At 37.0% G+C, this 69,330-nt stretch overlaps 1 long non-coding RNA gene across 2 annotated transcripts; it reads left to right on the plus strand.

Annotated features, from left to right (window-relative positions):
- Positions 1–34,764: 34,764 nt before the first annotated feature.
- Positions 34,765–60,699, plus strand: LOC111092393. Of its 2 annotated transcripts, none has more exons than XR_005378271.1 (4): positions 34,765–34,898; positions 37,313–37,401; positions 50,897–50,987; positions 59,222–60,699. It is a non-coding gene; the product is annotated as an uncharacterized LOC111092393 (long non-coding RNA). The 2 variants fall into 2 exon arrangements; XR_005378272.1 differs by lacking the exon at positions 34,765–34,898 and adding an exon at positions 36,638–36,769.
- Positions 60,700–69,330: the final 8,631 nt, after the last annotated feature.

Genomic DNA, 69,330 nt, shown 5'->3' on the forward strand with positions numbered 1-69,330 from the left:
AATGAGTCAATCCAATAGTCAAGGAAAGCAGGGCTGGGAAAGAGCTGAGTGTAAATTGCATTTGAGCTATCTAGCTTCTCGACTTTAAGTGAGTACTCATGCTACCAGTGGAGGTATGGTTCTGGTTTCATGGTACCAAGTCTATAACTTCCATCCAGATTTGGAGGTGGAAGCATAAGATGGATAGATGAGTCAGTCTATTTTGAATTCTAACTTGGGACATGTCTGATACTTGAGTATAGCCAGAAGGGAAACTTCAAAACTGTTTTAGGAAACTGATGTTGAAATTTGGTTTTAATCACCATCAAGACGAGTAATTTTTCCTTCAAATAAAATAAAAATTGAGTTTGTTGCACTTCAAATTCTTATGAATATTCTCCTTTGGTTTCTGGCGAATCTCGAATATTTCATTTGCTAATATTTTTAAAGTTGATTCCCAGACTCACAAATACCTTTGAATTATCTAATAGCAATTCACACCTTTTCTGTTTTTTTCTTCTTGCATATATTTATTTATGATAATGACTACTACTCCTATTTCTATTTATAAGGTATTTTGTTCTTTATTTTTATTCCTATACATAAATCCATCTATACAGCACTTAACTGTATTTACATTTGACTGAATATGTACCATCAGGAGCTAGAATATTTATTTAAAGATTAAAAAATAATAAAGCTTTGAGGAGCTAGAATTTCTACTAATAAGGTCACATAGGTATAAACTATAAATCTAACATAAGAAGAAATAAGAATGAAAAGAAAAATAAATAAGAATTGGTGAAATCCTCAGTTAGGTATAAATATTTTTTTTTTCTAAAGTCAGTTGAGTCTCTGGTAATTTTTAAAAGTGAGGTTTACTTTCAATTAGGGAATATTCAGTACCACAGCATATTTTGGTAAGGTCAACTAAAGCCATTCCCTGAGATACATAATCTGGATTTCCTTCTACTCTTGTTACTGGGAGAAAAAGACAGCAAGAAAGATAGAAAACTATACAACTTTAAATTATGTAATATATAACCTCTCTGCCTTATCCCAAGCTAAATTTGCATGCTTCAAATTTTCTAAACAACACGATAAAAATAAAAGGATGGAGATTTCAAAGAAATCGAACTTAACGATGCAGGAGTCAACCAGCTGTTGTCTACAGTTTCTTTCCTGCAAGAAGTACTGATTTGACAGTGGTTGGTTACCCAAAGAGACTATCTTAGCAGCCACAAAATAGGGAAGCTGATCACAGTGAAATCTAATCTCCCAAGCTCATTTTTCTCTGTAATCTAAGGGAACCATGTGGCCATTAAGGTCTTGGGATGTAGAGTCTGACAGGGCTGAGTTCAAATCCCTGTTCTTACTGGGTGATTGTCTGAAGGCAAAGTTCTTTTGTCTTCTTAAAACCAGTGTGTTTTGGTGTCCAAGTACGGTGCTCTTTTCACTGAGCTTAGTGCACCCATATAAAGGTTCTTCTTCAGATAGTACTCCAGGCAGAATTAGGAGGTCGAATATGAAAGATAAAAAATAGCTGCAGTAATTAGCTATGTTATTTGACCTACAGGAATTTTTCCTCCACCCCACATTCCATTCCATTGGTAACAACAGTACAGTATCAACACAACACATGACCATCTAGCTCTTACCATGTGCCAGACATGGTCTAAGTTCTTTATATGATATGCCAACCCATTCATTCCTTACCACAGGTAGATCACATCATACTATATCATGCTTTTCGGAAATTACCAAGTATATTTCTAATTTTCCTTAGGAAAGAATGTTTGATTTTGAAATTGGATAGCAAATACAAAACTAATTCTACAAAAATAATGTTTAGTTGGAAAGTGTGAATCAATAGCTTTAAAATGAACAATTATTAAGTTTTCTTGTTATGGTGGGGATAAAAGAGGAAAATAAGGATGCTATAAAATTGTCAGGCATCTGTCATATCTTGGCTTACTCAGCTGGTGTCTGCTCTACCCCATAAACATGTTAGATAAAATACAACAACAATAATAAACCTGTATCTGTATTTAATATCATTTTATATCTAATATCTTCTTATCTCTAATATCATCCTAGACCTCATAATTTATATATGATCTGATACCATCTGATATCCATATCTATATATGCCTATGAATTTTTCTATATTTTTATCCATATCTGAATCTAAATGTATAATTTGTATAGAAAATTATCCTGTGTACTAGGTGATTGTAGTCTCTTGGTCAGAAGAATATATGTTGTCAGGCAGAGTCAAAGGCATTTGCAATAAGCAGTCTTTAGGCCTGTAGATGGGAGTTTCATAAGACATAGGCAGCCTCCACTATGGTGACCATCCTCAGCAACCGAGTGAGAAAAAGTTGTGCTTGTCAGTTTAAGAGATTATATTGATTTTTTCAATTACTTGAACAGTATAACAGTTAATCTAGTTGTGCTAATAAATGGCCAAAGGCAACAATGAAAAAAGAAAAGAGTCATAATCACATTGTACCTACTAATGGTGAATAAGAATTCTTTTAACAGTGTTTTCACACCCACTAAGAAAAGAAACGTGTATAATCCCCAAAAGGATTATCCAAATGGAGTTCTGCTAGTTTTTAAGAATTAGTATAGTCACGTACATGAATAAGAGTTATGGTTTTTGTTTGTTTGTTTGTTTGTTTGTTTGTTTGTTTCTTAAGGGTTTCCTCAACCAAAAGCCATGGCAGGCTTGCAGAGTCTGTGCGTTATCTTCACTCATCAGTCCAGGACTGACGATATCATTCAACCCTCATGCATTCCTACTTTCTGCCCTTTTGTGTGTCTTCAGAGTCTAACACCCCCCATTTCTGACAGCTGTTTGGAAGCAAGGGTAACATAAAACCAACAAAATCAACCTCATGGGTCAATTGTGGTGCAGTGACTAATTGTGCTGACATCTGGGACACAGCTTCTGGGCGAGGCGTGACAAAGAAGTGAAGGCACAGAAAGTGCCACCCACAATATTCAAGGGCCTTTTAGGCCCCTAAAACCTAGTACTGAAAATTTGGAACTTTGACTTGAAGTAATCATGACTCGCCACTGAGAAAACCATCGTTCAGTTTTCATTTTTTCTACCTGAGAACTATAGAATTACCATGGCCATGTTCACAGAAGCAGGAATATCTTCTCATGATGCTTTGTAAAATACATTTTTTAATCTTTATCAGCAAAGATTTTTTAACACTTAATACAAAAAATCATTTTTAATATTACTCTTGTGATCTGTATTAACATTCTTTTTAAATATGGGAGAGAATGATCTGTGTCTGACATTGACAGTTTTTGGTGAAATATTTGTCAGGGGACAAGAATGCATCAGTCGGTTAGTGAAAGCATCATTTGCATTTGTACCCACATGCCCATGGGATGGAGCAGTCTACAGCCTTTTTAGACAGATCAGGACTCTCATAGTCTCTCAGATTCTTGGCTCCCACCTACCCCTTCCCTCTCTTTCTGTTATATTCTTAATTGGACTTAGTAAATTTTTTGTAGTTTTATGACTTTAGAACCCCCATGCATTTGCCCATACTGATCCCTGTGGCCTGAGTAAATTCTTATCCATCTCCATTTGGAAAATGTATCTCTCTTAAAGCCAAGCTCAAACATCATCTCCTTTGACAAGTGTGACATCTTTCATCTTTCATCATTACTTCCTTTCCTGGACTGCCTAAAATCTCTTATGACCTCTCTTAATATGTCCTGTTAAGCAACCTATCATGTCACCCTGACTGCCTCTGCCACTAAATTATGATCTTCTTGAAAGATGGGGCCATAGCATATATCTTAATATTTCTCAGCAACAAGCATCACATCTGGCCGACAGAGAAACCCTTAGTAGACAATACAATGTTTGTAGATGATGTAAAGAACCATAAAGATGTGCAAAAAGCTTTACCAGGCTCACTCACATTAGGCTGCAGTGGACCTTAGGGGAATAGGGCCAAGTGTTTATTAAATTTTTAATATGTGGCTGACATTGCATTAGGTGCCTCACATATGAGGCAAAATATGCTCTGAAATATTAATCTTTGTATTTGCTTTTCAGCACTTCTTGGTACTTGACTCTTCCCCTAGTTGGGTCACTGGCATCCATTTTGCCTTGAGAATACTTAGCATTATTACAAAGGGAAAAATGAAGGAAGAAACTATATTTGATTGTTAAAATGCCTAAAACAGGCTCTTAGGTGCCATAATGGGAATAGCATCTTGAAAACAAAAATTTCTCATTTGAAATAAAATGATATTTTAAGAGGCAAAGTATAAGGTTTTTGGATAGCAGCCCCAAAGGAAGCAACACAGTGAGTTTATGTCACAATAGATTAGAAAGAGAATATAAGAAGGGCCACTAGCCCTAGCTCACTGTCGGAAAGACAAATGGGAATTAATTGGATTGGGGTAGGAAATCGTGGGGAGAGTTGTAAGGGGCATGACGTTGGTGAGGTTAATGAGCTAGAATCTGAGGGAACCCACAGAGAGAAGATCAGATCAGCATTAACACCCTGTCACTCCTTCCTAGCAGGGCCATCTTGCTGCATCTCAGTAGGTGGATTTTTCCCAGGAGGACTCAGGAGAACCCTTCCCTTTGCCTATCCTCACATTTACTTTCCTTGTGATCCCATTAAGATCTTCTAAAAGCAGCTTTCTAAATCTCTTATGGATCCTTCAGCAGAAGTGATTCCTAGCGGGGACCTGGGCTTTTCAAAACTTCCCATCCAAACTTTTCATCAAGGGCATGCTTATTTTTAAAGTCTTGGCTACAGTTCTAAAATGGAGGGTAGAGTGTCTGAAATCTCCAAAGGCAGTGGTGATAGGAAGAGGGAAATCCTGGGCATATATGCTCAGAAAAAACTGGACAGTGGCAAAATTCTTTACATATTAAGAACTTTTTTCTTTTAAGATTTTATTTATTTATTCATGAGAGAAACAGAGGGAGGCAGAGACATAGGCAGAAGGAGAAGCAGGCTTGCTGCAGGGAGCCTGATGTGGGACTCGACCCCAGGGCCCTGGGATCACGACTTGAGCCCAAGGCAGACGCTCAACCACTGAGCCACCCAGGTGTCCCTGAAGAAATTTTTTTTAGCACAACAATTATATGATGTAGGAACAACCATCTGGGTTTTATAGATAAGTAAACTGGGATACAAAATGTTTGGATAATTTGTCTAAGATCACATCACCTTAAGTGTCAGAATAAGACAACAAACATAAGCAGACATGGCTCTACTGTGCTGTGTTTCATATTGTTGTTATTTTATACTAGAATGGGTATGTATGTGTGTTTGTGTATGTGTGTGTATGTATGTATGAATGAATGCATGTGATGCTAATGGTTCGTGCTGTCTGTGGCATTGCCAGATAGGTTCACAGTCCTACTTTCTCCACATTGACTTGTAAAAAAAAAAAAGAAAAGTGAGTCCATAACCCTTCTTCACTTCTGCTTCCTTTCTTCCGTCTCTCTTGATCCCTTCTTTTTTCTCCCTCTCTCTCCATTTTCCGGGGCCACAGGTCACTGACAAACCAAGGAGAAGAGTGTATTTAGAGCAACACTAATGATTCTGGACACTAACTGGGAATCTGATCTTCTGGGCTCTTTTCCCAGCTCTCCCACCATGTGATTTTAAACTTGATTGAGTTCCTGTTTATCCAACTGTAAAATACAGGTAATATATTCCTACCTCATGAGGACTGAGAAAGAATACTGTTTTGTACAGTGCTTTATGATCCATAGACAAAAGGTATTATCAGTGACAACTTCATTAAATTGAAAGTGTTTTCAAACTCACCTTGTCCTCCTCTTTCTATGGTATCAGTACTATTTTAGAGGTGAAGATGTAAGATTGCTCCTTCCCTGAAGATGCCTAGAATTTTCAAGAAGTTTATAATTCTTATATAAGATGTTTTTTTGCCTATGCAAAAAAGAGCATCAATTTTAATGCAATCTTCTAGTCTGACTTTAAGATTTGAAATATTGAGGTCTTAAAGATTACCTTTGAGTCCTTTGAGTGTCCACAAATTAATTTTTTAAGTTAGTCACACCCACAGAAGACACAAATCCCATACCCTAATCCCAACCAAATTGTTGGTCTTTAAGAAACCCTGGACTATAAGGCTTAATCTCCTGAAATCAAAATTACACATTGATCAAGTAAATGTGCCTGCCTATTGCTTTTAGATGTACTTGAGCATCACCTTGATTTGAATAATCCTTGATTTGAATAATAAAGTAGAAAAAACATGAATCAAAAGAAAAAAAGGTATAGTCACCAAGTAGGGTACTTCTCTAAAAGGAAAATGAATGGATGATGGCTTTGCCAATGTGCTGACTTCTGTCATTCTCATGTTCAGTGACAAGCACCATATGAATGATTCCACTCCACTGATTCTGGAGAGTACCAAATGAACAGATTGTCAGAGCGGCAATCTGACTAGCATGCCATTGCAACTCACCACAGTGTCGCAATGAGTATGAAGTAGAGCGTGCTTGTTTATTCCTGCGAACACACTGGCTTGCCAGGAATTTCATTCTAGCAATTTTATAGCCAGTAAATTTGAACATTAATGAATACAACTGCTTTTCATTCAGTCTTGGTCAAAGAAAGTTGCAGGTGATATGATAGATGTGTATGTTTCAAATTTGATTTTGGGCAGAGTCAGAAAAAAATATAGGAAACTTTTTCATTCATGAGAAAGCAGAGAATAAATATGACTAGTAAGCTATTCTTCAAACTATTTATGTCCCCAGATTAACTCACCCACCATCACACCACTCTTAAAACTCTTGGCTATAGAGACTTGAAAACTGGCAGTGATCATTAGGTTGTTTATGAGTCACACACAAATGTCAGTGTTGTATACCATGGATCCTACACATACAGCACTAGTGAATTCCATCGTGCCTTTCCCACACCTCTACCCTATTATGAAGTCTACTATTATCACAGCCTCTTAACTGCTCTCTGGATTCTATTCTTTCTCCTCGCTAAAGCACTTTATGCATGCCGCTAGACTAATCTTCATGAAAATTGCCCCCATTCATAGCAGTTGAGAGTTTCCAACTTTCTACAGAATGAAGACCAATGTCCTTAAAGCAGAACCGAAATCCCCCCTCAATCTAATATCAACTAGTTTCCAACTCTATCTTTAGTTCATGTCCATTATACTGCCATAAAGCTGACTTCTTCAGATAAGTGGTCTTTTTAGTGGTCTTCCTCCATCATTCTGTTACATATTCCTGGGAAGCCAACTTCTGCACCTCTTTCTGTCCAGATCTGCACCTCTTTCTGTCCAGATCTGCACCTCTTTCTGTCCATGTTTCCCTAAAACCCCAATTCTTATGGCATTTCCATTCAATGGTGGCTTAATGCCATCTCCTATGTCCCAGATTCTGTTCTAAGTGCTCCAACATGGTACTTTACTTTCTCTAGATTGAAATATGATTACTTCTTTAAATTCCTGTCTCATACTCTGTACTTTTTGCAGCTTGGGATGCAATCATGAATAGAGGTGCTCTATTGTCCTGAATGTCTAATGTCCCTGAGAGTCTGTCAGAGTTTTTAATCTCCCAAAAGTCTAAGGAGCACCCTGTACATAGTAAGTGCTTCGTAAAGACTTTGGGATTAAAAAAAAAAGCTAAAGAAGGACTACATGGTCTGTGAGATATGGCAAAGCTTAGAGCAAATATCTGAAGCCAGGAGTTGTAAAACTATTAATTTAGCTGATTTTCTGCATTTTACTAGTTGACTTCAATGTAGACAACAGAATGTTAGGGTTTTTTTAAAATATATGTTGCCAGTAGAGCAAGTATATTCTGTTTTCCTAGAGCTAAAGTTAATTGACATGGTTATGTATGAATACCTGTATCATAATATCCATACAAAATGTAAATCAGGGGCAGCCGGGTGTCTCAGTGGTTTAGTGCTACCTTCAGCCCAGGGTGTGATCCTGGGAGACCTGGGATTGAGTCCCAGGCTGGGCTCCCTGCATGGAGCCTGCCTCTCCCTCTGCCTGTGTCTCTGCCTCTGTCTCTCTTTCTCTTTCTCTATGTGTCTCTCATGAATAAATAAATAAAATCTTTAAAAAATGTAAATCAGGCCAGTATTTCAGAAAACTTCTATGCAAACCTGTACTTGAGCAAGTAAGAGAGATGAATAGTTTCTCATTCATTTTTTCCTATTTAATTTTTATGTAAAAAATGTTAAAATGCCTGCATATATCTCTTCCCAATGAAATGGATAGTAACTACTATAAAATTATACCTGGGATATAATTAGACTCAGTGTCTTTACTGGAAACTGAAGATTTTTTTTAGCTAATATAAATTTTTGATACTCAGAGCAGTCCTTGGGCATGAAGCTTTGGCTCAGTTGACATCTAAGATTACTTGTCAGAAATATAAGTGCATGGTGCCACCCTTGACACACAGGGTCTATGATCTAAATAATTCTCCAGGTGATTCTAATGCATGCTAACACTCAAACAGCAGGTCGTAGAGAATGAAAATCCAGAAGCCCACTGCATGAGTAAAATTCAACATGTCAATTAAGGAGGTGACTTAATGTGTCATAAGTCAGGGATTATTAGAGATTTAGGAAAAAAGACCAAAGTGCTATTTTACATAAATAGGATTCAGTTACAATGTACCCGTTGCTCATGGCATTGTCCCACAAAGCCACCTGATATCATTTTGCTGGAGAAAAAAAGGATGGAAGCATATGAGGTAGGGATTTTAAAGAACCAATATGTTTGTTATTACTCAACTGAAGATTTTATAAACTTTATGTTTCTCCTTAAAATCCATTTGTTCACCCTACACATATGTCAATAAACCAAGCCAAGTTAAAAGCATGGCATCCTAAACTACTTCAAAACTTGCATAGAGAAGATTAAAAATGATTTGAGCCCTGGGCTATCTTGTTTTTCTAACCTTTAGAATAATTCAGTTGTGAAGTCATTTCTCCCCCGTCTGCCAGCACATATTAGTTTTTTATTATAGGTGCTCTATTGCAGACATTTGGAAAAAAAAATCTTACTGTTGGTAATATTTTAATTAGATTTTCCATAATTTGGAGTTTTGTTCCATATTCTGAAATATAAAGGTTCTTTCTGCAGAAACTTCTTTACAAGTAAAAGCAGACACCGTTGGACTTGGGACATGTTTACGTAGGTGATACTGAAGACCCATTCAGTATCTTTCCTGCACACTTTTTCTCAAGTTCACATTGGTACACTGCTCAGAGATTTGAATCACTATAGAAAAGGATTTACTAATATTACAAATTCAGTACTAAATTGCAGCACAAAATAGAGGTGGGCAACACCAAATATGATCAAATGGAAAAACAGGGAAGCCAAAGCAATAAAAATAAGTACTATTATTCATCAATCTACATTATTTTATAAAATTTGTATTCATGTTCTAACATACATGTCTCTAAGTAGAATAATGCCAGAATTTGATTTCACTCTCCCATCCTCTCTCCTCTTCTCCTCCCTTCCTCCAGTCCGTCTTCCTTCCTTCTTTCCTTCCTTCCTTTCTCCCTTCCTTCCTTCCTTCCTTCCTTCCTTCCTTCCTTCCTTCCTTCCTTCCTTCCTTTTTGGGAAGATTATATAGGCAATCACTTTGAAAAGAGTTTAGGGTGAAATGAAAAAAATCTGGAAATAAATGTACCAAAAATTAATAAATTGGCCAATACTTCTCTCCTGTCTAGATATTTTTTTTTCCTGTAAATTGGAAAGATCCACGTATTAACACCTTTCTGTCCAAAGAAAACTGAAGCTCTTCTTACAGGAAGGCCATGTAATTACTCTTGGAAAAGGCAATTAATCTATTTTCATTTCTGCCAACATTTGTTTGGGTTCGATTTTTGTCTAAACATCAAGTCCTAATTTTCTGTTGGTCAGTTTTGTATTTTGCTGTATTTACTTCTTAATCTCAATTGGCTGTGAATTCTCATTAAAATGGTATCAGCTGTAGAACGGAAAGCATGAGAAGTTAGTGGCTCAGTGTACTGCAATCCAGAATGCCCAGAGGCTCAAGCAATGAGCATATTTTTCATAATTCTCAGGAAACCAACAAAAGCCTCCACTAAAGTACACTTTATTCCTTTGTATAATAGGTTAGTCATGGTAGAGTAAGTCGCACAATATCCCATTCAGCTTCTAAAATTTTTATATTCTTCAGATCATTGGGTATAACAGCAAGAGTGCTTTTGCGTTCTTTGGATGGAAAAGTAGTAATTTAAGAGACATAATAGATATTTTAATCACTTGGATTTCTATAGCAAATTATGACAAGTCCATCCTCATCTTTGTTGTACAAAGACCATATAATCAATCTTAATGACACATAAGTGACTCTGCCTTTCGTTTTGACAACTTTTTACAAGTGTTTTGCAAAGACTTTTTGTTAGCAGTGACAGTACATCTCAACAGAATTTATCTTTCTCAAGGAAAGCAGAGGTTTATCTTTATTTTTTTTTAAGATTTTATTTATTTGTTTGAGAGAAAGAGTGAGAGGGAGAGAGAGAGAGAGAGAGAGAGAGAGAGCAGGGGAAGTGGCAGAGGCAGAGGGAGAAGCTGACTCCCAGCCAAGCAGGAACCCAACTCAGGCTTGATCCCAAGACCCTGGGATCAGACTTGAGCCCAAGGCAAATGCTTAACTGTCTGAGCCCCCCAGGTCCCCCCCCCCCCACAGAGGTTTATCTTTAAACATTCACTATTAAATTCAAATGAGTGTTTTTTTTTTACTTCTTTCTTTTATTATCATGTGAGAATGTTTACAGCCTTCATATTAGGGTGGGTCCTTGTCCCTTTACTAAAGCTGACCAGAAGATGTTTGCTAGTGACCAGGCTAACTTTTAAAGAGTATGCAAAATAACTTTCAAATGAAAGCTTTCCTTTCAATACGAGAATTGAGAGAGACAATGAAGGAATCCAAAGACAGCACATTACTTGTGACAATTAAAAAAGTTTTTTTTTATAAAATCTGGGTTTTTTTTATAAAATCTCTGGAGGACAACAATATAGGAGAGTAAAGATTATGCAATATTTTCAATAGAATAATATTGTTGGTGATTTTGCGTTGCTTTCATTTGAATACATGATGACACAGTATTACCAGAATCAAGTTATTAGAAAGGGATGTTAATACGAAATTGAAGTGGCACTCTCTAAACTCTTTCAAAATTTGAGCTTTTTTAATGTGGAAGGGCATTATTCAATAGACACATTAAATATTCATAAAGGAAATAGACATGATATAAAGAAAATTAGGTTGGAAAAAAGATCAGTGTTCAAATTCTGCCCCTGCCACTGAATGCAATGTCACATTGACTGTGGTTGGTTTAAAATGTGCACAAATTCTTGACAGTCCTCCCATTGAGAAGCAGGGTTTATGTCGCCACACCTTGTCTCTGGTTTGGCCTTAGTGATTTCCTTTTAACTCAAAGACTGCAGCATATGTGAGGAGCAGTAAGATGGAGAAAACACCTCCCATCTTTGACACAAGTGCACAGGAATGCTTAAACCCAAGGATGGAAAGCAAATACTGAGAAAACTCTGACCTAGGCTCCGTAGAAAATGCCTGGTACCAGCAGCCCACAGCTGGAGTAATTGAAGTTTCTGGAGGCACTGATGAGTGAAGTCAACCAAAACAGCAAACAATGCAATTACTGAGTAAATGGTCTCTACTCGCATATTAACTACCTGACAGAAGCAGAGGTATATCCATTTCTGGGCATAAGAATGATTTACCACAGGCTGTATGGATCATCTCCACATGTCCTACCCTTTACCTCCACAAATAATGGACAAATGATTTGAGTAGATATATGGAAAGAGGAGATATGGCTGGCAAGTAAGCACATGGAGAAGTGCTCAACATCAGGTATACCAAAACCACATTTGGTACTACCACATACCCAGTATAAGGACTAAAATTAAAAAGAAAACAGAAAGAAGAAAGAAAGAAAGAAAGAAAGAAAGAAAGAAAGAAAGAAAGAAAGAAAGAAAGAAAGAGAAAGAAGAAGAAAGAAAGAAAGAAAGAAAGAAAGAAAGAAAGAAAGAAAGAAAGAAAGAAAGAAAGAAAGACAAGCACGGATGAGATTGCAGAGCAAGTAGGGGTCTCACACATTAGTGTTAGGAATGAAAAATAATAAAGCCACTTTGGAAAATGGTTGGACAGTTTCTTACAATGTAGGACATACACTTAACATTTAACCTAGGAATCCTATTCCCAGGTTTTTCCGTAAGAAAAATGAAAACTCAAAAAAAATAAATAAATAAATAAAAATAAATAAAAAGAAAAAAAGAAAAAAAGAAAAAAAAAATGAAAACTCATGTCTAGGGCAGCCCCAGTGGCTCAGCCCCGGGTGTGATCCTGGAGGCCTGGGATTGAGTCCCACGTCAGGCTCCCTGCATGGAGCCTGCTTCTCCCTCTGCCTGTGTCTCTGCCTCTCTCTCTCTCTCTCTCTCTCTCTCTCCCTCTGTCTCTCACGCATAAATAAATAAAATCTTAAAAAAAAAAAAAAGAAAACTCATGTCTATACTAAGACCTGAAAGTAATTTCATCAATTTTACTTATAACATCCCCAAGCTGGAAGCAACCTAAATGTTCAACTGGCGAATGGATAAACAATAGGCTACTACTCACTGACAAAGAGAAATAAACTGCTGCTGGATGATCTCAAAAACGTGATGCGAGGTGAAAGAAGCCAGGCACAAAAGACTCATGCTATTCCATTTACTCCATTTATTTGGTGCTCTAGAAAAATGAAAACCATGGGGACAGAGATAAAATGACAGGCTGCCTTCACTGGCACCAGGAGTAGGGATTAAATATCAAGGGACATGAGGAAATTCTTGGACATAATGGGAATATTCAGTTTTGACTGTGGTGGTGGTGATTACATGGTTGTATAAATTTGTCAAAGTATATGTCACCTCAAAAGGGCAAATTTTACTCTTCGTAGATTTTATCATACTAAACCTGAGTTTAAAAAAATTGATAAAAGATAGTTAAAGTCTTTGGAGGATGGTAAGGGAGCGCAACACTATAAATCTTATTGTTCAAGATTTATTTACTGTTAAGGTTTTTAAGATGCATTATTTACAGCTTTGTCCCTTGGGATTTGTGGTTTCAATTTTTCTACAATTACTAAACTACTGAATTTGATTGCAGCACATTATTGTTTTGTTTTCTTGAATATTTTCTCCTGCTAGAGAGACTAATTAATGTCACTGTATTCCATGTAAGAAGCTGTGTTGATCAGAAATGTTGTCACTTCTCTACTTCCCCAGAGGAAATCGACTCATGTAAGTGCTTTGCTCCTTAAGCCTGAAGTTTTATGACCCACCTATTTTATGGGCATTGATGAAGTGCCTGGGTTAGTGTTGAAGGAAATAATGTGTGGAGTCCTTTGATATGTTCAATATCAATTTTGTAATATACACAGGTGCCCCCTGGTTTATCTGTTTGGTATTTCAAGCATATTGTTACTTCCTTAAAGCAGTGGATATCTGAATATGCTTATGATTCATCAAGGTATCCAGCAATCAAGCTGGAAGAGCCCTTAAGGCCACATGGTTGCTGGCTTTTTTTAACAGAGCCAACCCTCCTCTTTTCATCATAAACATCTCAAGACAAATACCACTAGGGCATTGTATTTTCCCAAAAATTTACCCAAGCCTCTCTCTCTCTCTGAGATCCTAATCAATACTTTTCTCCTTATCTGACACCTACACATGGTACTAGGGTTTGTGATCTCTCGTTTGAGTCTCTGTCTTTGATTCAATAACACATCCAAGGAACCTTCTGGGGAGGATTCACCTTTACCTGCTACCTTGTACCTTGTTCATGTGTATTTTGATTCTGGTGACTTCCAAGACTGGAGTAGAGATTTTCCCTTTCTGCCTCTGCCCAAACATCAGACTCATGAAGATACTTTCTTGGATCCTTTCCCATTCCCAAGATACCTGGAGCAGAGGTTCTCAAAGTGTAGTCTATGGACCCTGGTAGTTGAGGAGACTGTTGAGGCTTCCAAGAGGCCAAAACTATTTTCATAACTATAAGATGTTACTTGCCTTTTCCATTGTGTTAATGTTTAAGCTGATGGTACAAAAGCAATGTTGCTTTTGTACAAATGAAGACAATAGTGCCAAACTGTAGTAATAATTGAATTCTTCATCATCACATACTAGCAAAAAAAAAAAAAAAAAAAAAAGGCACATTTCATTATTTAATTTGAGAATATCCTTGATAATGCAGTATAAGGTATTACTTTAATTAAATCTTGACATTGAATACATACTATTTTAATTTGCTAATCCCTGTGATGAGAGAGAAAGTATAGCACTTTTGTTACATATGAAATTTCATGTTGTCTTGAGGAAAGGGATTAGTGTGGTTGTTTTGTTGTGAGCTGAACTAACCCTCCCTTCTTTTTTTTCCCCAATTTTATTTGAAAAAGCTGACAGGCAAACTGTGGTTAGTAAATTTGGGTAAGTAGCAGACATTTTCTCAAAGATGAACAAAATAAGTCTGTCAATTCACAGCAAATAATTAATGGTATTTATTGTCAATGATAGAACTCAATTTTTCTAATAATTAGACTATGGAAAAGAGGTGTCTACCATTGTGAACTTGACCATTTCCCAATATTTAAAAACTTCTGAAATCAGATTGGTAGTTAATATTGACAATTATGATATTTTTGATACTGTATATTAAAATATGTCAACATTTGGAAGATCCTCATAATCCAATGAACAAATATTTTCCAGTTGACCTTCGCATGTGGTTATAAAATAACATAGGGTTAAGACTCATTTAAAGTATAGGGCACCTCGGTGGCTCAGTGGTTGAGCATCTGCCTTTAGTACAGGTCCTGATCCCAGGGTCCTGAGATTGAGTCTTGCATCGGGCTCCCCACAGGAGGGCCTGCTTCTCTCTCTGCCTGTCTCTGCCTCTCAGTCTGTAAATAAAGTCTTTAAAAAAAGACTCATTCAAAGTACAAAAAAGGTCAAATGAATTTCAATGTTTCAATGTCACAAATCGTTGAAATGATTTTAGATTCTACATGGTTAAAAAAAAAGGTTAAGAAATACCTCTTGCCAAATTTGAGTGTAGTACCAAAGATGAAATATCCAGTTATCTAAAAACCTATTGAGATATTTATCCTTTTCTCAATTACACGTTTAATGTAGAACAGAATTGAGAATACAGCTGTCTTCTATTAAGCAAGACATGAAAGAGATTGCAGAAATGTACACCAATGTCACCTTTCTCAGTATCTTTTTTGTTATATTTGTTTCTAAAAGTGTATTACCTCTGTTAGCATGGAATATGTTTATTATTATTTTAAATGAATTAACACATACATATTTTATAATTTCTCATCTTAACTTCTAATAAAGAAACTAATAATAGCTATAATTCAAACAAACAAAAGCTCTTTGGAGTTGTCAATAATTTTTTATGAATGCAAAAGTTTTTAAGACCAACATGTTTAAGAAGTGCTGCCCTAGAGCCTCGTAGACTGAAAGACTCCATGTCTGATTTTCTTGTCTCAGTAGATTCATTGAAGTTAAACCATAAGTTAAGTGGAATTATGCAATCAAAACTTGGAATCCACCATCCAGCTGATGGAAGTACTGGCCAAGCATCAGAGGCATGGACATTTGCAGTGCTCAAGGCTCACAGGTATCTGTTCTTTATCTCTAGAGAGTTTCTACAAGATTGCTCAGCTTTGAGATGCCTGGGTGGCTCAGCGGTTTAGCACCTGCCTTCAGCCCAGGGCATGATCCTGGAGACCTGGGATCGAGTCCCACATCGGGCTCCCTGCATGGAACCTGCTTCTCTCTCTGCCTCTCTCTCTGTGTCTCTGATAAACAAATAAAATCTTAAAAAAAAAAAAAAAAGATTGCTTAGCTTTTTAATGGAGTCCAATTTATGCAGCTTATCTTAGGGCTCCTAAGTCAGAGTGGAGCCTATTTGTAGGAGAATTTTATCTCCTTTGTTAGTGAGACTAAGCAGTAGGTGTTTATTCTATTCAACTGGGAAGCTAGTCACTCAGTTTTTTAACCTTGTGAATCATGTTTATTAGCCCCATCAATATGACAGAGCCCATATCATGAATATCTCATTCTGCTAAATAAACTATTATGGAAAAGAACTATTATAGGGGTACAATTAACAGCACATTATTTGAAATAATATGGTATCCAGGCCCCAAAAGACCGGGAAAACTATAGGATAAATTGTCCAAAGTGACAAAATGCACAAAAAGAACGCCTAAAATTTCATGTAAAATGATAAAAGGATCTTTGTATTCATTCAAAACTTCTTCCTAAGGCTGGATTGACAGAGGAATCCACCCATGCACTTGTTTGCCCACAGCTGCATATCTTAGACCAAGTTCCTTAGAAGACAAAGCATAAGGCCAAAGCTTATGTGCTGATACTAAATTGAGAACAGTCCCAGGGAATCAAAAGTAAAGGACAAGGGAAGGGAGGCAGAAAAGGTGGAAAAGCAACTATGAAGTAGTATTTTAGCCCTGTGGTCACTGCTTGGTATAAAGCACAACTGATGATTTGATATCACAGGACCATCCATCTATGGCAAAGCCATATGAACATGTGCATATGTCCAACGAGGGAAAATAAGAATATGCCTGCTGGATCCTTTCTCTCATTGGTCAATGGTTCACTCTATAGTCTGTTAAATCCACTGAGCAGGCCTCATAGGCCTCCTGCCTCATCTGGACAAGGGGATACTCAATAACAGACTCAGACATGTCCAGGGCACAGGTGGAAGAAGAGATGTTTTCCAGTGGTACCCATGCTAATCGGCTTTCGAAACAGACTGAAGAGAAGTAAATGGTCAATAACCATGGTGACAGCTGCAGCTAAGATCTGATGTGTTGCATAGGATGTGTCTGACTAGCATGTATAGAGCTGGTAAAATTCCATAAAGCATGATTATATCTATACTGTGTTCTGTGTGGCATATCTCTTGTTTGTACCCAGCCCTCATCCTCCATTCATATGTAACTTTCAGACTGCACTGAAAAAATCAAGCTTGCCAAAGAAAGAGGCTGCATCTCCAGAGGGAAGGGCCCTAGCTAGCTGGTGTCGGGCATTTTAGGTGTAATAAACCACCCATATTGGATTCTATAAATAATCAGATATTTCTAAATGTCGGTCTCTCAAATTCTCCCATGTTGTAACTTGTTATTCTTATTTCATTTCAACAAGGACATCATGTTAACCTTCAGTCCCTCCTAAATAAGATTGATATTTTCAGTTCAACATGAAGAAATGATCTTTTACTTATGAACTTAGTATATGGAAAGCATCACTCAGTATGCAGCTTCCAACCATGTTGGCCTGGCGTCCCCCTGAAACGTATCACAGACTGATAACTAATCTGCTCTCCCCATCTGGCCTTTGCATCACTAACAGCATCTCCTGCTTTCCAAGTTCTTCACACTGAATGTAGATCTTTCTAGGGAGAACTACAAAAAAAAAAAAAAAAAAATCATCAAATGTGATCCAATATGGTAAGATACCTGTGAGTAATAGAACAATAGAAGGATAAAAACATCAACATTTCCTAGATTAGAGCTTATAAAGTAAAGGGAATTATATACTAACGTTATAGGGAACATTATGCCATATTTCACAAAGTCACTTATCCTTGCTTGCCTACTTGATTCTGGTGTATCCACACCTGGAACATTGTACTTAATTTAAGATATGTTAAATGAATGATAACAAGTCAAAAAGTAAAAAAAAAAAAAAAAAAAAAGTAAAAAAGATACATCCAATTAGGATAGCAGAAGAATTGGGATTTTTGGAGGGAAGGAGAAACATTTATTTATGTTTGACCCGATAGAGACTTATGACAGGGATGCATTGAATTCAAAATATGATTTTTTTTCCTCAATTTTTCTGCCTAACTCTAAACATGTTATTTACTTAACCATACTGCCTTACTCGAAGATTTTAAGAAAGCATCTGGGACAATTTTCTACTACCCTAACATGTAGAGTGTTCTCAGCATCTTGCTTCTTCCTATTTCCAGACCACTTTAATTAGAAGACACTCTTAAAATAATTTTATCTTCACCAAGCTAAGTCCAGGAGCCAGAATTCTCTATTTCCACCAGTGCTTCCTCCAGCAGCCCCTCTGCATTTCACAGGATAATAATTGTCTGTGAGAAATAAATCAGCATCATGGGAGCTTCGTGGAGAGGGAAAAATTTAATGTGTCAAGATAAGTTAATGGCTTAATATCTAAGTTATGTTTGACATTTAAGATTTCTGTTTTTATGCTACATATATTAAATTGCTTTGTTGTTTATAATAATAATAATTGATGATTTCGATAGTAAAGTTCTGGATTTAAATTTTTATCTTTTATCATAAATGACACAATGTCTGGATGCTATGAATACACAGAGTGGGTATGATTCTGAAGTTGCACTTAATTCATATGTAAAGATAATATGGGTCAGCAAGGCAAAGTCATCTTTGTCTCTATTTTTATGTCAACTGATGGTTTCAATGATGTTGTTCTAAGGCTGCATTTATAGTTGGCTAAAAATAAGATCCTTGAATTAATCAGCCAAACCAGCCAGAACCAAGGCTAGGGGTGTAGGGCAGGGAGTGCATTTTGGAGTAATTAGGCTTGGAGAAGGGCCCAGAAATCAGTGTAAAGTGGATCCTAGGCCTGGCCATAGAGAATCATTCCTGTGTGTAGATATAAAAGGATGGGCTCAGAGTGAATTGGGAGCCTAGACATTTAAGTGAGACTCCGAGGCAAAACAAGTTTGCAACAACATTCAGGGAACATTCCCATGTAAATGACACTGTACAGAATTTGCTAGAAGCTCAGAAAAATTCAAAGTAATTCTAAAGAATATTCCCATGTATTACTGTCCAGTCCCCACAAAGGAATTCTATATTGTTAAAGGAGATCATGGAGAAGACATGACTGCTGGTTGACCGGTGAGTTGGACTACAGCAATTGGAGGCCCCTTACCTGTCCTTGCAGGGTACATTCTGCCCACTGTCCCCAGAGTGGCAGCCATTTCAAGGACATAGCTTTGAAGGGATAAAGCATTGTTGATACCACCTGGACGGTATATGTGACTGAACCCCAATTTGACCTCTATATAAATTTCTAGGATTCTGATGATAGGTACAGAGATCTTTTTGTGTTGCAGTCACTCAAGGAAAGCCTCGTATGGAAGCCCCATTCTTATTAAACCTGCCACCCACCATCTGGAGTGGCCAGTCTCTTTGTGGAGTCTCTCCCTGCCTTCTGTGCATGGGGGTCAGTTTCAGTTTTCACTCAGGGGACTCCTGAGTGTACAAAACAACAATTACTAAGCTTCATTCTCCTGTAGAGTGCTTTGCCTCAAATATATTTATAAAACGCACTCAATAATTTTTAAATGAATGGATACAATGAAAACAATAAGAAATTTCCTCTTATGAAATAAGATTGGTGTGCTCAGCTGACTCAGGGTTCCCAAAGATATCTGTGTACTAATCTCTAGAACCTGCATATGTTGATTTATATGGCAAAAGAGACTTTGCAGATGTGATAAAGTTAAAGATCTTGAGATGGGGGATTATTCTGGATCATCCAGGTGGGTCCTAAGTGGGATCACACGTGTTCTCTCAAAAGAGGGAGATTTGACAGTAGAGCAAGGAGAAGCGATGACATGATGGAAGCAAGTGGTTGGAGTGATGCCACCCAGCAGTGCAGGCAGCTTCCAAAAGATAGAAAAGATGAGAATTCTCTCCAGAAGCCTCTAGAAGGAACCAGCCCTACTGACTCCTTGACTTTAACCCAGTCAAACCGATCTTGGATTTCTGTCTTTCAGAAATGGGAGAGAATAAAATTTTATTTTAAGCCCCCAAGTGTGTGGTAAGTTCTTATGGTAGCAATAGGAAACTAATAAAACTGGTAAAATAAGATATTTATAAATATAGAAATTGGGTGGCCTTTCTAAATCCAGTTGGTAGCACTTCCTTTTAAAATTTAGGGAAAAACAAAATCTGTGCATGTATAAAGAAATTTCACTGGGAAAGAATAAGCATATACAAGAATAAAGCTTATTGATTTTGTTTTGGGTTTCTAAAAACTCCTGCCCTTACTGCTTGGACATATTCCCCTCTTCTCCTCTTTTCTCTTCTTCTCTTGATCAAAAACAGAGAGATGATTTCTTTCTATAGGATGATGTAGTTAAGAAAGCTCAAAGAAGTAATCTCTGTAACAGAATGGATGTAAGAAAATTCAAAATGCTTCATGGACCAGGTCACATGTTAAAGGATCACACTGATATGGAAAGCAATTCAGAGAGCATGTGATGGAATTACATAAGACTGGGCATTACATAAGACTGACGAATCACTGAACTCTACCTCTGAAACTAATAATACATTATATCTTAATTAACTGAATTTTAATTAATTCATTCATTAAAAAGGAAAGTAATTCAAAAGGCACCTGGGTGGTTCAGTGGGCTAAGTGTCTGCCTTCAGCTCAGGTCATGATCTCAGTCTTGGGATGCCTCCCTACTTCAGAGAAGAGTCTCTTGTCACTCTCCTTCTGTCCCTCCCCCAGCTTGTGCTCTCTCTCTCCCTCAAATAAATAAATAAAATCTTTTTTAAAACAAGCAATTCAAAAAAATTGGAAAATGATGTTTAGAAACATGTTAAAGAGCATGTCAAAATTAATTTTGTGCATCAAGATCAGAATTAGAGATGGTTCCAGAACAAGAAGCTAAAAAGTAAGAAAAGTAGTACAAATAGCACAATGGTCCCCACCGTGGAGGTGCAACTTTCTGCACATGGTTTCTAGCACTGAACATATTTTCGTGAGAAAAGTCATTGAAATATGCTTGGGGACAGGGGAAAGATAAATAGAGCTTTGCTCTGCCTTTTAATGAATCCACAACAAAACTTAGTCGTTCTTTTTTTTTTTTTTTTAAGATTTTACTTATTTGTGAGAGACACACACACAGAGAGAGGCAGAGACACAGGCAGAGGAGAAGCAGGCTCCATGCAGGGAGCCTGATGTGGGACTTGATCCCCAAACTAGGATCATGTCTTGAGCCAAAGGCAGACACTCAACCACTGAGCCACCCAGGCGTCCCAAAACTTAGTCATTCTAATGCAGATTCCAGACCTCTCTGGCTCATTCATTCTATCTCTGCTGCAATACCATACCTTTCTTGCCTTTCAGTAAGGTCTATGTTCACTCAATCCAGTATTAACATCTTTGAGCTAGATTCCATGATGGGTGTAAATGCTACAATCCTTCCCTGAACAATATAAAAACTCAGTGATCCACACAAATAACTGGGACACGAATGGAAGAAGATGAAGAGAAACCAAAGGGAAGGAAGTATGAAATAGAAACCTAGAGAAGGTACTATTTATTTTTTCCTAGCTGAAGAAATCAGAGCAGTATTTATAGAAGTACACTTTCACTGAGCTTTGAGTTCAATAGATGCTAAAGGAGGGGGAAGATGTTTCCCATGAGAAAAAAAAGAAACATCCAGGGGCAGAGTGGGCAATGAGTACAATACGGAAGCAGAAGTAAAGGAAGGTAAATTTAAGGGGATGCATTTGTCCCATCTGTGGGGACTTTGCTGAGGAGTTCCAGCCTCATCCTGGGGGCAGGAAGGATGCTAAGCTGGACATTATAAAGAAGATCCTAGCAAAGTCATGTAGAATGAATTGAAAAGGGAAGGGCATAGCAGAGGGCATCACTGAGGAGTCATTAAACAAACTAGATGAGACTTAGAAATAGTGGACTTAGATAATGTCTGAGATATTAGGAAGGAAAAGAGGGACATAAAAATGTTATGTCCATTATGATAACGATTTAAACTTATTAAAAGACGTTCATGTTGTCTAATTGGAGGTGGAAAAATTTAAATTTAAGCTTTATCAGACATAATTTTAATGCATAGTCTATTATTTTAGATTAGAGCATATGTATAATAACAATAACTAAAGTTTAGCATTTATGACTCTTGGTACTTAGTATTAATGATCTTGGTCTTGGTACTTAGTATTAATGATCGAACTTAACCCTTAAAGCAATCCTATAGGTGAGCACTTAAATAATCCCTATTTTGCAGATGAGAACATGGAATAACATAAGGTTAAGTAACTTACCCTTAACAGGGTCACACAGCTGATAACCGATGGAGGTTAGATTTGAATCATGCTGGTTGACTTCTGGCTCAGAACTCTGGCTCATAGCTGAGAGTTCTCCACCACTCCTATTTTATTTATAATTAATCTAAACAGAGCAGTTTATTGAATGAGTGAAACATTATACCATTAATGGAGGGTGACGTCAGCAAGATGGCAAGCTAGGAGGTCCCAATGTTCATCTCCTGAATAAAAACAACAAAAAACAAAAGATAAACAACTCCAAACCAGCATGAACAGCTTTGGGAAAGTTCTAGAATACAATGAAGAAGCAGCAAAAAGCCCAAGAAGCTCAAAAATTGAGAATGGTCCCACAAAGAAGTGTAAGGAGCATGTTGCCTGCATCCCCTATCCCCTAGTCCAGAGCAGCTTGGTGCCAAGTGAGATTCCCTTGCAGGGATTTTACCCCATGGGGAAAAGCAAAGCAGAGAACCCAGCAGACCTTATCACTGCTGTGGATATGTTCAGCCTTTGCTACAATGGGCCCTGCTGTCTTCCCCAATGCTGAACCCAGATGATAGAGCACCAATCCCCAGTACCTCATCTTCCTAGGGCTGGAGCTGCCTCTGCAGTGGTGCCAGGTTCACCCTTTACTTCTCCCTGTCAACTCTTAACTTTGCATTAAGGATGTCAGCGCCTTATTGGCTGTTTGTGCCTTAGAGGATGGAGGAATACAAAAAGGAAGATATTCAGGAAAGGGGTAAATAAAAAACTAGAACGTTCTATGAAGTGTCATATAAATATTTTGAATGAGAATCACAAGTTAATTTCCCCTTTTACATACTTTTCCTTGTTATTATTATTTTTTAATCATTGAAAAAGTGAGTAAAAGAGGGACACCTAGGTGGCCCAGTTGATTGTCAGACTCTTGATTTCAGCTCAGGTCTTGATCTAAGGGTCTAGAGACTGAGCCCCAAGTGGAGCTTTGCTCTCAGCGTGGAGTCTGGTTGTCCTTCTCCCTCTGTTCTTCCCCTAACTTGCACTCTCTAAATGAATGAATGAATGAATGAATGAATGACTAGATAAAAACAAATACTAAAGGAGAAAAAAAATAAGGAATGAATAGAGAAAAGAACTGAAATGCAATATGATATTGGAATTATAAGTAAGAACACAGTATCAGATCGAATTGAAAATATGTAAAAAGCCAAAAAATAAACCCAACAAACAACTAGATATATTAAAAGATGAAATAGATGAATAATTAAAATTAAGGTAAAAAAAGAGTGAGGAAGGGGCCGGCGGGTTATTGCATGGCAAAATGCACAAAAGGAGATAAAGCCTCAGTTATGGGTACAAAGGTGAAGTGGAGGTGAATGATGAGTCCTTCATGGCTTAGGAAGAAGATGGGAGAACAGGATGACAGGAGCAGGAGAGGTCAGAGGGCCAGTAGGAGGCACTCTGGGTAAATGCCCCTTTCTTCCTTGGAGGAGGGACAGGATGCAGAGGTACTGGACCTCTCTCTACTCTCTGTTGTCTCTTCTCCGACTACTCTATTGTGCTTATCAGTACAAGAAGCTTTTTCTTGACAGGTTGGCAGTGGAAAGAGCCAAGTCCACTGACTAATAGGCAAAAAAGTAAGAGGATGCAACTGCTCAGGATCAAGGTATGGTCAGAGGAAAGGGCTGGCTCTCCACAAACATGAGAAGCCTAAGGCCAGCCCCAAGGAAGACGCAGGATAGAAGGTAAGTCTTGAAAAGAGCTGATATCCCTTTCTTTGCTCCAAGCAGGAATGGATTAGAGATCATCTTCATCATCTAACTGCTCCCTTGTTTGGGAGTCAATTCTGTGCATTTATTTTGCTGCCATTTACCTTTAAATGGTTTCCAAATCCCCAAAGTAAATGTTTACAAGGCAAATAAGAGCTCTTGCCTTTATAAACCTAATTTCCCCAATTCAAATTCTGGTTTATGTTTAATTGTTAATGACTTGCTGGAAACAGATACTTCATGTTTTATCTTTTATTTTTTTTTTTTACTTTTTTTTTTACTTCATGTTTTATTTCTCAATTGTCTTCCTCACACAATATAGTGATTTACTTTGTTAGAATGGTAAGTAGGATTGCATGTTAGCTCTGTCACAAAGGGCTCCTAATGAATAGGTGAGTTATTAGGAAGAGAGAACATCTGTTCTATTCTGTTTTGTTCATTTCTACTCTTTTCATTTCACTCCACTTTTCAATAATGCAAAATTTCTTTTCTTTGGAGACCCCTTTACATATGATTTAGACTGGACTGAAACTGACCTTTATGAAGCTTTGACTTTGGGTCTACTTCCACACCATGCTGCTCTCTGGAAATTCAAGAAGTTTTAAGACAGAAACACTTCTTGGGTGTGTAAAGGCTAAATTCTTGGGGTGCCCGGGTGGCTCAGTGGTTGAACATCTGCCTTTGGCTCATGGAGTGATCCTAGGGGTCTGGAATCGAGTCCTGCATCAGGTTCCCTGTTGGGAGCCTGGTTCTCCCTCTGCCTATGTGTCTGCCTGTCTCTGTGTCTCTGTCTCGTGATTAAATACGTAAAATATTTTAAAAGTAATAAAGAAAAATAAAGGCTAAATTCTTTGAACAGAAAGATGAATAAAAAACTCTCTGGGGGCACCTGGGTGGCTCAGTTGGTTAAGCGTCTGCCTTTGGCTAGGGTCATGCTCTCAGGGTTCAGGGTCCTGGGATTGAGCCCCTTGAGTTGTGATTTCTGCTCAGCAGGGATCCTACTTCTCCCTCTCCTTCTGCTACTTCACCTGCTCATGTCCTCTCTCTCTCTCTCAAATAAATAAATAAAATCTTAAAAAAAAAAAAAAGAAAATGCTATGATGCCCATGCTGAGTAATTGACAAATGGGAGAACTTGAAATGGAAGGATGTGCAATCAAGAAGAATAAAGCATGAAGAAAGCATGAAGGAGCTGGGATTTGTATTAGGGATGGGCCCTAAAATTTGGGAAAAATGGTAAAGAGGAAGAAGTATCTTCTCTTGGGGTTTGGGGGAGGGTAGAACCCCGGCCAGTAAGGTCCTGCTTGTTCATAACATTCTCTGCTCTTCCCTCCACCTCCTCTGGGCCAGGTAATTGGGCCACGCATGTCCTGCTCTTGTCTGCTGCCTCAGCCTACAGGACCATGCATATCTGCCCACTCTCTGGAATCCCCCCTGCTCCCTGCCTATTTGACTCTCATTCAAACAGCACTTCTCAGAAGGATTTCCCCTGACCTGCAGGGCTGGGCCAAATCCCCACCCCCTACCCATTAAAGCATCTCCATTCCCACACCAACCCCCCTTAATTGGCATCACTTCTCCTGCCTGGCACTAATCAATCAGAGATTTTCCATTTTTTGTGTGCGTGTCCATTGATTCTCTTCCATCCACTTGCTTATGAGACTATGGAAGACAGAAAATATATTTCTTTCCACCCTCTGCTATATCATAGAGCCTAGAAAAGCATATGTCGTGGGTACCAGAAAATAGCATTAATAAATGAACTTAATGGATTAACTGTATGGATGAGACAAAGGAGACAGTAGAGCAAACTCGGTTCCGTTGTAATACTTGAGGTGTAAGGCAACTACAGAGGAGGCCAAGGCATGAAATGCAGAGGCTGTTTTACAGCACCTTCTAAAACTTGTTATAGATGTTGAGCTGGAAAATACACTGTTTTCACAATATAGATTTAAATTTCTAAAAGCTGTGCACATTAATTAAGCAGTTTTGATTCCATACAATTTGATTCCACATCCTAATAGCAGTTTTAAGGCCGCTGACCTTTTCGAATATTTTTAAGAATAACTTAAATTAAAAGCCTTTACAGAAAGAAGAATGCAATAGTCCAAAGGAGTAAAAGGATTGTTTTCAGGTACTTGTGTGACATCATCACAATGAGAGGGAGAAATTTGATGCATATTCACCTCGAAAAATCAGGAGATTTATACAGGCCTTGATTATGGAACGATGATGGAAGTCACTCAGCCTGGCTCTTAACTGCTCTAGCAGACTTATCTATCCGCCTGAGTTTTGAGAAAAAAGGCTCTTATCTCATGCAATTTAATCAGGTCTTAGGATGGTTATCAAATATAATATTTCAAGGATCTCTAGAGTGACAAAAAAATCAGTGCTGACAAGCACTTCCGTAAGCTCCATGGTGCGAACTGATAATAAATGGAAGGAGAGGTTACTGTAATAACTAAAACTTAAGTCCTAAGCTTTATTGGTGAACAATTTGTTAAGAAACAGGTCAGTAGATCTTTGTCACAACCCTGACTTCTTTGTAACTTAAAAGAAAAGGTCGAATTAATATTAATGCACCAGAACCAAACTGTCTAATATGGCCTTAGATTTTTCATCATAGAACCTAGGATTAAGCATTCCAAACTGGGCATTAACCTCAGTGGCCCAACTATATATAGAATGCTTGGAGACCAACATTAGAGGGCGAAAAATACATACAAAAATCTGACAATTACAGCCGCCATCTTATAATTTGCTTATTATATTCAGAAAAGTGATTAAAGAAGATATGATTATCCATGTAGGGAGAAAAATATGCCATGGAAAAATTGTAATACTGTTATCTCATTATCCAATCCTCCTCTCAGCTCATGCACTCTTTCTCTCTCTCAAATATATAAAATCTTTATAAAAAATAAAAAAAGAACCCTAGCTAAAACAAATTTAAAGAGCACATATTTTGGCCTTATGATAGAGAATAGATTTACCAGTGTTACCAGTCAGGGCTGCTAAAGGAAGACCCTCTGTCTTCATTTAGAAAGTGAATGAATGAGGTAGCCACTTAAGGGTGCACATTTGGCCCACATTCAAATTAATCGTGTGACATTAGGAGTGATAGAATATGCTCCAAAATCCAAAAAGTGGCTTCAAAATAACATTTCAGGGGTGCCTGGGTGGTTCGCTTGGTTAAGCCTCTGCCTTCCGCTTAGCTCAGGTCATGATCTCAAGGAGTCTGCTTCTCCTCTCACTCTCCCTCTGTGCTCTCTCTCTCAAATAAATAAATAAAATCTTAAAAAAAAAAAAAAACGTGAAAACTCCCAAAATAACATTTCATTGCTGGCCATCATAATGTCATTATTTTACAAACATTAGAAAACAATACTCCAGCAGTTTAAGGGTATTTATTTACAAAGTTCTCTGTTACAATAACTTTATTTTTTTGCTGAAGAAAAGTTAACTTCTCCTAAAACTTGTGGGTATCTCATCATATTTTCTGGTTAATGTTACCTTTTGCTGTGATTCAGGTGGTCTCTAGCCATCCAGCCAGCTTTGCTTCATTTTTTACTTGACCATGCTGTTTTCAAATCATTAGGAAAGAGGTCATCTCATCAATATTACAGTTTTAAAACACTGAAAACTAATAAAATAAGCATTAGCACTGAGTTAATTCTCTACTCAACAAATGAAAAATGTGCATTTCTACACAATCTGATTATAATATAAGATGAGGGTCAATTAAGAATCTAGCCAGGGCTAGTGGACAGAATCCAAATATACTCTTGAATCAGGTTTGTTTTTCCTACATTAATATAAAACTGTATTTGAGAATGGTAATAAATATTTTGTATATAGTTGGGGAATTTTATATACGTGTATGTGCATATGTATACATGTATATGTGTGTGTATAAACATATATATATATAGTAATCAAACTTAGATATGTCATAATTATGCTTAAAATATTCTCTCTGTAAATCTCTTTTATTCTCATTTGGAAGATGAAAGTTTTGGACGCATGCCCAAATCTTCCCATTTGTCATTTAAAGTATGCTTCTTATTATTACTATCTGAATTTACTTTGGCGTCTTGTAATTATTATAATAGTTAGAATTACCATACTGTGGTAGCTGCTTTAAATATACTATAGCATTCAATCCCTCTGAGAAGTTGCCCAGGTCTCACAGCTAGCAAGTGGTAGAGATGACTGGAACCCAGGTAGGTCCCTCTCATTCCACATCCTATTTGCTAATCTTTATTTTGCTTCCATGTTGAGATACATTATAGTGGTGCGTCTCTAACTTTAATGGGATTATGAATTACTGGGAACTTTGTTAAAATGCAGATTCCAGTTCAGGAAGCTTGAAGTGAGACTGAGAGTCTGCATTTCTAACCAGCTTCCAGGTGGTGCTAAATCGCATGAACATACCTTGAGTAGCAAGGTGATATATCACACTGAACCACACAAACCTTGTTTGCTTGTTTTCTACCTCCCGGATATGCAGAGTGATATTTTCTATAATATATCATCCAGCAATCTTTGAGTAAGCAATGCCATATAGAGATATGAAACTAGGCTTTGCCATCATTTCGCCAGGAGTCCTTGATATTTGATCTCTGTAAGCCAATTTCTTACTGAACCATTGAAAATGAATATGTTAGACTAAATTATCACCACCATCACTACCACCACTATCACCGTCATCATTATTCAAAGCTTTTTGAGTGCTTATTTTAAGCCCTGGACCAGGCTGTTTTACATTAATTCTATCATTTAATCCTCCAGATAATTTTATGAAGTAAATTGAGGCATTACCAGATTAAGGCAAATTCTATAAATGCCTGCGATTCCAAATTATACTATTACCTTAAAGAATTACATATGTCTGAATATGTCTTACATATGTCATATAGCAAAAAAAAAAAAAAAAAAAAAAAAAAAAAAAAAACATATGTCATATAGCTAAGCAGAATTTATGCTTATAAGAATGAGATGATATCAAATAAATTATGGAAGACACATTGTCATATTGTGGCCTCAAATCTTATTCCCTTGGTTACTTTTGGGCAGTTGTGAAAACTGCACCTCTGTGACCTCATCAGTAGAGAGAGGGGAGCATTATGTACCTTAGAGTATATTTATGAGAATTAGATGGGATTGTTCATGCCAAGAATCTGGTGCTTGCCTCAGAGACTCAAATAACAGTCATCCTGGTCATCATAAAAATAGTGAGAAAATTAAAGTACTAGGATTGCCTCCTATCTTATTTCACTGAGTATATGAAGAAACAATGATCTGCACAGGGTCTCTGCCTACTTATTCCCTCAAAATCTGAAACAACATATCAGAGTCTTGACTATTAGGCATCCCTCTAGAATTACAGCCCTGTTCTTGGAGAGTTCCTGCTTTGAGGTACAAACTTATAAAAAATGTGTTTCCTTATAACTCTCAAAATTTACAATTACTATTTTCATCCAAGTATCCAAATTCCAAGCTTAATTTTTTTGAAAGATTTGCTTAATTTCAATTGAATTATAATAAGAATATAGCCATTACCAAGGCTGAAGTGAATTAAATGTGAAGCTATCTTTTCAGAAGCAAATTATAGCACTTATTTGGATGAATGGATCATTGACTTTGGGTATTAAAGTGACCTATCTGTTTAAATGTATTAAAATCTAATTACTAAAATATCCATGCATGCATTAATAGATAGTTAGAGCCTTAGTTCTTGATAATTGAAAACACCAAACTTCCAAACTCATTTCCGATGAAGTTCAATGAAAATATTCCAGGGGTGCATGGGTGGTCCAGTCAGTTCAGTGGCTGCCCCTTGATTTTGGCTCAGGTCATGATTTCAGGGTCCTGTGATTGAGCCCCACTTTGGGCTCTGCACTCAGCATGGAGTTTGCTTGAGGATTCTCTCTTCCCCTCTTCCTCTCCTTCTCCCCCCACTCAAATAAATAAATAAATCTTTAAAAAATATTCCAAATGGTTATTATGGCAGGAAATGACCATTTCATCCACTCCTGTTTTCATTCCTCCCATACTTACTGAGCACTCAGGTAAAGCCAGGTCCCTAGCAAGGGCAAGGAATAGAAGATGAATAAAATGTGCAAAACCTTCAGGAACTCACTTTTTTGGTTTGGCAAGTAAATATATTAGCGGAGAAATTAGAACAGAATTATGTCTATCATAAAAAAAGATATATTGCAATGCTAACACATAGGTTAGCTGGGGTCTCTGGTATCTCCATCATCTTCACCAGCATAAAACAGAGGGTAGAAACAGTGTACTCATTATGTAAATAAAGCTTCAATAGTAAATTTTCTTGCCAGCCCCCCACTGTATTTTCCTTTCAAGTGGATTGCTTCCTAGAGCCTCCCATACAGAAATTCTGGGGTCACTCCAGCAAGTATTGTGACATTAGAAAAGACTAGTCCATTTCCTGTGGAGAAGAGCTAAACTTAAAGTGAGATTTAACAACCAAGTGAGTATTTTTCAGGCAAAGAATTGGAAAGATTTTAAGCCAAGTGACATTATCAAGCATGGCATGTACCTGGACAATTTCCTTCTCCTTGTTGCTTTGCTTACAAAATAGAAACAATAATTCTTACATCTTTGCAATATTGTGCAGATTACATGCATAGAAAATTGAGTGTGCTCTACAAATGTTAATTCTGATATCCTTTTTTTGTGCTAGGAGAATGTCATAGGCAAACTTATATAGTCCAAAAGAGGAATGGTGTGTTGAGGTAATGATGGGAAGGTCTGAGTTGGTGGAAAACAAGGTAGGTGTGGAAAGGGAGAGGATAAGGCACAGGGAGGTTGGTTAGAATGGCATCTTTACCCTCAACTGGAAACAAGTCATGCAAAGACTTTTATGACATGGTAAGGAGTTTGTATCTATCCCATCAGCACAAAGAAATAATGGAGATTCTTTTTTGTTTATTTTTTTAAAGCAAAAGAATTAGATAGGCAGACTTAAAAACTTCGAAAACCATCCTGGCAGCAGTGTAAAGAAAAAATAGAAATAAGAAGATGAAACCAGGGAGACCAACTGAAGGTTCCCCTGATAATTTTGTAAGGAGAGAATTAGAATCAGTTAATAAGGCTATGGAAATGAGAAGGAAAGAAACAAGAGAAGATTTGGAAATTTTGTCTGGTGGGTAAACTGATAGGGCTGCGATCAGTTAAGGATGGGAAAGTAAGCAAAGTAAGACAAACAGGAATTTGGGAAACACAGTAGGGGACTGGGTTGATGGTAACGTCAGAATCTCCCTATTTTTGTTATTGAAATCACTATCCTGGGACACCTGGGTGGCTCAGTGGTTGGGTGTCTGCCTTTGGCTCAGGGTGTGATCCCGGTGCCCGGGATCGAGTGCTGCATTGGGCCACCTGTATGGAGCCTGCTTCTCCCTATGCCTGTGTGTCTGCCTCTCTCTCTCTCTGTGTCTCTCATGAATAAATAAATAAAATCTTTAAAAAAAAAAAAACACTATCCTACTGAGGCATTTTGTCCAGAAGTATTTTTCATGACATTCTAGAAAAACAATCAGGGTTCTTCTTGGCTTTTTCCCTGGTCTGCAATTCTCATAGGGAAAGAATGAAGAGGGAAGAGGAGAAAGGGTGCATTCTGAGAGGGTTTGAGCATATTTTGCATCCCATTTCCAGTTCCCTGCTCTGTCTGCTTACTCATTTCCTGGCCTGCTCTGACGGGGTTGGGAGAGGCTGAGCTTCAATGGTGCAGGGGCACTAGCTGTGGTCGCTGCTGACTAGTACTGTCTGCTTGCAGCAGAGATGAAACAGTTTTTAAGGATTGTGTCAGAGAGAGTGAAGAGCGAGTGCCCTCCAAAGGGGAGAACTGTGCATATGGTTCTTCCACATACTTACATTTTGTCTTGACATTTTGAAAAAGTTGGTTGCCAAATGGTTTGTAACTGAATGAGTTGCATATGTGTTACTTTAAAAACTGGATCTTAACATTAACTTGGAGTTCAGGATAATTTATAGATACATTTTTTTAACCCTTTTCATTCTGAGGACACCTAAGTGATTTTCTCTACTTGGAATCTTCATTAATTGGTTTAGATAGTGAAATCTGCATGTGATTATATATATATTTTTTTCCAGCCTGAGATATTCAATGCTACTTTTGGTCTGTAGCAGTTTTAAAAATGTTTCCTGATTCTCAAATATAAAAACTCAAAAAGGAAACTCTGACAAATGTCTAACTATCCAGCTAGTTAGCTAACTAAAGAATTAACCTAAGAATAGAAATTTGGGTAACTTTTTAGACTTTTTGAAATTGTGAGAAATACTATACTATCTATATGTACAACTGTAAAAAAAAAATAAGTATAGGGAAACCTGAAAAAATAAAGAGAGTTTTATTTAAAAATGACAACATAAAAATTAACTATATATAAAATGTACACAGAAGAAAATAAGGAAAAAAAACACCAAAATATTAATATTACTTAATAATATTTTAATTTGAATGCAGAATTCTGGATGGCAGTCCCCCCTTTTTTCTGTAATTTTGTTTTCCAAATAATTCTTATTACTCTAGAATATAAATAAAATAGAAATATATTTAGACCAAATCGATCAATCACAAGGCAAATAAGAAAATATTTCAGTGATTAAATAATCTTGCATGGCATGTATTAACAATTGTGATAATGATGAGAAAGAAGAGAAGAGGAGGACATGAATGAGGGGTGGAAATATAATACTTATCCACATTAACTATATGCCAACATAGTATTTATGCTTTCATGGATTACCTCACTTCACAACACTATGTGTAAGAATTATTGTCATTCTTATTTTAGGCTTGAGGCAGCTCAGACTTTGAGAGGTGAAAGGATACTCCAAAGGTCATGCAAAAGTTGAATTGGACCACAAGCAACTGATTCTAGAACCAGGTAATCTTTAAACTATAACTTCATCTTCATCATGGTGATGGTGAAGGAAACAATTTGTCATTGTATTTTATGGCTATAAGATAATCTCATCAAACATTTATAGACTATACTATGCAAACTGAATTAAAGCATGATTTGTATTGTTGAGAATCTTTTTTTTTTTTTGAGCTAATAGGAAAATTTTTAAAAATTGTTGGTTACCTTTCACTTTGCTTTCTAACATGTCATCCCATCCCTCCTTTGTTAAATAAGTGTTTTTACAGTCCACACTTCATTAAGCAAGGCATGGTGATACTGCTGACTCTATACTGATTCCTGCTTTTCCTACAATATTCTGTAACCCTGAATCATTTTAAAGGATCCTTTGTGCTGTAAGGCTAATAAAGAGTCAGCCATGACTAATGTGTACTTAGGGACCTTCCTATATGTCACTTATCCACTCATTTAGTCATGTACTCATCCATAATAGAGACTCACTTTTATTTCATATCCCTTGGGGCACTCACTCCAGTGGTCTGATCACTCTATAGTGGACATTTGTTTCTTTTTTAGAAAGCCAGCATTGGTTTTCTCTCTTTAGGTAGAAGCAATAAGAATTTTGGTAAAAACTACCTGCCCCCAATTTCTGATGATATGTTTTGAATAGGATTCCATTTCAGACTTCAGCAAGGGGCATGAAACACAGGCCTAATTGAGAACTCTAAATTCCTGTGTATCACAATTGGTTCAGAGAGGTTTCAAGGGTATAGAATCCAAATTAGCCAACTAGAATGACTGCTAGAGCTGAAACATACACTGTCTAAAGAGACTTATTCTGACATTTAACTTATACTTGCAATAATGTTAGCCTGGAATTGAAAAGAGTCCAAAATATGGGATCTGAGAATGAAGCCAGCACAACAGAAGACACAGCCAGGAGATGAAGAGAAACCAAGCCCTTGTGACATCGTTAATCCACTCATTGACCTAGCCTTACTTGCAGGATATTTCAGTTACATGACTCAGGAAATTTCTTCTTTTCCTTAGTTTAGTTTCTATTTGGTTTCTATCACTTGCAACAGAAAGTACAGTGACAACCCGTTCCCAAGCTAACTCTTCCTCTATTTTACTCTCTAGGGTTCAAAAGGGAGTTAAGATGATTCGAAGAAATATGGGATGGACCACAACTTCATAACTTGCCCTGCAAATTGGAAGCACGTGACACTGTTCCAATTCAACTTATGGGCAGAGAAGGCTGGAGATTCTGGTTCAAATAGTCTGAGGGAGGGATTGGACATTGAGTTGTAACAAAACTCCCCAGGTGGCTCTAATGGGTTGAGAACAACTGCTTTAAAAAGGTGGATGTAGAATAAGAAAAAGCTATAGATGAGGTGTTCATAATGATTATTCATATACCAAAAACACCTCGCCAGGCATTCAAGGCATTCATAAATCTGTAACAAACCCTTTTCTAATGATTAACAGCATGGTCACCATGCTTCTTTTAAATGAACGGTAACTGTATATCTAAGAGGCAGGATTAGCGAGAGGGAGAGCAACAATCCAAAGGTCAAATTTAATACCCAACAGGACAAATTGGCCAGCCTTGGCCTTTCAAAACAGCATTTAACCAAATAGACTGGAGACGTCCGTTCCATATTAATAGAGCAACATTTTAAAAAATCGGTTGAAATCCTTGGTCTGTAACTCCCACTTGAACAGTGCTTTTGAGTTAGAGTACTAAGCAATGAAATTTTCCAACTTATAAGTTAGGACACTTAAAACATAGATCTTGGTAACTGCTGGAGAAGTGCTCAGTGGTGGACCTATTATGAAGTCATAGTATTTAGAAGGAGCTTGACTTTTAACATAATTTTCAAAACAAGATGACTTAGGTGAATCTAACCAAGACTCTCTCAGGAGCTGGGTGTTGAATGAAGCTAACACGTGTGAAAAAATCATTTTAATTAGTCTTTGAATTCTTGGAGAGTGCAGTAATAACAGGAAGAAACTCTCTCACCTGTAATTATCTTGATAAACTTGTCCTTTTAAGATGCTGGGTGGAAGCAACTTAACATCTAGTTTTCTATACTATGTTTTCTCCAAAAGATCAGCTGATTTATTTGTTATTTGTTTATTTGTATTGCAATTATAGTATCAGTTATAGCAAAAGTGTAGGTACAAAGTCAGGATTTCCAAATTTTTGTCCTCTGTTAATAACTTGTTAAGACTCACAATGATGACCCTGTCAGAAAAATGAAATCATTGTACTATAAATGTATTGCATTTATTTACAGGAGTTGAGTTTATCCTGTAGATTGATTAAAAGAGCTGAAGATTGCTATTGTCTATGGAAACTTTTTAAAAATTAAATAATACAACATAATTTACTCAACATAATCTTTCAAAGTCTTCTCATATATAGAACAGACAGACGAACATGGGGCTTTCCAAGAAACCCCACTTTCCTGATCTGACCAGACAGATCCCAGGCCCTTATATGCATAGATTTATGATCCCATGCCTCCCTGAAAACACTTTCCTACTGCATCAGGTCCAAACCCCTTACAATAAGCTTCTAACAAATCCAGCCAGTTTAGTTACCTGACAACATTCCCTATTTTCCTTCAGACTAGTCATACTGATATCTATAATTACAAATAACCCAATATGTTTCTTCTAACCCCCCTTTTTCCCATGTAATGATTCTTACTTGTAATAATATTTTATAACCTAGTCCTTCTATATAAAATCTATTCATTCTTCAAAGTTGTATTAAGTCCTATCTCCTTTATGGAACCTCCCAGGATGTGTTTATATCTTTGGGCTCTTAATTCCCTGCAACTTTTATTTAATGCTTATATTCTGCATATAATATCCATTGTTGTTTCATATGTATTCTTTTTAGACATGAAAACCCTTTGCTTCTTGAGTAGGGATTTTGTTTTATGTCTTTTTTCCCCATAAGGCCTCATTCAATGCCCAAACTTGATAGGGACTTGATGATACTTGATTGAGTCATTAGGGTTGTAATCATATCAACAAGGAAGAAAACTCTAAATTTTTCAAATCTGTTGAATATAGGACTAAGTATATTGATCATGCTAGAGATGTCTATGTTTTTAATTATTCAATAGTTTCTTATATAAAGCATTCATTCGATACAAATGATTTGCCACTTTCAAATAAAATATCTTTTATGTATATAAAAAAGTGCTGTCCTGTCATAGTCAATGATGATTTAATGAACACTCAGGATACAAAACTTGAAAAAAAGATCACTATTCTGTTATAAAATATCTTGAAGTTTATATTAATAATACAGTGTCAATTCATTAATTATAAATGCAGAGCCATTTGTTGGTGCAAGGAAAACAGGATGTCAAGGGCAAATAAAGAATTCATTGGTAAAGTAATATCTTGGACAAGAACTTCTTTTTGTCTAATGCTCTATGTAACTTTAATAGTACCCAGCAGTTGGTGGTCTATACTGGTTCTAGGCGATGAGTGGATTGCCTTTCCTTTGTTTGCTTTGCAACTGAAGGATGTTTGCAATATTAACAAGCACACACACATACATACACACACGCCATAACAAAAACCCTGCCCCAAGGATACCATATGGCAGGGGCCCCGCACCTGAAACCCAAACAAAGCCAATAGCAACAGATTCAGTGTTTGTCTTTGGCTGAGAATTTGAGCTGACATCAATTATACTTTTGAGGCTGGACCGAATTCAATGTAAGCTTTGTCAGTTGGCACTTTAGAAGAATGAATTAAACTAAGCCTGTGTTTCCTTATCACTGAGTGAACCAGCCAAACTGTTTTGTGCCTGCCTTTCACATTTTAATTGGAGGACTAGGGGAGCTTTTTTCAACGCTCTTCTAGAACAGGTAAACAAAATGCATATTGTTTCCTGGGTATATGATTTGGATAGCTCAAACAGTTTTGCCAAGAGATCAATGCTGCATAATGGAAGATCAGCTAATAAAAAATAAATAGTTATAAAAACTTCAGTTAACCATTTTGAATTACAGATATTTTCGTGGCTGTTTTCTTTATTTTTGTTTTGTTTTAAATCAAATCCAAAAGTATTTTAGGAAACAGTTGGATAAGCTATTTTGCCAAATTTAGGATAACCACAGGCTTACAGACATTTTTTTGGAATGAAATTAAATTTTAGAATATTATGGTAAATTGGTTCTCAACTAAATATTCACTTCAGCTTTATAAGATGATTTCCAGATACATTTCTAAGAGTTAAGTAATTCTACATATTTATAAAGTCAGCAACATATACTTTTAAATTAGTGATGGAAAAATCAGCAGTGATATTGGGTATTTTTATGAATCTTGAAGAGGTAAGACTTCATTCAAATATTCATTTATTTACCACCATACTTGTACTCATTTCTAATGTTTATTGTCTCTTCTAGTTAAGTCCTCATCCATGTTTGAAATTCATGTTGTGAAAGAAAATCGGATTCTTCAAAAAGCTTTGAAATCATGAACTGATAAGTTTCTTGTAAGCATATATAATTTCTTTCCATTTTTGTCACTATTAGTGAAAAAAAGTTTTTAAAATTCATGAACAGTTTTTTTTTTTTCAAAATGCCATATTTGTCACTACATGTGACAGAATTGTTGGCCAACTATTGATTTTGCTGATGAAGAAGATATAAACATTGGTGGTTTGTCTTTTAGAGTGGCACTTTCAACATGGGAGCCTCTAGCTCCATGTGGCTATTTAAATTTAGATTTAATTGAATTTAATTAAGTGGCAATTGAGCACTTGAAAAGTGGCTAGTTCAATTAAGAAACTGAATGTTTAACTGGACAGAGTAGATATAGAACATTTCTATCAGTGTAGAAAATTCTGTTTGATAGTAATACTCTATAGTTTGGGATGGTACTGGTGTTTACACAACTCAAGCATTCTTGATGTTTATATTATTTAGTCATAATCTTCTAAAGAGAATAGAGTGTAATATAATATCTTTTTTTGGGAAGTAAACTCTGAGCTGCTAAACGGTTGTGGGGCTTCCCACAAAGTCTCATGAAAGATCAAGGGATAGAATAAATCTACAGATACATGATTATAGAAACTATATCACCTCAAACATAAATGTCTTAATTACTTAAGAACAATACATCATAATGAATAGTTCCAGATTTATCTAAAATAACTAGCATTGTTATGCATGGTAACTTATTTCAAATCCTGATCATGGACCAAAACAAAAAAAATTATTGGGTGCCAATTAGGAGCCATTGGTTCTGCCAATTAACCCTGGACTTCCCAGGAACAACAGATTGATATTTTTCATCAAATGTTCTGAAATGTAGCTTCCTTTCTGATTTTCCATAGTCAATTTTTTCTCAATTATAACTGTGATTCAGAAATACAGCTTCTCTCTTCACCTCTGTAATTCTATCTTCCATCCCCTACTCAACTTCACTTGGTTAGATATGCCAAGGTGATGGAGATTAACACGTTTTTAAATAGGTGTCTTGGGAGGGATCTGTATTGTTTTGGAAGAAATGATGGTTAACAGCTCTTCCCAAATCTGCATTTAGTGGTATCACATGGGTGGCTGGAAATCATCCATAATGAGAGCAATGATAACATGGAAATCTGCAAAGGCTACAAATCTGAGCACCTCCACTCTTGATATCTTGTTGTTAAGCATTAAGAGCATATCAGCGACTTGGCAAATAGGGAGAAACTTTTTTTCCAAGCAACAGATCTACTTTTTTACTCTGCTTCCTTACTATACCAAGGATTAGGCCTCCAGTGGTTTAGGCAGAAATCCTGAGTAGAAAGTAACATAAAGACAATAGTCAGGAAATATTGAATCATAAAAACATGACCAAGTCTCTCTTAGCAAATAGTGTGACAAATGGAGATAGATACAAAAATTTATTTCTGTTAATCCAGGACTCAGGGGTGTGGCAGGGTTTGTGTTAACTTTATGATCAGGGTTTGTGTTAACTTTATGATCAAAATTTTAGCATAACGTGGCAGACAAGGGCACACTGTCACCTACATATTTAGTTTTTATCTGTGGAGCCTTTGCATGTATATATTACAAGATTAACATAAACCCACAGTAGCTCATTGGTACCTGCCAAGCATTAATGAAAACCTTAAGACAGATTTTATCATTGTTCTTGCTTAAAACAGGTTTGTGAGGGCAGGAGGCAAAACAAACATCAAGATATGCATCCATGGTCTGAATAGTTAATGTCTAGATCTACTTCATTAAACAGAATCTTGCAATTTCCTTAAAAATTTCTGCATTAAAAAACAAAACAAAACAAAAACAAAAACAAAAACAAAATTTCTGCATTACTCTAATTTAGAAGAGTCAGGAAGGAAATACTTATTTTTGTAATAAATGATATATTGCAAAATATGCTTGTATAACCCTAGGCTTCTATTGTCTCCAGCATCTTTGGCTTACATGTACTATGGATATCTAAAATGGTTAAAGAAAACTTACAATAAAGCCCACTTCCATTCTTCTGGTTATTATAAAACTTCCAAGAATAAGATATTGATAATCAAGAGAACAACTATTATGTAAATATATCAGGTCACTTCTATGCTGAGACACATAAAAGTACATCTTGCAGAATGAGCAACTGGATGTCATTCCATGTTCACACATAGCAGCTGATTTAGAAGATACAGTATACGATTGCAGACATTACAGGGAAGAGTCATGTAACCTGGCGGCCCTGAGCTTTCCTGGGCTATTCGTGAGCCTTGAATCTCCTTAAAGCGGCTTGTTAATGCTACTCACAGTTTAAGGAGAATATATCACATGCTGGTATGCTATAGCCCACTGGCCTGCAATAACTATAAAATTCAAAAATAATTTACATTATCATGGGAAACTAAAAACAGGCTTAGCTCTTATGTTATTTATACCCTCGTTCTGATTTGTAAGAAATAGAAATCATGCGCTTTGATTTATGTATTGTACTAACATTTTACATGTTTAAGTTCTTCATATTTCCTTGTACCATCTCAATAGAGACAAAGTTTTACTTTGGACTCCGTGACAGATTTTGCAGTAGGAGAAATCACAGGAATAAATCAGAGCAGTCCTAGAGTAGCATTCTTCACCTGCAAGAGGTACATGGGCTATAGAAATTTACTTATGAAACTACTCAACCAACAAGTGGATAATAGTATTCTGAATCCTATTGGATTCAGAATTATCAGTGGATCCCAGATTGGTGGAAATTTTCAAACTGGTCAAAATCTTGCCAAGTATAAACAGGAATTACGGTGATCCATTTTAAGCCCCAGTCTTGTTTTAAAATATAGTATAATTATTCTTGGAATTTAAGAATATTAAAAGTAGAAATTGGAAGACAAGAGGAACAAACCTTAAATAATTTATCCCATAGGAATAAATGTAGCAGTATCTAAGAATTTATGTAAAAAGATCCCCATTAAAACATTGAAGTGGTCAAACCTGGAAATAATCTAAATTATCAATAAGGAGCAGTTGACTGGATTTTTAACACATCTGTTTGATGAAATATTACTCAGCTATTGAAAAGAATGAGTTAGATCTAAGCCTATTGTTCTGGAAAAATAGTAATTATGTGTCATTAAGAAAATCAAATTGCTTATAAATATATATTGGATAATTTTGTTTATATAAAGTGAATGACAAAAAAAAAACACAAAGCAGTTCTTTCAACGGTCTTCCATTTAACTTTGTACCACATGTTATTTCTACTGGAATTTTGACATTTGATAAAATGTTACACAAAGTGCTTATAAATATGTCATAAAGGGGGCACCTGGGTGGCTCAGTCTGGTTAAGTACCTGCCTTTGGCTCAGGTCATGTTCCCTGGGTCCTAGGATCCAGCCCCACATCAGGCTCCCTGACTAGTAGGGAGTCTGCCCCTCCCACGTTGTGTTATCTCTCTCTCTCTTGCTTACCTTTAAACAAACAAACAAAATCTTTAAAAGCAATTAAATAAATATGTCATTAAAAAGAAGACAAAGTTAAAAATTTTGAAAAGACTCCGTAAAAGAAAGCTATTGAAAATATATATTGAGAATTCAGGTGTGGGCAAGACCACTGTGAAAAGAGTAGAGAAGAAAATTATAAAAATATAGAAAAATTACACACCAAATTGCTTAGCAATTATCTTCAAAAGCTTGATCCACTTTAGAGAAAATCAAACTGGAAGTTGGGGTGTGATTTATGCAAAAAATTTAAAATCAGCCAGCTCCATACTCTTAAATCATATATAATGTGTTTAAAAGTATATGATTAAATTAATGAAATATTGAAGTTATACTTACGTCAGTTATATGTTCTCCATTTACTGAGCATGTACCAATTCTAATTAATGAGAGAAGTCTTTGATCGTGTATATTTGTATATGCTGTTAACTATGCAAGAAGATGTGAGGGAGTATATGTCAATCTGTTACTATTGGGTGCCCTGAATGGAAGGATAAAGAATGAAGGAGGAAAGAACAGAAAGGAGCCATAAAAAGCAATACTGTGGCAAAATAGCAATGTACCCATAGAATTATACACAGAATAGCAGTATATCTAGAGTATTGCTACATGATATAAAAACAGAAATTGCATGTGGACAATTTCATGGGGCACAATGAGTAAAGACATTGATTTTGTTAGTGATGGAACAGTGGGTAATTTTTGTTCTGGCTTTTAGTTATTCTCATGCAGTATTCTGACTCAAGTAAAAGAAGGTAAATTTTCTTAAAAGAAAGTGGAAATAATAAAATGTAAACTTTTGTGTCTTCACTAGAGATTTTGGAGGTTGTATTTTTTTATGATATAAATTTTTCATTAAGGAGCAGTACACCACCATTTTTAAGACATTTAACTGGGTATAATGGGGAGTAGGGGGGTGAGGAGGGAGGGAACCTATTTTAAAATTTCCTGAGGAGGGGCACCTGAGTGGCTCAGTTGGTTAAGGGTCTGCCTTTGGCTCAGGTCATATTTTGGGGTCCTGGAATCAAATCTCCTTCTTGGGCTCCCTGGTCAGTGGGGAGACAGCTTGTCCCTCTCCCTCTGTCCCTCCCCCCACTCATGCTCGCACACGCACTCTCTCTCTCTCAAATAAATAAAATCTTTAAAATAAATAAATAAACAGGGATGCCTGGATGACTCAGTGGTTGAGCATCTGCCTTTGGCTCAGCGTGTGATCCCTGGGTCCTGGGATTGAATTCTGCATCAGACTTCCCATGGGAAGTGTGCTTCTCCCTCTGCCTATGTCTTTGCCTCTCTCTCTGTGTCAATCATGAATAAATAAATAAAATCTTAAAACAAATTTCATAAGAAAAGAAATTAAATAGTAAGCAATTAGAAAGTACTACCTATGTATAAAATAATATGACCTATATGTATTTCTGTTTTCCTACTTTATTGCTGATGGCATCAATGGGCCAAAAAAAGGTGACAATGTCAGTTGCCAATGAAAACTGATTGCTGAATTAAGTAAATGAGTCAGTGCTATAAATGTTTCTCATTCTTCTTTTAAAACTGAAATGAGGGAATGAATAATTTAGTCTCCAATAACCTAGATCTTGAGAGTAGATGTTAGGCTGGGAAGTCTTCCTTATGACACTTGTTTACTAAATTTGTTTCATGGTGGAGTCCTGAAAGAAGTTCAAGTACGAATTTGATCAAAACAAAAAGAATTTTTGATGTTAATCTATTAAAATGGATAAGGAGTTGCTCACACAGAAAAATTGTTGGATCTAATATTTCATACTGAAAAATAACTGGTATATGGCATTTAATTGTCCCTTTGCGAGATGTTAAAAGCAGTCCTTCTATTTCTTTGCTCCTAAACTCCTCGACTCTTAGAAAACAAACAACAAAATAGAACAACCTTCTCATCTCTTCATTAAAAGTCATCTATTCACTGTTCTATTCAACATGTTAGTAACTTTTTTTATGTGATTTCAAACGCAGAAAAAGTGCAGGAATCATATAAGAGCTCACAATATGCTCTTTACCTAAGTTTACGATTGTTTGACACTTGACATCAATTATTTTACAGTGTTTCTTTATCTCTCTACTTCTCTCATCTTCCTGATCCATTACATATCTATATTTCAGAATTATTGGGGAGTAAACTGCAGACACCAATCATTTAGGTCATAACATGCCTGTGAGGATGTCCTTTGAACAGGGCCTGCTCCTGCATAGCCACAGTATCGTTATCAAAAACAGAAAATTAAGCATTGCTTCTATACTGTCATCTAATCTGCAGTCTATGCTCAGTTCTGCCAATTGTCTCCTTAATTTTTATTTTTTAAATTGAGGTATAATTGACATAGAACATTACCTTAGTTTCAAAGCTACAATGTAGTGTTTGATATGTGTATATACTGTGAAATGATCACCATGATAATTCTAGTGAGTATCTGTCACCATACATTGGTAAGTTGTGTTTTGTTGTTTTTTGGGTTTTTTTGTGATGTGAATTTTTAAGATCTACACTCTTACATAATATCCTTCCTCACAAAATTTCCTGTGTCATACATTGCATTTACTGGTCAAATTTCTTTAGTTTCTTTACAACTGGAATTATTCTCAGACTTTCTTTGTCTTTTATTGCCTTGATATATTTTTTATTTTTTATTTATTTTTATTTATGTATTTATTTTTTAAAAGATTTTACTTATTTATTCATGAGAGACAGAGAGAGAGAGAGAGGCAGAGACACAGGCAGAGGGAGAAGCAGGCCCCACGCAGGGAGCATGACGTAGGACTTGATCCCGAGGCTCCAGGATCATGCCCTGGGCTGAAGGCGGTGCTAAACCGCGGAGCCACCCAGGCTGCCCTATTGCCTTGATATTGCCCTATTGCCAAGGCCCTATTGCCTTGGCCTGTTCTCTTGATAAGAGAACAGGCCAGCTATTTTGTAGAGTGTACCTCAATTTGAATTGCTCTGATGTTTCTTCATGATTAGATTCAGGCTATGCATTTTATCCCTGACCCCTAACCCCACAATACCATAGGAATGATTCTCAGTGGTATCATATCAAGAGGTCCTTGATGTCTGTCTGTGTCATTACTGGTGATGTTAGTGTTGATTACTTGCTGAGGAAACCATCTGGTATTGCCCCAGAAGGAAAAAGAAAGAGAAAAAGTTACCAGTTTATTGATATTTATGGATTTTCTTTAGATGAGCTCTCAGTTGAAAAACATGGGCCAATGGGCTAACAACCACCATCAGACTTTCTTATTTCATTCTTTGACCAAGAGGAAGGTGGAAGAAAGAACCCAGGAATGTATACAGAAAATCTCTTCTCTTCCATAAAAACTGTCTTTTTCATAGGAAGAGTTTAGTCCCTCCACCAGGCTGTAATACTTAGTTTTACCTCAGGACCAGCGTAGTTTTCCTGATTAACTATACTTCTAGTACTGGATCTTACTCCCATGTCTACTAAGCCAAAATCCCAAACTTCAGTCTAACAGTTGCAAATCTTCATCTCCCTTGTGTAATTACTACTATTCCCTTTTCTCCAGCCTCCGTTCCACTTCTAGAATCTGTCAAATTGACTGGAAGAAGCTTCTTTGACTTTAAATTTGGATAGAACCCACTTTCTAGAAGCCCCTTTTCTGCTCTTCAGTCCCTCTTGTAACCATGCATTTGCTGTACAGCTTATCTTTAAAATTTGGGTCTTGTCCTGTCCTTGGAAGACATTTTTCCTTAACCTTTCTACACCCATCCTCTCCCCAGCCTCGACTCCGTCTTTCTTTCCTTTCAGGAGTGATCAGCTTATGTTCCAACGGAGCAGTGCCATATTACTGTGAGTGACTTGTGGAAATCAGTGTTATCATCATTAAACCACCATTATCACTATCATTAAACCACAAAGGACTTAATCCCTATGCCCAAGAACTTAAACCAGCACTCAAGAAAAAAATACTGACAAAACAAAGCCTTATACAATTAATTGATAATTGAGGCTATGTAAACTCCATGCTCTGTAGTAATTCAGAGGAATGGAAGTTTGTAGAAATTTTAATTAGCCAGAGGAGATTATACAGAGAAATTGAGGTTTTTAAATTGATCTCCACATAAAATTTTTGATTTGCAGACATACAGAGGTGTCAGACAAATGATCACAAACAGTGTGAGCAAGCAAGGCTTTTGAACCCAGGACTAATATGGATAAGTAATGATTAAGGGAGACCATGTGAGAGTTATGCCTGTTGTTAATTCAAAGAGTCCCACTCTACAATTGGAGGGGAGGGGGAAGTCATCCAGGAGACTCAGAGTAATCCAGGAAAAAGTGTATTAAGGTCTTGTACTTTGAAAATGGCAGTGTAAATATAAAGGATTATGTGAATATGCAACAACTTAAAGGAAAAATCAATAAGCCTTAGTGATTGGATGGATACAGGAAATGAAGTAAGATCATGATTCAAAATGACACTGTCATTTATAGCTCAGGAAATTGAGAACATGGTAATAGCCTCTGACAAAACACTGCAGTTAGGGTGGGGGATTCTTTTGGCACTGGACATGTACAGAGAGTTCAGTTGTGGACATGATACTTTTAAGGAATCTAAAAAGAAGGGCCTGATTGGCATTTTGAGTTCTCAACACTTGAGTAGAAGAACCCCACTGGAGGTGAGGATTTGTATTCTTCATAAAGGTGCTAGATGAACACATGAGGAGGAGATGAGGAAAAAGATGGGTTAGAAAAGGAATGAGGAGATTTGATCATTCTGGCAGTTATCAATAATAAGCCAATACATGATCAATTGCCAGGAAATAAATGATGAATGATGTTTTAAAAATTCTTAGCAATCGCTGCTGACTACAGTTAATTATACTGGATTTCATTACAAGTTGCTGAGAGAGTACATCTTAAGAGTTCACAAGAAGGAGAACCTGGGTGGCTCGGTGGTTGAGCAGATGTCTGCCTTTGGCTCAGGTCATGATCCCAGGGTCCTGAAATCGAGTTCTGCCTCAGGCTTCCTACAGCCTGCCTGTCTTTGCCTGTGTCTTTGCCTCTCTCTCTGTGTCTCTCATGAATGAATAAATAAAATCTTTAAAAAAAAAAAAAAGACATCAGAAAAAATTTTGTAACTATGTGTGGTGCTGGGTACTAAGTAGATATTATGGTGTGCACTTTATAATATATACAGATACAGAATCATTATGTCGTACACCCGAAATTAATATAAAGTTATATATAAATTATACCTTAATTAGATGCACACATACAAACACACATATAATCCCTCCTGGTGGGCATGGGTGGCTCAGCGGTTTAGCGCCGCCTTCAGCCCAGGGTGTGATCCTGGAGACCTGGGATCGAGTCCCACGTCGGGCTCCCGGCATGGCGCCTGCTTCTCCCTCTGCCTGTGTCTCTGCCTCTCTCCCTCTCTCTGTGTCTCTCATGAATAAATAAATAAAGTCTTAAAAAAAAAAATCCCTTCTGGTTTCAGACAAAGGTGAGTCCTAAGCATGAAAGGCTAGGCTACCATGACCTGAGGGGTACTAGTCCCAAACATGAAGGCCTGGTTTGGGATACCCTTTGGATCACCAATTTTCTTTACTGAGCGCTTAAAGTATAATCTGGATGAATTTTAGAAACTCGAATTGCGGTAGCCAAGTAGCTGTATGTACTTTGTGCCTTTTCATTTTTCCCTACTCTGATCCTTTCTTTTTCTAGAATCATTATATAATTTCAAGTTGTTTGGCTTGTTTTTGCTTTGTTATGGTTTTACATATACCTCTTTTACAACCTAATATTTTTTTTTTTTTGTCATTTGGGAAGGGATGAAAGCAAGCAAATCATAAAACACATACATTTTCTATGACTTACTTAGAAATAATAGAATACATTTTAAAGTATCTTTTATCTACCTATAATGGACTAAAAGAAAAAGGCTCTGTGGAACAGTGGCTCTTTGAAAAGAACTCAGTCAGTCTCGCCAAGCCTCACACTTGCCTAGCAGCATAACCTGTTTGACAACTATTTTGAGGAGAGATGAAGGAGAAAGGAACCAATAGCCCTCCTGCATAGACCAGAGCTAACGCATAACAAAGAGATACTCCTCCAAGGCTGAGAATGATGGCAACAACTACATGTTTTGTCTGCATTTTGGATAATTGAATGCAGCTGGGTAATTTAAAAGGTTGTATCTCATTAAAGCATGTGTGTTAGGTAATATTTGATTCAGACTCTTAAAAGCTGAATTTCAAAGCCTTTTTTCCCCCCTGCTTTCTGTTAGCTAGGGGATAGAAGTTAACTGAATTTTGTAGAGTCAACTGATCAGCGATCAATCAAGAGAAGAGTAAGAATGCTGGTCGGGGCTATTGTTTGACACGAAGCCCGCGGATATAGACAGGGAATTATTTTTTACAAACCTTATTCAGATATAATTCACACATAATACAATTCACCCATTTAAATGGCACCATCTTAGCATAGCCATAGTTGTCTGAGTACCATCAATTTTAGAACATTTTCATCACCTCAAAAAGAAATCCTATCCATGTTCCTTAGTCATGATCCCCCCTTAACCCATGTCTATCTCATCCCATGTGGGAATGCCATAAAACAAATAATGTGTGTTTCTCCTATAAAGTTCCCCAAATTATATAATAAAGTTGGCTGCTAAAAGAAGAAAAAGCCCTAAATATGTTTTTAACTGAAACGTAGTTGTCCGTATCAAAAGAATATTGTAGTATTTCTCTTGAGTATATGGTGATACATTTTTTAAAGGATTTTATTTATCTACCTATGAGAGACACAGAGAGGCAAAGACCTAGGCAGAAGGGAGAAGCAGGCTTCCCACGAGGAGCCCAATGTGGGACTCAATCCCAGGACCTCAGGATCACAACCTGAGCCAAAGGCAGACACTCAACCACTGAGCCACCCAGATCCTATAGTGATGCTTTTTTATTCCAAAAGGAGCTGCTTTCATTATTGCTTCCCTAGAATTATTCACTTCTCTAGGCAGGACTGAACCAGCAGCTGAATTATAAAATGATGTCATGAGCAATCCCATCAGCACCCCGGTGCAAGCTCAGAGGCAGAAGAGTGAAGTTCACCGGAAAATTTCCAGCAGGAATAGGTCTCCTTTATGTAGTTCCAGATTCATCTTGGAATTGATTACTGTCTTTTACTCTAAGAGCCCCCGATAGTCAGGGCTTCTGCAGGAACTTCAGGACCTTTGTAATATCCCAGAGCTGCCAAAGCAGTGCTCTCTCTGCACACATACTGGGGCTCAGTAAAGGTTACTGACTGACAGCCTTTCCCTGGATGCAGACTGAGAGATGTGCAAAGTGTTTTAGTTTGTAGCTGTCACAGTGATCAAAGGATAGAGAAGGGAAGTTTTTTTCTTTGAGGTCAGCTTTCAGCTGCTATAAATTAGTCATGGATCACAATAGGAAAGAGAAACAAGAGACTTGTATGTACTTGAGGAAGTGGGGAAGGTCCCGGGATCCTATACATTCCTCATGACTGTTATCTTCTTGGTCATGTTTTATCTCACAGATTAAATCAAAGGAAAGTGCCAAGATAACAGACAACACTGTCATCCATTAGTATAGATAGATCTGGGACTAGACTTGTAGTCATCATTAAGAGAGGCATTTAGATGAAACTTGTTTTGTGGCCAACACTGGGAAATTAAATATCCTGTATAGTGTATAATCATTTTGTTCTCCATATTATTTTGAGTAACTATAATTAAACCATTGTTAAGTATCAGAAATGCCCAAGGAAGGGGGAACCGATAATGTGGTTGGGAAATGGCATAAGACAGATGAATATTATTGAAGCTTAGCAGATAAGAAATAATAATGTCACTTTCACTTGTTTATTACTATTTTTGTATGGACAGAAAAGTCACCTTTCATATCATATCCTCTGGGAGTAACAATGGTGATTAAAATTCTGATTGATAAAAGAGCCTCATGAACTTTGTTCCTTAGATCTCTGTGAACGTAATGGAACACCATGCATTTCATTTCTAACATGGTTTGATTGCCAAAATACTGTATAAAATTTTGGTGTGGAGAAGTCAACACAAATTACACTTGGAAAATGTGATAAAAAAAAAAAAAGATTGTTCAGATTCTTTTTATCTCTCTTCTTTTAGAAATAAGGCTTCCCTATGATTTCTTGATTATAGCTTTTCAATAAAAAAAATGCCACATCACTCCTTATTTCATGATTATATTAACAGCAATGCCAATTTTAAAAAGTTTAGGGGCAGCCCGGGTGGCTCAGCGGTTTAGCACTGCCTTCAGCCCAGGGTGTGATCCCTGAATCAAGTCCCACTTCAGGCTCCCTGCATGGAGCCTGTTTCTCCCTCTGCCTGTGTCTCTGCCTCTCTCTCTGTGCCTCTCATGAATAAATAATAAAATAAATAAAAACAGTTTAGAATATTTGCTGAAGAATCTGATGCCACCTTGCAAGGTCTAAAATTTCACTTTTAATTTTACAAGCTCTGATATTCTATTCTATTTTATTTATTTATTTATTTATTTATTTATTTATTTATTTATTTAACAAGCTCTGATATTCTCGAACAAGATTCCCATCCCCCAACATTGTAACCATTACTGCATTTCAAAGCTGGAAATTTATAAGTCATAATTATAAAGTTTTCTGGAGGGCACAAGTATGTAAGCTGCTCACTTGAATCTGTCCCATCCAATGGCCCTAACATACGTGAAATATTTCCAAATTGCTTGCAATAGCATTCCAAGGTTTCCCAGTGATAGGACTTAACTGTAAAACTGATTAACTTTGTGAAATGAACAAAGGAATGCATGTATCTGTACACGAAACCTAAAAAAAAATATGAATATAGGGCAAACCTAAAGAAACCACAAGTAATGAGACTTTACTTCCCAAGTTAACTTAGGACTGGAGCTATGGAATTCCACTGCACTTTTATTTTTCTAATTTTCTTAGCAGTTATGACATTTGTAATGACCTGTTTAATGCCTTCCTTGCCTGATAGAACATGATAGACTACAAATTCCACAAAGGCAGAGAACACTTTGACCTTATTTATCTGGCCTTTGGTAGATATCAAGCACCTAGTATAGTGCTGGACGCACAAAGAATATGGGTTGAAGGAACATATTAGTGGGACTGCTTTCTATCTTGCTGCGACATGCTTAATACAGGTGATGTCCTACCAGAAAGTAAACCTCTATGAGACAGGGAGACTTAATGCACTGGGTGTGTTCAGTGCCCATATCTTTGTGAATGCTCAATAAAAATTGACAACAGCAAGTTGTAAGCCTTAGGGGAATGGTGAACAGCTGTCAGTAAAATGGATAATGGTCATATATTTAATCAATTTACATTACAAGTGGTTTAACTAAAGATCCATTCATTCATTGAACAAACATACCTCTCGAATTTAATATATTGATGGTGTTGAGCTCAGTCTATTAGTGTAAAGCCTTATTAACTTTTTTACTTTCTATTCAGGAATAACCAAGCAAGTCATTCTCACATTTTAAGTTAACAAAAAGTTTTAAAGCTTTTTAATAATTTCTTGAGGTGAACATAACTCTTTTTTTATGCCATCTGTATTCAAATGTTTGCTAATACAAAAAAGGGAATTGTTTCTCAGGTTTTAACTGTAATTAACTGCAAAATTGTGTGTCTTCTTGTTAATTATCATGTTAATTATATTTATGAAGGCAGGAAAGTGTCTTGAAATGAGTTAGAAATGGTTTTCTAAATAGGAAAGCTTAAAATTCTAACAAAGACAGTGATTTCTAAAATCACTAGAAATCTGGGCAAATATATTAGGTAAATATAAATATATAATTACACGTTTTAAGTAACAAGTCTTTTAAAAAGTCTTGTTAGTTATAACATAACTAGAAAATTTGAAAAAGTAGATGCTGTCTTGAACATTTTAGCCACTCCTATTTTTACCATATATATATTTTACATGATCTCATTTTACAGAATAGTGACCTGTATTTAATGACAATAAACTTGTTCTCAGGGACGGAGGCGAAATCAATAACAAAACTCACATATCCATCTGTATTTTGTGGAATTTCTGCTGGTATACCTGCTTTCTACAACTGAAGGAGGTAAGTCCAATTGGAATGGCTTGAAAGACATGAATATTGAAACTGGATTGAAATTTCCTCAGGCATCAGTCTGCTGATCAACATCGCTATAGAGTGGATCATGTTAATTCGCAACTTGAAATTCGAGAATGCCTCCAACTCTATCCAATTGCCTAGAGAGTAAACTTCAAGCCCTTCACAATTTAATCTTCTGTTTTTAGTTTTCTCTCTCTGCCATTTGCACTTGTCCTCACTACTGGTATCTTTTGTTCCCACCACACTAGCCAATTCCCCAGCTGTAGAAAGTGCCTCACTCCAAATATCCTTTCACACACGGATCCCTTTGACTAGCTTCTTCCCATTCTCCATTGCTCAAATTCTTATTGACAAACTCAATTCAAATGTAATTTCTTCTTTGAATTTCTTCCATACCACCCAGTTCATTCTCTCCTCTCTGCTGCATGGCTCCATTGACACTTATTTTGGTTTAAAGTACATTAGACTTCTGTGTCTCTAACAGGATGTGGACTCCCTAAAATCAGGGTATATGTTGTAGAAGCTTTTTAGATACTCCAGTGCCAAGCACAGTGTCCATTAGTTCTTCAGTCCATAGTAGGTATGATAATGATTAACTTTTAAATGTCTAGCAATTCCAAGGGGGAAGGAGCTCTGAGAGTGTTCAATCGATAGTCACACTCCTAATGCTGACCTCAAGGAATTAAAAATATATATATATTTGCTCACCCTATTTCTTCTGATATTCTGACTAAATTCTTTGGTCTTTACTTGGGATATAATAGCAAGAATGTCCTATCTAATGTTTTCCCAATATTCGTAGAGTACTCTTCCTCTCATTTGCACCTTTTGTGGCAGACTGCCACATCTACTCTCTTCCATGGCCAGTTGTCTCAAAAAGAGGGTTGACTCTGATGTCATTATAGTAACACCTTGCAAGATCATATTTTTTCTGTAGCACCAATACCTCAAACTCAGATTTCCCTTTAATTCCTTTTGCTCCATGTCTACATGAAATGGATCTCCAGATTAGGAATGTTCTGCAACAAATTGGAAGGAGCAGATAAAGCTGTAGTAATGCTAAATTTTAATTAGATCTTAGACAAAGATATCCCTAGTATCTAAATAGAATGTATTTTGTTTTTGTTTAACATCCTTATTAAGCGTCTGAAAAAATATGTTAAATTAAATTCCGTAATAATGCTAAATTGGATGGTTTTAAATTCACAAGTGAGGGTGAAAAGATAAAATAAAATTATCTAAAGAGGTTAGAAATATGGCCAGGAAAGAAAAAAAAAAAACAAACTATGGAAACATAAAAGCTAATATCTGTGAGGGAAAATAAGCAGAAATTCAGTTGCTCTGTGTGGAAGAAAACGGAGTATAAATCTGTAACTCTTTGAGGTACTATGTAAGTACCAAGACATTAATTTTCAACAAAGTAATGATGTTTTCTATTAATGCAGGATTTTTTTTTACAAACAGATCTCATAACACATAATTTATACTGAGACATTGTTATTTGAGGTCAGCAAATAGAAAAGGGTATTAACCCTTGTTTATGGACTGGGAAAACTTTAAAAGAACTATACAATTTGTTCAAGGTCACTGGAAGAGCTATTGACTCCTATTCTTAACAGATAATTACTAAGATCGAGTTTAAATATATCCACTAATTGCAATTGCACATTTGCCTGCCTGGTTTACTTCTTTCATTTACCTGGCATTCTATTTAGATACTAGGGATATCTTTGTCTAAGATCTAATTAAAATTTAGCATTACTACAGCTTTATCTGCTCCTTCCAACTTGTTGCGGAACATTCCTAATCTGGCGATCCATTTCATGTAGACATGGAGCAAAAGGAATTAAAGGGAAATCTGAGTTTGAGGTATTGGTGCTACAGAATAAATCATATCCTCATCATAAAAAGTGCTGGCTGTTCCTGGTGAGGGAGCAGCACCCTATCACTGCATGCTATTTAAAGTCATTGGACTGTTAAGCAAATCTTAAGTGCAATGGGAAATGGGTAGAAAGAAATGTGTGTCTGAGTTACCTCACATACACACACATCCGCATTCTATACAACTGACCTCTGGGAACAGCATATGGGAAATGCATCCAAGCTAACTGATACCATGGAATATGGTCCACGAACAAACCAAGCCGAAGAGGAGAGAGGAAAGAGTTTGGCCGTGAACACACCTAAAATGGGATAATAGGAAGGAACTAGATTCTTCTTTAAGAGCAAGGAACAGATAATGAACCAGAGTCCTTGGAGTACAGAGAATAGCTGAGAACAGCTGAGAACTGAATAGAGCAAATGAAGCTGAGCCATGCAGGAAGCTCAGTCCACAGGCCTTCACAATGTGTCAAAGCAGGAGGAGTAAAATGGAAAGAAGAGAGTAACATTCTCCCTGTGAAATCTTCCAGAGTTTGTATAATTTCCAAAAGGAAAATATCCTATGTGTTAGATATGATCAGGAAGAAAGGGATTAAATTTAGTCAAGGACAATAATGTTCTATTTCCAGAATTTTCTAGAGACCATGGGGGTGCTCGATCTTTCCTGATCTCATAAGTTAGAGCATACCATCATCCTCCCATTATCTCCATTAGACCTTTCATAGTACTTTATTTTCCCCATAATGCTTAACACAACCTGTGATGGGATTGTTCATTTATTGATTTGTTCTTGCTTTCCTCAAATACAAAATAATAATTCCTACAAAAGCAGAGCCCTCAGCCATTTTGTTCACTACTGTATTCTCACTCACTAAAGTATGTACTAAAAACTCAATATACATACACATACACTGAGGGAATGAGGGAGTAAATATTTAATGTATATTAACATATATATCATTATTTTGCATATAGGCAAATGTAGATTATAGTACTATTCTTCCCTCCACTGAATGTGTAGGATACCAAGAGGGGGACAAACATTTTTCCCTAAAATCATCTCACAAAATGGTTCAGTTCTGGTCTCTTTTTTATGTTTTACTTCTCACAATATCCCTTTTACATGCAAGAATTTTTAAGTAGCTGGGGGAAGTATTTATATTTCCATAATTTCCTTTTATTCTCTTACTTTAAGAAAACATTAGGGCAGCTTGATTGATGATACTAAGGCCAGAATATGAGGCAAAATATAATGAGATTCCAGGTGCCTGCTTTGGCTGCCAATTGTGTTAAAAAATATTATAAAACTCCCACTTTCTTTATACAGTAGGGCAGCAGGCTGAGCTTGGGAGAGCCTCCCTGAGCTAGCTGGGTCGTTTCACCCACATCCTCCCCTGGCCTATCTTGTCTTGCTTCCTTTATCCCACCAATTAGAGAGCTGTCAAGGCATAAATGATGGCCAATCTACCCTGGCATATTTGGAGCAGGAGAAAGCTCTCCACTATTAATTATATTATTTCTTGCCTTTTCCCCAGGAGTGTTTTTTTGCTTTTGTTTTTATGAGGTGAAACGCAGAATTCCAAAGTAACTATTTTAAAATATGGGCGGTGAACATCTATGTCACATATTGGTTTTGAGACAATCCACACTATGAAGTTAAAATAGGAGAACTTAACCAGTCATTCATTCATTCATTCATTCATTCATTCATTTATTCAACGCATGATGCTTTCTAAGTGCCAGGTACTGTTCTAGGCATTGAGGATGCAATAAGCTCATATTGCAAAAATAAAACAGGATTTCTGGTTAAAAAGAGAACCACTAAATTATGGGAAGCCTCCCTAAAGAGGCAACATGTGAAGTGAGAGGGCCAAGTCAAAATCTGTGGGCAGGGCATTGTCAATGGTTGCATCCACAAAAGTCCAAAGTAGAACGAAGTGCAAAGTGTGGAAAGAGGTCGTGTGGTTGGAACTCACATTCATGGGAAAACAGTAGGAGATGCTCAATATTGAAATTTCTTATAGACCCATAACTTCATCGCACAGCTGGTAAAAGACTAGTGAGTTCCAATTTGTCCTATATCTGATACAAAGGTAGTTGATCGTAGGCCTATCTAACATATTACTCAGAACATTTAGCCTAATAGGGACACATATGGTTTCATAATGAATTGCTTAAAGAGACTACTTAGTTCCTGTACTTTATGCTTTTAATATTACCAATGTCTTTTCAGACGCTTTTTTCAATTAAGCTTTTCCCTTAACTTCCTGTTAGTAGTGTTATGATATATTTATAGTAGCTATTTGCAGGAGTACTATGAACAAGCATTACAATGTGGGTTCAAAGGAAATAAAAACTTTATTAATAAAATAAGAGATTTTGCAAATTCAACAAGCCAAACTCTCTTCTTATATGTTTTGCCAACAGTTATAACAACACCCGTGAGCACATTAATTCTTCCTCTCTCTCTAGGGACTCACACACATATACCTCCGTCTGTGGGGTAGAGAGTCACCAGTAACTGTATGCTATTAGAAGGAAAGAATGTTTTCATGATAAAAGGATATTAACTTCTCTGTGCCTAAGTTACCTTCTTCCAAACTGAGCATAAGAAAGAGCTCATCCCTCTGAATGTGGTGCACACTGGCATCCTGCAAGGAGCCAGCGCTTCTGAGGCCGGGTACCACACTGCACCTACCTCAATCTAAGAGGTTTCCATTATTTCCTTGCATGTGCTTAGAGTTTTGTTTGTATGGTCCTGTGTGGCTAACAGCACTATACAGCTCAGGTAGTTCTACTCAACTAAAGTGAGGGTGATGGGTAGAAAACTGACGTAAAATCACAACTGGACACTCAGCAAGGCCATGCCAGTTTTCCGGCTGAGGAAACAGGTCCAGAGGCATAACTTGTCCTGGGTCCCTCAGCTACTCATTGTTGGAGTCAAGGTTGCAATCAGCCAGATTGTGTCGTCATATATTCTGTGTCTTCAGGACATCATCCTGCTGCTAAGTTTGTTGCCATTTTTATTCTATAATAAGGAGGAACTTGCAAATTATTTTATTTTAAAAACTGGAACATTTAGAAAGTTGTTTGAAAACTCCCCTGAACAAAGGATTCAGGGCTTTGACATTCTGAGGATGGGTTTGTGGAAACCTGAACATTTACCCTTCCTTGTGTGACTTCTCGTCCCCTTTCCCTATCCTACTCTGCTTATCCTTTCCTCTATCCAGCTCTGAGAAAACCTGATGTGAGTAATTTGTGTATATCCCTGTCACTCCACTGTTGTCACAACAGCATTTGTGTTCCAGTCCTGTCTTTAAGGAAGAATAAAAGGCTTTGAATCTTTCAATGGATTTCCATACTGCTTTGCTAAGTTTGAGGCCTTCTTTCACTTTTAATATTACACCATACTGGTAATTATAATAATAACCTATTTGAATTGATCTTTAATAAAAAAAAAACACTTCACAAATGTTATTTCATCATCAAAAAATTATGTGATATTATAATCATCTGGCTTTACTTTTCAAGTCAAAGCACTGGGGGAGGATAATTTATTTAAATAGAAAGAAACAAACCCCCAAACCTCAAATCAAGAGGCTTTAAATCCAGGATGTATTCTCGGATCTCCATTCATTTGGCATTAATTGTTCAGACATGCACTGAGCATCCACCATATCCAGAGCCCTGGGGATTTATACTGAGACACGCTACTTGCACCAACGGAGCTCACAATCCAAAGGGAGCTGCTGTCATGCAAACATAATTATTATGCAATGTGTTTAAGGATAGCATCACAAGTATTATAACAATATATGGATACCCATTGTCTTTTACATTTAGGCTTCCCAGACATTGTATTTTGTCTGGGATGTTGTCAGCAGAGCCTTATCAGAGATTTTAGTATTTGGATATCTTAGGACGCCAGAATCAACCACTTCAATTTCCAAGTAGATTTTATTAAAGATTTTTATCAATATTTGAGCAGGTCCAAAAAGATTAAAAAAAAAAGGGTTTAACTTCATTAGATGTAGGTGAGAGAGAGACAGAGACATTGAAGAAAAGACATTGAAATTATTATCCAGATAATACCAAAGACTGAAACTGGCCTTCCTTGAGGAATGAGCCCTCCTTCCTCAGATATATATAGCCATTCTGGTCAATGGCACTTTGCTAAGATAACTCAGTGCTGTTTGATTTTTCTGGGACTCAACAATTTGCTTTGATAATTGCTGCACTAATAAAGTGCTCTATAATCAGAATTTCAGGGTTGAACTTAATATTTTGATTTTATCTCCCCTCACTGAAAGATAGTTGAAATGTACTGATTTTAACGTACTTCAATGGTCACTGAATTCATATATTCTAGGAATATGAAGGCCATTTAATTCATAACATTTCACAGGCTTCTTTTTAAATTTGAAAGGAACTTCAAAAACATCACATCCAGCCTCTTCATTTTGCAGATCAGAGAACTGAACCCCAAAGAATCAAAATGAACTTCCGCAGACACTGCTGAAAAATCCAGAAATACAACTTTGTTGAATTCCAGTCCAATATCCCTTTCTCTACAAACACTGCCTCATTTGTAGCTTTTCAAGGATAATTTTGAATTATTTGCTTATGTTTTGAATTTCTGGATTCGTTGTCAGCGTCCAAAATAATGTGTGAAACAAAAGGCTAACCAAATCTTCTACAACAAAGCAACTGAATTTATTTTGAAATGCCATTCAGGAAAGCCAAGTCTCAAAGGGGTTTCAAGACTATCACGTTCCAAGGTATTTTTAGACGAGAAGAGAATAGAATCCTGGAAACGTGGATCTTCTTATTAAACAATTTGATACCAGTCTCCTAAGAAACCAATTTAGGTTGTGAGGTTGATTCTCCAAGGACATATTAAGAGTGCCAGTTTTGCCTTTTCCCCATGACCTTTAGAATTATCTTTCCCCTCTACTCATCCTCCAAAAATACCAGATTGGAACTCTGTCTTCTCTCTGGATATTTTTGAAGAGAAAACAAATATGAAAACAGGAGAGTTTTAGACACTATGGATGCAAATCTCAAGGGAAGAAATTCTGTGTTAGTCTTTTTTCCTTAAAATTTCAACATGACATTTTGTAAGAATTTAACGATCATTGAAATAGACCTATTTCAGATACACTTATCCAAAAGTCATTATTATACTTCCTTAAGAACATCTAAAACTAATATTACACTGTGTATTAACTAACCAGAATTTAAGTAAGACCTTAAAAATGAGAATTAAGAAAGAATTCTTTTATCTTATTTTATGTATTCTGTTACTAAAAGTGGAACACATATTCATATCAGGAAATCATTCATAAGCCTACCACTCAGGGGGATCCCTGAGTGGCTCAGCGGTTTAGCGCCTGCCTTTGGCCCAGGGCGTGATCCTGGAGTCCCGGGATCAGGTCCCACGTCAGGCTCCCAGCATGGAGCCTGCTTCTCCCTCCTTCTGTGTCTCTGCCTTTCTCTCTCTCTCTCTCTATGTCTATCATGAATAAATAAGTAAAAAAAAAAAAAAAAAAAAAAAGAAAAGAAAAAAAAGCCCACCACTCAGGGAGGGCTTCTGTTAATCATTTGGTATAGTTTTCATCCAGTATTTATTTCAGTGCATCTCTTCATGTATCCATTTCTGTTTCTCCTTCTTTCTTAATAAAATCTGTACCATCTTCTTTATATAATTTTCATGTTGTTTTACTCTAACATTTGCCTATTTTTTTGGATGTTCTTAAATATCATTCAAATATATGAGTCTAATTGTGGCATAGTGATCTCCTTGGAAGTGTCATAGTTAAATCAGTCAATTTTTTTTTTTTGGACATTCAGATATTTTTGTATGTGTGCAATTTTGATATAACAAAAATCAACATCTACTAAGCTCTTATTATAAGATAAATATGATGCTAAGTTTTTTTGTATATAATTTTATCAACTCACCAAAATAATTTATGATGTAAGTATAAATCTTATTGTGCAGAGAAGGTTTAAGGGGCTTTTAGGAGTTAAATAACTTTTTTTTTTTTTTTACTAGAAATTTCTGATGCTTTAAATGCTATATTTTTTTAAGTTTTGAGTAAAAGAAAAAAGACAAAAAGATTAAAGCTCCCTAACCTCCCTATCAGAGTTAGAATTCCCACTTCTTACCCTCTTCATCCACAAGCCTGTTGACGGACACAATGAAGCCCATTAGGTAAGGCTTCCCACCACCACTCCCTCCTCTCTACTGCTGTCAGCTTTGTCCCACTTAAGCTCTTTGAGGTTGTTAAATATTCCCCCACTATGAACTGTAACAGCAATGTGATTTTTTTTTCCAGATAATACAGCAGACACACCAAGTAGTAGAAACCGAGCAAAACAAAGAAATTGAGAAATGGAAAAGACTTTCACAGTTGAAGAATCGTGAATTGGACAAGTTCCGCGCAGAATTAGACTCAATATTAGATATTCTTCGAGAGCTGCACCGGCAGGGAGTGGTTGTGCCAGTTGCTTTTGCAGATGAAGTGAATGCACCAGAATATTACTAGAAACCGGGATTTCTTAGGAGCTCAGAAAGGTCCCACTGCTCATAAACAAAGGAATCTGAGTTTGATCCAAAATAAAAGTCCATGTTCTTAACCATACTATGATGCCACCACATGGAGATTTCTCTTTCAATATTTTCAAGTCCTTTGCCTATTTTTAACTGATATGATAATCTTGCTTACTCACTTATTAATACTATAGATTGAATACTTGTTTTCTCTTTGATTTGTCATGCCATCTTTTTTCATACTAAATCCAGAGCACATTGACTAGATCTCTAATTTGTCAATATTTTGATAATTACAGTTAGTTAGTACAGTTTAATATCAGCAAAGCCAGATTGTCCTCTGCTTTTCTTCCCCCAATACCTTCGGCTGTTTTCACCCATTTAGGTGGATTTGAAGTTTATTTTGTTAAGTCTCAAATCATTTTCAAATGGAAATCGCATTAGCTCTAGCAATTAACTGGAGAACAATGAGCATACATGTCTTCAATGAGCCAACGGATATTGATTGAATTCCTACTATGTGCCAGGCACTGCTCTCAGACCTTTCTCTCCAACAGTAAAAAACGCAGATAAAAATCCTAGCAATCACAAACCTTATGGTCTTGTTGGGAGATACTGAAAATAAACCAGTAAATAGCTAAAATGTCTGGTTTGTCAGGGGGTAATGACTGTTATGGGCAAGAGCTGGTAGTTGGGTGCAGCCTCTGAAACATTGATTGTCACTATTTCAGGTCTCCTTTGGATTCTTATGAAATGTACAGACATTTGGACATTATATTCTTAGATGTTTTTATTGCTATTAAAAACAGTATATTATGTTATCATAGTTAATCTAAAAATAGGCTCATTTATTTAAATGCATTTTGTTTCTGGATATCTTATTGATTCCTCTTATCTATCTGTGTTTCCATTTAATCTCCAAGGGTTCAAATTATTCTAACATATCATCTGGAAGTAATATTTTTACTTCTCTCCCCTGATGAGTATATTTCCTTTTAGATTTCTCGTCTTCTGTTATTGTCTAAATTTTAGACTCTAAAAAAGGTTGCCAAAGGACCAAATGCAGTCTTCAACCTGTTTTTTAAAATGTTTTATTGGAATATGGCCACACCCATTTGTTTAAAAATTATATGTCTGTTTAATGCTACATTTACAGAGTTGAATAGTTGTGATATAGACCACATGCCTGCATAGACTTTGCCTGCCCCTTCTCTGAACTATTATCTAGAACTAACTTCAAATACACACTAGAGGGGTGCCTGGTGGCTCAGGCAGTTAAGTGACCAACTCTTGATTTTGGCTCAGGTCATGATTTCGGCATCCTGGGATCCAGCCTGGAGTCAAGCTCCATGCTCAGCATAGTGTCTGTTAGTCTCTCTCCCTCCTCTTCCACCTCTCCACTCCTGCCCTCTCCCTCTATCTCTTTCTTCTCTCTCTTTCATGGGCATATGTGCATGCTCTCTCTCAAAGGGAAAAAGAAAGAATCACCATAAAAAGAAATTCAAACATGCATTAAAATCACCTGCAGGGCTTCTTAGCACACAAAGTGCTCCCTGTACCCACCCTCTCAGTTATTTGCATTTCTAACAAGTTCTCAGGAGATGCTGATACCCCTGGTTCATAGAACACATCTAGAGAATTACTGATCTGAAACTTCTAAGAGAAATTTAAGTAGTAGTGACTGTGGGCATTCTTATCTCGTATCTGATTTTATTGATGTTGTCTCTTGTTAAAGCTTAAGAGAATGTTGACTGTTGTCTAAGAGATGTTGTTAAATTTTGGGGAAAAAAAGTACTGTATTCTATTTACATTTAGTGCATTTGTTTTTGATTATAAAATCAAGGATGGACATTTTATTTTTATCAAGACTTTTTGAGCATTTATCAAACAATTTAGGATGTGTATGTTAATGTTTTCAAATCATCAACAACCATTGGATTTCTAAAATAAAACCTATTTATGGAGAATGCATTATCTTTTATTCACATACACATACAGGTATATCTGTGTGGGTGTGTGTGTGCATGCGTGCATGCGTGTGTTGGTTAAGATGGCCTTAACTAATGTTCACTTCAGCTTGACTAAACTTAAGACAGTTTTTTCTTCCTGACTGTAGACCCCTGACCACTCTGTTTTTAGAGCATTGACATTAGAAGCTTGCAATTATAAATTTTTCTCTGCCCTTTCTCTTGCCAGATTTACAGCCCAGGAATGCCTTCCTCAATGTCTCAGGAACCATCTCTTTGAAATATAATCATCAAGATAATGTTCCATCTCCCAACCTCTGTGGGAGAGCAGGAACCTAACTTTGATAAGCACTAATTAGCAAATGCAGATGACCTGGATCACCTTGACCAATGCCTGCCCCTGCCCCACATGTCCTCTGGCACCTTTCACTAGCTCATCCCAGCACTTAAACTCTCCCCCCCTCTTTTGTTTCAATGGTATCCATTCTCTCTCTCCTCTACTGCAAAGGTCCTGAATTAAGTCTTCCTTGCCTGCTTAATTCTGTCTGTGTAATTTTTTGACAATACACATATATGTACACATGAAAGCTCTGACATGCGTTTTTCACTTTAGTGTTTATGCATTGAACTACATTGGCAAGAAAACCCTAATGCCATTTTTATAGGATAGTTCTCAAGTTAAAATATTAGATCTCCACTATCCTCATTATGTGAAGTGAGAAATTTTGAATTTTTTATAGTCTTCTGACTCAGGTTATATACTATGGAAACTACGGTTTCTTTTAGAGCTTATGAAATTTCACCAGCAAATACATCGGCATCCCGACTTTCAATTGAAAACAATCCTTTATAACTTTAAAAATGAACCTAAGATTATAGATATCTTTAATTTTTTCCTACAACTTGGATTAGGCATCAAGTTTGATAATTTAAAATTTTCCCACATGCCCATGTATTTTACATAGAATAGTAACTATTATTTACTGATGACTTCAAAATGGTCTCCTCCTATTTTAACCCAAATTGCATATATATATATATATATATATATATATATATATATATACTTCTTATCTTTGCAATTTTATTGCATATGCCACATGGTTATCTATTGGTTACACTGTGTGTGTTTATTAGCTCTCTTCTCTGCAAAGAACCAGCACTTAGTTTTCCTAATACATTGTTTTTTTATATCTGCTTTATTTCTCCATTTTTCCTCATTTTTATTTATTTTCATGAGGCATCTTCAAATTGACAATATTTGAGTACATTTTAAAAAGGATCTGATTTATTTGGCTTTTACTGGGATGGAGCCATAACTCACAGAGATTTACAAGATGTGCTTTTAATCAATTTACACCAAGAATGCTATTTCCATTTCGTAAATCTGTACAGTCCAATGGAAATTTGATACTGGCTTCTTTTCTTCAGATGTTACTATTATTTATAGAATGACTACTATAACCTGACATGCTTAATGGAAACTATATACATTGCTTCTTCAACATGTAGCCTATATTTTGTACCATTTTAAAGCAATTTTACACTGAACAATTCATGTTTAAACACTTTGCATACTAAAATGTATTAATTCCACAAGAGTTGCCTGAATTTTGAAACTTCATAGTATTGCAACTCAAGCTAAAATAGTTGCTGTTTAAAGCTAGAATGAAGCAGTAGGAGTAATTTGCCTGTTTAAGCTAATGTTTCAGAGAGTATATTTGCTAATAAACAATGCCCCGAACTTGGAGCATGGTCTCCCCTCACTTCCCCTCTACTGTTTTTTTTTTTTTTTTTTACTTCAATGTGACAATTACTACAGTTATCTTTGTTATAAGTCTAACTTTTACTTCTTTAGGCTACCAGGGAAATTAGGGGCAATAAGAGAACAAATGCCTTCTTTAATGAGTGTGAGCCAATTTGCAGGGAACTTTCATTACGAAGTCTATTTTCTGTGTCCCATTTGAAGCTAATGGCCATGTTCTAGCACTCAAAGAAGAACATGCTTAGTTTGTGGTACAAGTTCTTCTGTCCTTGGGTTCAAGTGCACTTACGTCCTGTTCTTATGGCAACAAAAACATCACTGAGATCCCATGAAGGAGCACAATAGGTAGCTATCGACTCCTGGCATTTGCTTAAATCATTTGATTTTGTTTAGGGAAATGTGTGCTTCCTATGTTCTTCCCTTTTATGATGTGCCCGAGTGAGGTTGTTTTTACCATGACGTTGTTTGAATTTGAAGGAACTCCTTGTTATCTATCAGTTTACCTTTTACTCAGGAGGAGGAGAGGAAGATGTCCCTTACCTCCAAACTGTGGCTAATCACTAACCCTGTGACTGAATTTGACAGACAACAAATATACCATTCCCTAAGAATATTTGTGGTGGCACCTCAGAGGTTGATCAGATTATTAGTCAAAAGTGATTAGTCTCCACACCCCACTGATATGAAGGATCCTTGGCATACTGATTTCTCCTTGCATTGCAGAAATTGATATAAAACCAGCAACTCTTAAAAGATCACAACTGTCTGCTAATTAAACCAAACACAATGTGTATTACAATTCACATCCTACAAGGATCAAGTTCATGCCATGTTCCTTGTGCCCTGTGGATTGGAGCATATTCTGTAACTATTCTGAAACAACAACAAAAAATTCTTTCATTAGTAGATCCCAACTTACATAAACAAAAGCAGCCCTTGTGAAAACACTAAACAGAGTCACATGTTAGCCTGCTAGCACTTGCAAACCTATAAGCATCTGAATTATATTACTTTTTGCATTACGACATACCATCCGCACTTCTATGCACTTAATATTTTATTTATTTTTTATTTTTTTATTTTTCTAAAGATTTATTTATTTATTTATGATAGACACAGAGAGAGAGAGAGAGGCAGAGACAAAGGAGGAGGGAGAAGCAGGCTCCATGCCGGGAGCCCGACGCGGGACTCAATCCCGGGTCTCCAGGATTGCGCCCTGGGCCAAAGTCAGGCGCCAAACCACTGAGCCACCCAGGGATCCCCTGCACTTAATATTTTAGCAAAAATTGGCTGGCTTATTTATATAAATGTATATAAAATTGCATTTTTAGCACTTCTTTAAATTGAAACTACCATTATATTGTGCATATAGCTGTTAATGGTACAGCTGAAGATAAGGAGACCACTAAAAGATTATGGACTTTTAGCTGGGTCCTGGTGCCCACCGAAGTGTCTGAGTGAAGCTCACTCTCCTTCATAAAAAGTGAATGTTAAAAACTTATTCGGGGTCCAAATTCAGATTTTTGTCAGCCTCTTAATGAGAGGGACATGTAAAGAATGCTGTTTAAGCCGACTGAGGAAATATCAGAAAGGGAGACAGAACGTAAAGACTGCTAACTCTGGGAAACGAACTAGGGGTGGTAGAAGGGGAGGAGGGCGGGGGGTGGGAGTGAATGGGTGACGGGCACTGGGTGTTATTCTGTATGTTAGTAAATTGAACACCAATAAAAAAAAAAAAAAAAAAATAAGCCGACTGAGATGCACCTAGCCCTACCAGTATTGGAGAAGCACTGAATAGGTGGAGTCCTTTGAGTGTTATCAGACAGAAGAGGGTAAAGGAAGTTGATTGGCACCTTCCTCTGCTGGAGAGAGAAAAAAAATGTGTGAACAAACCTGGGTCTGAATCACATAGTTAATAGATAAGCAGTAGCAGATTAGCATTGGGAAGAGGTTGATTATAATAAACTATAATGCCTCTTAGGAGGATTAAAAGAACATGTCAACAAGCATAGCACTTGCTTTCACTCTCTTATTTGAAATAGCCACTTGTAGTTTTGAAGACAGCAATGCAATAAGCGACGGCAGCATAGTTCCTACCACAGAAAATAAAGGCATGTAATGAACCACAGTTTGTTCATAGTGTAGCAGGAAGATCGTGACATTGGATCATGGCCAAGGGGGGCCATACTTGTTTTGGCTTTCCCAATCAATGTCTGTTGTCCCTCTTCTAATGAGGACATCTCGGTTTCCTTTGGGGTATCACTGCTCAATGCTCAGTCCATGTGGAACAGGCAGGGCTAACTCCAGTGTTGATTCCAGGAATAAACCTGGACAATCAAGAGCATCACACACTGACAGTCTCCTTCACATAACTCTGTGCTGGAGGCGTCTATACTGGTACAAAGACTGGCTCAGCTGGAATTCTGCTGGCATAATCAGGAAAAGGAGATGTCTTTCCAAGACAGTCAGTGAGGCAACCACCAGAGAGAGCCAGCCCCAGTCACCCTGCAGCTGCCAGGTCATCACATTGAGGGGACTGTCCAGGGACAAGGAATGAGGAAGAGAGCACAGCCTAGAGCTGGAGCAACTGATTCCTGATGTGTCATTCCTGACCCTGCCCTGCTCAGGCTCCTACCACTGGCTTTACCAGGTACAAAAGCCAAAATACCCTTTCTTTACTTATGCTGCTTTGAATTGGGTTTTGGTCACTTGCAAGCAAAATATTCCCGAGTAATGCAGAAATATTGACAAAAGTTTGAGAAGTTTCTGATGTACTTAGTAAACTTCCATCTCCGCCCAGACTTCAGTGATTCACTGGCTCAAGCTGCGCTGTCACTCTTTCTCACGCATTTCTTATTCCTGATTTGTTTGTTTTTTTAAATAATTAACTCATCGATTTGCTTTTTATAGAAACCAGGCAATCACATACTCTGTTTTGGGCCCTGAAACATGGTTTAATAAGACACGGGTTGGCCCCCCTGCAGTTCAAAAAGTAGTGAGGAAACAGAAATATAAACATGTAATTAGGAAAAGAGAGAGGTAAACAAGATACTCTGAGAGTGTGCAAGAAAAAGTGTCTGTGCCCAGAAAAGTCAGACAGGCTTTGTAGGGGTGAAGGTGATGGAGAGGTGAGAAGAAGACTTCCTGGGGTGAAGAAAGATTTTCAGGGAGTTGTAGGTACAGCAGGCAACATATGGCATAGATTGCGAAAGAGAAGAGGTCATGAGAGTGGTGTAGTGAGAAATAGGGATAGTGTAGGGGATGGAAGCATCGAGTGTATGATGGACAATGCGTGGAGAAGAAGTTGGACAGGTCTGGTCTCTCTCAAAAAGAACTGTGCTGGGGGTGCCTGCGTGGCTCTGCCTTCAGCTCAGGTCATGATCCCAGATTCCTGGGATCCAGCCCTATGTGGGGCTCCCTGCTCAGTGGGGACCCTACTTCTCCCTCTCCCTCTACTCCTGCCCCCACTTGTATTCTCTCTCTCTCTCTCTCTCTCTTGCTCACTCTTTCTCTCTCCCAAATAAACACATGGGAAAAAAAAAGAGAGAGAGGGAACTGTGCCAATTTCCATCTTTGTGCCTTAGATGGCTTCATTTTTCCAAGTGAGTTTTTTAATGTTTTTTTTTTTTTTTTTTGGTCACATGGCCATATTAGTTTTTCCCATTCAAGGCCTACCTCTGATCCTGCATAAACCAACGATGATTCTCTCGTTCTGTACTGTTCTCTCTCAAAGACGAATTCCTTCCCAGCTCCTCATCCACAAACCCATGCAGGTTTAGGAAGGCACCCTGTCAGCACCAAGGTGGGGAGGGAGCTGCTGTGAAAATGAGCCAGCTTCTGTTCCTGGTGCCCTCTGGCTGGCAGCGAAATGAGGGCAGTCAGGAATGGACTTACCTCAGCCATGCTTGGGGGTAGTCTAAAACAAACAACAACAAAAAAAGAGAGCCTCTGTAAACCTGGAGACTGGACAGGGGCAGAAGAATTTCCCTTGTATGCTAATGTGAACTCAAAAAAACATTCTTGTCAGAGGGGTGCCTGGGTGGCTCAGAGGGTTAAGTGGCTAACTCTTGGTTTTGGCTCACGTCATGATCGCAGGGTCCTGGGATCAAGCCCTGTGTCGGGTGCTCTGGTGGAGTCTGCTTAAGACTCTCTCTCCTTCTCCCTTTCCTCCCTGTGTGAGCTCTCTCTCTCTAAAATAAACAAATAAAAAAAAAATACATCTTTGAAAAATGTTCTTCTTTTCAGAGAGAGTATTAAAGAATAATTGAAGGATTTAAATATGTTATATATTTATATATGTATTTTTCAGATACATGCATTGTATACCTTTTTATATATCTGTATGGTGTTATATCCATGGAATGTCCATGTTCTGATAGATTTTTCGAGTGTAAATTTTGGCTGTATACCATCTGTTCCTTACGTTTTTATTGTATAGGGAAAGTTCAATTGAAATTAAGGGATACAAGAGGATTCAGCAGTTATGGGTCAATGACATAAGAATCCGTTATTGTATAGCCCAGTGCTGTCCAATAAAATATTCTTTGATTAAGGAAATGTCCTGTGTTCATGCTGCCCATTGTGATAACTCCTAGCCATACATGTCTATTGAGTACTTAAAACGTGGCTAGTGTGATTGAGGGATTAATTTCTTTTTTCTTTTTTTTTTAAAGATTTTATTGATTTATTCATAGACACACAGAGAGAGAGACAGAGACACAGGCAGAGGGAGAAGCAGGCTCCATGCAGAGAGTCCGATGTGGGACTCGATCCCGGGTCTCCAGGATCACACCCCACCACCGGGGCTGCCCAAGGGATTAGTTTCTATTTTTTCATTAATGAAGTTAATTTTAATGAATACTGCATAAATTTAAACAGCCACTCCTACCATATTGCATAGAATTTGATGATGCTGTTGAGGGTGAATGAAAATAGATGCCTCAAGTAGCCTTCCATCCAACTGACATGCAATGTGTGTGTCTAGGCAGATGTGACCAACTAAAACCGGTGTATGTGTTAGTTAGGATTCTCTAGAGAAGTCGAGCCAATAAGATGCATATGAAAAGATTTATCATAAGGAATAACTTCACACAATTATGGAGACGGAGAAGTCGCAGGACTGCGGTCAGCAAGCTGGAGACTCAGAACTGCTGGTGTGTGGTTCCAGCCTGAGTCCAGAGGCCTGAGGACCAGGAGGGCTGATGGTGGTGTGAATTCCAGTCTAAAGGCAACTGACTGGAGTGCCAAGAGGAGCTGATGTTTCAGTGGGAGTCTGAAGGCTGGGAAAGACCTATGTTCTAGTTCAACAGTCAGGCAGAAAGGATTACTCAGTGTTTATGCTCTTTGCAGGTTTTCAAGTGAGTACAGGAGGCCCACCCACGTTAGGAAGAGCAATTTGCTTTACTCGTTTCATTGATTCGAATGTTAATCTCATCCAGGAACACCCTCTCAGATGTGTTCCCAAAATCGTGTTTGGCCAAACTAAAATAATGTTCCTACCCTGCAGCCCAGTCAACCTGACACTTGGATGAATTATCCACTACAGAAAATTTCTAATTTGACCTGACAGAGATAGATTACTTTGGGAAACTGAGGCAACAGGCAAGACAACAAATTAAGACGGTATTTGACGCTCCCTGGTCCTATAAATAGAAAGGAGGGTAGAGAGATCACACATAGGTCAGATTATACTTTCTCATCACTTTAGTGTTCTGGTCTTTTCATTTCTTACTTTATTAACCCTTCACCCACACCCCCTGTATTTTGTTGACCATGAAAAACCAGCTAAGCCTTTATACATTTGTACCACTTAGAAACAAAATATTCTCCCAGATATTTTGTTACTCACAAGTCTGTACTTTTCTGGAAGACTTATTTCATCTGCTTTCACATATAAGCACAGCATCAGTTAAACATTACCTCTAATATTCCATACAGCCCCATCTCTGCATGGGGAAATGGATTTATATATATATATATATATATATATATATATAGAGAGAGAGAGAGAGAGAGAGAGAGAGAGAGAGAGAGATTCATATTAATGTATCAACACCATTAAGTGGTGGGGGGAGTGTCATTCTTTTTTTCCCTTTGGAGAAATTCATTCTTAATTCATGGCACACCATCTTAAAAATCAACTTTGTCCATCTCCACCACAAT

This window comes from Canis lupus, chromosome 25 (assembly GCF_011100685.1).
Source record: "Canis lupus familiaris isolate Mischka breed German Shepherd chromosome 25, alternate assembly UU_Cfam_GSD_1.0, whole genome shotgun sequence".
NCBI classification, from domain to species: domain Eukaryota; kingdom Metazoa; phylum Chordata; class Mammalia; order Carnivora; family Canidae; genus Canis; species Canis lupus.